At 32.3% G+C, this 72,089-nt stretch overlaps 9 protein-coding genes across 9 annotated transcripts in view; 5 read left to right on the top strand and 4 right to left on the bottom strand.

The window, feature by feature from the left end:
• Nucleotides 1-213, top strand: part of LOTGIDRAFT_135589 (hypothetical protein) — a gene marked incomplete at both ends in the record, with an annotated part of 828 nt that extends 615 nt beyond the window's left edge. The window contains one exon of the mRNA XM_009069132.1: nucleotides 1-213. This exon is cut by the window's left edge and continues 308 nt beyond it. Within this exon, the coding sequence (XP_009067380.1) occupies nucleotides 1-213 (213 nt within the window).
• A 14,705-nt stretch (nucleotides 214-14,918) lies between these two features.
• On the bottom strand, nucleotides 14,919-16,249 carry LOTGIDRAFT_170479 (hypothetical protein; the record flags this gene model as incomplete). Its single annotated transcript, XM_009069133.1, has 2 exons — nucleotides 14,919-15,844; nucleotides 16,234-16,249. The coding sequence occupies 2 exons, from the start codon at nucleotides 16,247-16,249 to the stop codon at nucleotides 14,919-14,921; spliced, it is 942 nt and encodes a 313-aa protein (XP_009067381.1).
• A 3,829-nt stretch (nucleotides 16,250-20,078) lies between these two features.
• On the bottom strand, nucleotides 20,079-24,775 carry LOTGIDRAFT_170480 (hypothetical protein; the record flags this gene model as incomplete). Its single annotated transcript, XM_009069134.1, has 6 exons — nucleotides 20,079-20,107; nucleotides 22,259-22,427; nucleotides 22,772-22,821; nucleotides 23,495-23,698; nucleotides 24,434-24,651; nucleotides 24,702-24,775. The coding sequence occupies 6 exons, from the start codon at nucleotides 24,773-24,775 to the stop codon at nucleotides 20,079-20,081; spliced, it is 744 nt and encodes a 247-aa protein (XP_009067382.1).
• Nucleotides 24,776-33,354: 8,579 nt separating this feature from the next.
• On the bottom strand, nucleotides 33,355-33,516 carry LOTGIDRAFT_135651 (hypothetical protein; the record flags this gene model as incomplete). The annotated part of the gene is made up of 1 exon (XM_009069135.1): nucleotides 33,355-33,516. A coding segment is annotated over one exon (162 nt), but the record flags the coding sequence as incomplete, so codon positions are not given.
• A 10,712-nt stretch (nucleotides 33,517-44,228) lies between these two features.
• LOTGIDRAFT_237230 (hypothetical protein) lies at nucleotides 44,229-48,405 on the top strand (the record flags this gene model as incomplete). Its single annotated transcript, XM_009069136.1, has 6 exons — nucleotides 44,229-44,432; nucleotides 46,454-46,599; nucleotides 46,775-46,816; nucleotides 46,979-47,064; nucleotides 47,672-47,837; nucleotides 48,187-48,405. The coding sequence occupies exons 1-6, from the start codon at nucleotides 44,237-44,239 to the stop codon at nucleotides 48,403-48,405; spliced, it is 855 nt and encodes a 284-aa protein (XP_009067384.1). The 5' UTR covers nucleotides 44,229-44,236.
• A 983-nt stretch (nucleotides 48,406-49,388) lies between these two features.
• LOTGIDRAFT_237231 (hypothetical protein) lies at nucleotides 49,389-53,756 on the top strand (the record flags this gene model as incomplete). The annotated part of the gene is made up of 9 exons (XM_009069137.1): nucleotides 49,389-49,521; nucleotides 49,985-50,104; nucleotides 50,400-50,515; nucleotides 50,935-51,021; nucleotides 51,212-51,283; nucleotides 51,507-51,606; nucleotides 52,336-52,473; nucleotides 52,631-52,704; nucleotides 53,315-53,756. The coding sequence occupies 9 exons, from the start codon at nucleotides 49,389-49,391 to the stop codon at nucleotides 53,405-53,407; spliced, it is 933 nt and encodes a 310-aa protein (XP_009067385.1). The 3' UTR covers nucleotides 53,408-53,756.
• Nucleotides 53,757-57,464: 3,708 nt separating this feature from the next.
• LOTGIDRAFT_237232 (hypothetical protein) lies at nucleotides 57,465-60,258 on the top strand. The gene is made up of 3 exons (XM_009069138.1): nucleotides 57,465-57,528; nucleotides 58,323-58,598; nucleotides 59,113-60,258. The coding sequence occupies exons 1-3, from the start codon at nucleotides 57,517-57,519 to the stop codon at nucleotides 59,437-59,439; spliced, it is 615 nt and encodes a 204-aa protein (XP_009067386.1). The 5' UTR covers nucleotides 57,465-57,516; the 3' UTR covers nucleotides 59,440-60,258.
• Nucleotides 60,259-60,525: 267 nt separating this feature from the next.
• On the bottom strand, nucleotides 60,526-64,812 carry LOTGIDRAFT_223691 (hypothetical protein). The gene is made up of 7 exons (XM_009069139.1): nucleotides 64,733-64,812; nucleotides 63,965-64,170; nucleotides 63,596-63,665; nucleotides 63,045-63,196; nucleotides 62,482-62,665; nucleotides 61,871-62,090; nucleotides 60,526-61,561 (listed from the first exon to the last, which is right to left on the bottom strand). The coding sequence occupies exons 2-7, from the start codon at nucleotides 64,160-64,162 to the stop codon at nucleotides 61,402-61,404; spliced, it is 984 nt and encodes a 327-aa protein (XP_009067387.1). The 5' UTR covers nucleotides 64,163-64,170; nucleotides 64,733-64,812; the 3' UTR covers nucleotides 60,526-61,401.
• Nucleotides 64,813-65,531: 719 nt separating this feature from the next.
• The window catches only part of LOTGIDRAFT_170485 (hypothetical protein), a gene marked incomplete at both ends in the record, with an annotated part of 14,606 nt that continues 8,048 nt past the window's right edge, over nucleotides 65,532-72,089 (top strand). The window contains 10 exons of the mRNA XM_009069140.1: nucleotides 65,532-65,619; nucleotides 66,211-66,312; nucleotides 66,861-66,963; nucleotides 67,554-67,695; nucleotides 67,891-68,079; nucleotides 68,427-68,648; nucleotides 69,167-69,229; nucleotides 69,512-69,658; nucleotides 70,137-70,210; nucleotides 70,597-70,748. Of these exons, the coding sequence (XP_009067388.1) occupies nucleotides 65,532-65,619; nucleotides 66,211-66,312; nucleotides 66,861-66,963; nucleotides 67,554-67,695; nucleotides 67,891-68,079; nucleotides 68,427-68,648; nucleotides 69,167-69,229; nucleotides 69,512-69,658; nucleotides 70,137-70,210; nucleotides 70,597-70,748 (1,282 nt within the window). The remainder of the gene's footprint in view (nucleotides 65,620-66,210; nucleotides 66,313-66,860; nucleotides 66,964-67,553; nucleotides 67,696-67,890; nucleotides 68,080-68,426; nucleotides 68,649-69,166; nucleotides 69,230-69,511; nucleotides 69,659-70,136; nucleotides 70,211-70,596; nucleotides 70,749-72,089) is intronic.

Below are 72,089 nucleotides of genomic sequence, written 5' to 3' on the forward strand. Positions count from 1 at the left end.
TGTGTTCTTCAAGCTATGTTAGTTCTATCTTGTGTTCTTCAAGCTGTGTTAGTTTTATCTTGTGTTCTTCAAGCTATGTTAGTTCTATCTTGTGTTCTTCAAGCTATGTTAGTTTTATCTTGCGTTCTTCAAGCTATGTTAGTTCTATCTTGTGTTCTTCAAGCTAGACAAGTTTCATCTTCAAGTTTTGTAAGGTTTATATTGTGTTCTTAAGTTAGATACATTATATATATATATACCTTAAAGCCATAATATTTTGTACAAGGCTAGATTTGTCATGAATAATGACTTCTGCCATTATGCTTCACATGCTCTTACATGTAATTATAAATATTTTGAACTGTTTTTAGACCTGATTTAAAAACAGATGAATTAACATTTATGGTAGAAATTTTAGTAAAGGCAGCTATTGATACATCATTGAATAAGTGAGTAGTTTGAATATTCTTATTATTTACAATAGGCATAGATATATATCATAATTGTCTCTGTCCTTCATCCATAGTTGCTTTTGAAGATAATACATGCTGTAGTTTTTATTGGCTGAAAAGTGAAATACATTTAGAACTCCAGTAAGCCTATAGTTTTAGTGATATTTTATGGTAGTAGCTAGGATATTGGAAAGTGTAACAGAAATTCAAACCACAATTTTAAAAACATGTACAAGTCATACAGATTATGTAAGTTATGTGTCTAGTTGCTTTATGTTTTTGTCTTATCTGTACTTCTTATAAAATATCACTTGAAACATCTATTTTATACCTCATAGAATGGATATAAAATTTAAAGTCTCAAACTTGTTCAATAAAAATAAATAATCATCAAACAAAGACTCATTTTGCCCAAGTTTAAAAATGTATATCCTAAGAGGTAGTATATCTTTAAGTAAAGATGCTGCAGTATGACGTTTTCTCCTGTGTAGGTGTATAGAAACTGATGGTTAAGGAAATATTTTTAAATACATTATTAATTTGTCAAGTAAATATGTAATGTTAAATAGATGATATATAGTGAATCAATTGAGATATATTTATGATGATACTTACAGTATATAAATTGTACTTATGTGGTCAATCAATTTTTGTACTAAAAAGATTAAGTTGACAGATAAGGCAGGGCAATATTGTCACTGTATCGACCACCAATGTATCAATATGGATATTGATTTAAATGGTCCGTCATAAAAGTTACCTTTAAGCAATTGTAAAGAGGTTTATAAGGGACACTGATAGAATCAATTTGGACTATTCAATATAATATCTACATCAGTTATGAAAACTACAGCATTTAAGTATTAAAATAACCTGTCTGCATATCTTATAATCATAATATACTCTTTATTTTTATAAGCGTCAAACCTTGATTGTCTAGGTTTACAATTTGAAAATACACATGTACATGTGTATTAGATGGACAGGTTATGATGTAACGGCTATCATAATTTATATATATAAACTGGAGGCCAAAAAAAAAAACTTTACTAGTGTTTGATAATGTCTTAGATAAAAAAGAAACATAATATAATTGATTAGATTGAAACATCAATTTCTTCTGTTTGATTTTGATTGTCAAAGATATTGATTGAAAATTTACTGTAAATAATTGTTTTACTTGCCTTTGACTAATAATTAATATATGAAATAAATGAGTTGACAAACCCAGTAAGAGATAAGTTGAAAATGCTTTGCCTTATTAGCAACACATGCTACATTATACATTTTAGTGGGAATCTTTTTGATCTTGGACTTGTAAACCTGAATTGTTTTTTTTTTCCTCTCTCAAAATTTAGAACTAAGTTACAGTACAATGATTTTGCTTTTAATCAATCAGACTTTCACTTAAAATAAAAATATTATCTTTCCTGGAATTTTTTTTTTTTTTGCCTCTCTAGTGTGGTTTGTCTAGTATTGAACGCATGGTTTTTAACTTTTTTTTTATGTAAACATTGACAAAAAGTATATAAATGTATACCTGCAATCTGCCAGGTTTGAACCGAAATAGAATCCATATCTCTGTTGATTGATTTATTTATAAAGACATTATATTGATTCTAATTTTATAATACCTCCACCTTACATTTTGGATAGTTTTCAGCATTAGTCCAAACATTATGCAAACATTTTTGTACTTTTATATAAAACAATGTGGAGATTTATTGACACCTCCCATTTCTATTTGTTGGTTCATCAATTGGTCCGTCCAATATGTCTGTCTGGCATGTCAATATCATAATATCAAAGCTACTGTTTTCATCTCATTTTTATACGCCCACATCTCTCTTTGTGGACGTATATTGTCGGCACCCCTGTCCATGTCTGTTAATATTTGCTTGTAAACGTTCTAAAATCTAGATTTTTTGATGGAATCAAATGAAATTTGGTATGTGTATACATATTTATAAAACGAAGATCAAGTTCAAATTTGAGCTATTTTTGACCATTAGAAGCAGAGTTATTACTCTCTTAGTTTTCAACCGATTTTGATGAAACTTAAAGTGGATGTTATTGGACCTAAATCGAAAGGTTTGAGAAAGTTTAGTTTACTTCTGATTAAATTTAAGGCTTTTTTCAAGATTTAGGCCTCTTTTTAAGGAGTTATCGCCCTTTAACCTCTATACAGTAAGTGCTTCTATCAACATCAATTGCTCGTAAACACTCTGTCCGTCAGTCCGTCCGTCAACATTTGCTTGTAAACGCTCTAAAAACTAGATTTTTTTTGATGGAATCAAATGAAATTCGGTATGTGTATACATATTCATAAAACGAAGATCAAGTCCGAATTTGAACTATTTTCGACCGTTAGAAGCAGAGTTATTGCCCTTGCCCCAATCTTGAATATTTACCATCCGCATGCTGTGGTGGGCATATATGGCTGTAGTCCACTATCTTTGAAAGGTAATTTGAATCTGGAAACAAAGGTACAAAAGGTTGTACATAACATAATAATATTATATATGTCAATGCATTGCTTATTATTAAATGATGTAGAACCTTTGACTATAGATCCTGTAAAATTTTGATCAAGCGTATTTTCAGTCTGTATCTTCAGGTTTGTATACTTGATGTTATTAATTCTATACTTCTAGAAAGCTAGTTATTTATGTATATTTCAGTAATAAGTGTCATTATGAATTTCAAGTGGTTGTTAGTTCAGTAATGGAGTGTTATGATAAAGATGCATGGTTAAATGTGGTAAATATAGTACATATATATTGATTATTAAAACTAATTGGTATTATCCATACTATTCTCAAACAATATCCCATTCTTACCAGTACTAATATGTCTAAATATATTCTTCTTTACTCTAATGAAGTCAAAATAACCTGTAACTCTTTTGTAAATTTGGTAGTGTTTATGTTTAATTTGTATTTGATTCATTAGGTCTTTGTTGGAATATTCAACTGTTAAATGTTTGGCTTTTGTTTGAATATTCTTCAATTACTATGAAAGTCTTTATAACTGTAACAATGGCATTGTCTATAATTAAAATGCAAATTGCGAAACACATTTCCATTGGAAAATTGAAATAATTGATATGAATTTTAAATTAGCTTCATGATATATTGCAATTAGCTTAATAACTTCTGACTTTCCAAAGGTTTATGGGTTAAAATCCTCTTTCTACTCCTCCATACAATTATGTAACTCAAAAGATGAAAAGTTGGCAGTTTCATTAAACATGTACTAATTTTATTACTCAGCAATATACATATGAGGATTAGTACATATCTCTGATTGACTCTGAAGCACATGCATGGTTTGAGGATGGGTTGTAGCACAGATGCTAAGAGTGTTGAAATCCTTACATGACATTTGCTTGATTTTAAGTCATCTTTCCACATTATTTCAGTCAACCTGTAAATTGGTACCTATAATTTACGAAAGAAATGTCAAGAGGGTTGGCTAAGAATTAGCCACTAGACCCAATCCTTGTCAAACTAAGTTATTATCCTTAAAAAATATTGTTTCTTTCTTTCTCACTAATTTGGCATATATATATATATGGCAACACTGCATTTAAGATTTAAAACTTCACCTTCCCTTCATCTATATAAACTGCATTTTATACCTTGACTTCATTGGGCTCTTTTCGTGTATCACGAAATGTAGCGATTTGATTGGATTGTACGCTAGAGAATACAGCCAGTCAAAGCCCTCGAAAAAAGACTTTTAACATTAAGCATATTTTAACTAATTTTCTGTTGAAGGCTGTGATTGGCTGTATTAGATTGTGTACAATCCAATCGAATTACTGCATTAATAAACTTCCATGATACAAGAAAGGTGGCAATTGCAATAAAGGTATTAGAGGCAGTCTGTAATAGCTTGATATTGTGAAGATACCTCCCCTTTGAAGTTGGGGCTTTTATAAATACAATGAATGATATAGAGTTTTTAATATTTGAGATATGAATAAATCAAGTTTTTATAGGTGCCAGAACTATGTGATAGATTAAGTAAAATTTCTAGTCATCATCATGATAGAGTATATGTTGTACAACTATTACCTCCTGGATCTAGAGGACATTACTTACAACAAAGACTAGCTGCTGTTTTATTACATGAAGAAATGACTGGCAATTCACTCAAACAATGTCCAGAGAAAATACAAGTAAGTTTATAAGATTTTCACTCTGGATTTCTTTGTGATCATTTAAACACAATGACTTCTGAAAAGGTTTACAATGTATATATGTACTTGTTGAGCCAGGGTTTTCAACCTTTTTCTTTCTTTTACCCCTTGATTGATTGATTACCCCCTTCAAACCAGAAATCCTTACTATTTTATCATTTCGTCAGAGAATATAGCTTGAAGACTGAAAAGAGCAACTTAAATTATAATTGTCCAAAACTATTAAGCACCTTGTTACCCCCCAAAAATTTAACCCCAGGTTGAAAAGTTAAATGAGTAATGTAATTTCAGATAATGGTTTTGGTGAATTACTTTTTGTATAATTCAGATTGAGACTTTATGTATATTGTATAACTTAAAATGCAAGGTTTATTTATGTATATTTAGAGGTTATTTATATATTTTGTATAATTTTAGAAGCAGTATATCTTTATTTCATACTTTCAGATAAACTGTTTCTGTTTAATGTATAATTTCAGATAAAGAGTTTATTGTTTATAATGGTTGGTATATAGAGACAGAGTTCATTTATTTATATTGGTTAATGTTTGATTTGGATTTAGATTGTGTATTTTGTATACTTTCAGATTAAAAGTTTATTTATGTATGTAGATTATATGAAAAAGTTGATAAAGAATGTAGAACTGTATAAATTATGTAGTTGTATAATGTTAATGGATCTAGCTGTTGGTAATGAAACTATTGCAACTTCAGAGAAGGTAAAACTCATTCAATTTATCATTGGTCTAAATCTTTGCTTTCCTGTGTATTAGAGCTTATGGCCAACATTGGGCCAATTTTTCTTACCATGGCAAACCCACACAACTATCAGACATCAGTCCACCTGGCTTCTTAGTGAGCTATTGTACAGACAGTTGCAAGTACCTAACTGTCTATTTGCCTATATAATGTGCATTTTTTTTTTCCTATAAAGGGCTTGCAAAACTGGTGGCCGAGAAAAAATAGTTTCCCCAGTTCATTTTGATGATCTGCCAATTTGTAATTGATTGCTGATGGGTAAAAGGGGGTGTGTATTACACACTATATCTGGGATTACATGAAAACAGTATTTAACATCATAGTACTTTATATTTCAGACTTATTTAAGTAAATTAAGTGAGATGATTAATGTATTAAAGGGAGATTTAAGAGATAGTGTACAGATGCTAGATAAAACTAGGGTAAGACATAGTCATTCTTTGTACATCCTTATTGTGATTCAGATCAGAGGGGCGTTCTGATTCAGCATAAAAAAATGTTTGCAGCTTAAAGATCCTTCAACAGAAATTGAAAAAAAGTAAGCTTATACAGCTGTGATTATACTATTTTAGGTGAAAGATTTAATGGTTAGAATCAGTAGTAAATGGACATTAATGATATCAACTATGGGGAGCACACAGGTTAGTAATTTTTGTAGATCTGAAAGAATTATGTAGATTTGAAAGAATTATGTTGATCAGAAAGAATTATGTAGATCTGAAAGAATTATGTTGATCTGAAAAAATATCTGAAAGAATTTTGTTGATCTAAAAGAGTTATGTTGATCTGAAAGAATTATATTGATCTGAAAGAGTTATGTTGATCTGAAAGAATTATGTTGATCTGAAAGAGTTATGTTGATCTGAAAGAGTTATGTAGATCTGAAAGAGTTCTGTTGATCTGAAAGAATAATGTTGATCTGAAAGAATTTTGTTGATCTGAAAGAATTATTTAGATCTGAATGAATTATGCAGATCTGAAAGAATTATGTTGATCTGAAAGAGTTATGTTGATCTGAAAGAGTTATGTAGATCTGAAAGAGTTATGTTGATCTGAAAGAGTTCTGTTGATCTGAAAGAGTTATGTTGATCTGAAAGAATTATGTTGATCTGAAAGAGATGTTTACTTGATGAACTGAGATATGTCTTGGCAAGACTTCTCGACTGCATACAGTATGATGTTATCTTCAGTAGCCCATAAGGGAGCAGGAAAGACCACCAAAAGCTCCAATGTTCATTTTATTTCATTGGCTTCAAAAGTAGACATAGATATATGTAATACATACTTCAATTGCTATTTATATTAAATTACAGAGAAACTTGTTTTCATGGACAGTACATAAATCGCCACAGAAAATGAGGGTAGAGACATTGGAGACCCAATCAGATTATGAATCTGATGGGAGTGACTCAGAAACCGAGAACCAATCAAAAGACAATAAGAAAGTGATTGACAGTGGACCAAGAGTAAATGACAATCAAATGGAAAGTGATGATACACCAAGTGGTCACAATTCTCAGACTGTTTGTAGGAAAATTCTGGAAAGTGACAATGATATGGAATATACTCTCTTAAGTTCTGATGATGATCTTCCTGAATTATGATGATTCAACGACTTGCTGTGTTTCAAACCTTAAAGAATCAGTAATTAAGATACATGTATAACTGTAATCAAGATACATGTGCGACTGTACAGTAATCAAGATACATGTACTTAAGTAATTTAGTTACATACATGTGTTACAGTAATAGAGATATATGTGTTACCTTTATAAAAGTAAATACATGTGTTTCTGTGACAGTTATTAAGATATATATGTTACTGTAACAGTAATTAAATTACATACATGTGTTTCTGTAACATTCATCACGTTACTTGTGTTACTGTAACAATGATCAAGTTACCTGTGTAACTGTAAAAGTAATAAAGTTACTTTGGTTAAAGTTATATGTGTTCTGTAACTGTAATCAAATTACAAGTTACTGTAATACTAATCAAGTTACAGTTGTAACTGTAAATAGTGTTATTTCACTAAAATATTATAGATAAATTATTTTAAGATTAAAAGTAAACTGATTGCTTACTGCATTTTAATTTCAAAAGGCTTTTTGGATTTCTGCAACATCAAAATATGTGTTTTGTAAAATTGATCTCTATGGCACTAAAACTACCATAAACCCATTATTCTACTTGTTATACTATGGTTTTTCTTAACGTTTCTAAAGGGACTGTTTATGTTTCATGAGTATTACAGAAAATTCCCAAAACTTTCAACAGTGTTTTTAATTGATTAGCATGAATTATGACATTTTTGATGCTTTTAGGTTCAAATTTTAAAGAAGAATTTCTTCAGATTATGGATTTCAAATTTATGACTTGGTTATGTCAAATGACATCATAATACGGTCAATTTCTTCAATTAAAAATAAAATCATGAAAACCATAGAATGGAGAAGAAAATTATGAATCGTGCAAATAGAACACCCTTAATAAAGATACAGCTGTTATGAAACCTCTTTGAATTGTATGAACATCTACAAAAATTGATTGAATGTGTATTTGGTAACATAAGCATCAAAAGTAATTAGCAATATATAATACATTAATCTTCTTTCTGTTATATTCTGCTCATCATGGTTTAAGTTATAGTAGAAGAAGAGTGTGTTAGTCTGTGCCTTTAAACAATATATGGGTGTGAGGATGTTGTAAAACTGCTATTTAAAAGGGATTGTAAAGAGGTTTTCTAAATTTTTTACGCATTTTATGACGTCACAAGAGAACTGCATAGATATCAATTGAAGCTTCCGGTAGCTGCCCTCTAGTGATGTCATAAAATGCGTTTTAGTGGAATTGCAAGAATCACAGACATCGAAATGAAAATTGGAATGTTGCAAATTACATGGACATATACATATAAAAAGTTTAGAAAACCCTTTACAATCCCTTTAATTGAAGAGACCAAATTTATGAGTGAGAGAATATTGTTTTCTTTGTGCCTTCTGTGAGATTGTGCCTTGTTTCTGTTGACATTGTTTATTTTTTATTCTATGTTTTTGAAAGTGGTAACAGAAAAAGGGTTATTTTTTGTTAGAAAAAAAAAAAAAAATTTCTATATTGTTTTTTAATTGTCTTTAAATTTACATTACCAAATGTATAACCTCAATATTGAGTCCATTTAGAACTATATTCTGTTTTGCATGCAAGAGGTACATTTCATTTGAACGATTGATTGGGGACTGGGGAAATCCTGTCCGATTTAATGAACATCAATGATAAATTAGTTAAAGGTTCGACATCTGTCTGACCAATCATATCTTAGTCTGGAATATTTTTCAGTACTAGTGTTCATAACTTTTCATCCATTTGTGTCCAGAATTATCCTAGAAAAGACATTTTCCTAGTTTTTTTCTGCAATTTTTGTACATTTTTTTCCTTATAAAGACTATTTACATATATTCAAGACCCAAATCAACGCCCAAAATGGCGAATCTGTCCCTTTAAAGCATTTGTTCAAATTAGAAAATGGAGTTTTATGTCTAAGTTGTTTTCCTATTAGAAGATTGGTAATAGGCATGGATATTATCCGACAGATTGTACTTGGCGCAACGGTAGTTTTATGTGGTCAGATTAATCCATATGATGCAGTGTGCAATGAGAAAAACTTTGTCTGGAAAATATAAGCCTGCTCTATTTCAATTTCCAATTGTCATATATACAAATCGACGTTAAACAGGGCACAGTTTTTTTTATTCTGGAAAAGTGCATGACCTAACCCCCAACTTAACCTTAACAGTTCTACTTAACAAATCATTGTCCGTTGAAAAGTTTAAGTTTTGTTACTATACATTACCCCAACACATGCTTATCACATACATAATATTGTCAAAGTGATACCCATTTAATGATAAAGGTCATGTTTTGTTGAGACAAAAGTGTCATTTCAAAAAAAAATTTCAATTTCCTTAATGGATGTCGAAGGCCATAAAACTAATGAAATTGAATAAAAATCTGGTTTTGATGTTAATCTATTTTGTTTTATGCACTTTGTACTCATTATTATGGGTTATTATTGCCAATATTGTTATAAGTTCAGTAAAATTGTGCCGTAATTTTCATGGATGAACAACTGAGGCTAGAATCTTTATCTGGCATAATTATCAATATAGACTGATGAGATCTTTGAAGGATTTGATGTTGATGGATTTTCAATGAACTTTTTGTAAGTTTTATGGCGCTTGATTTAGTCAAAATCGCAAAAACCAGCGTGTTAGCGTTATTTTAGAGTTCTAAAATTCACGGCAATATACTTTTAGGTGAAAACTTTTATATAGGTTTAGACCTATTTCTCTTGATATTTGTGTATAGTTTTTATAGATTTTACGCTTTAAGTAGTAAGTACAGTATCTTTCCCTTGATCTAGTCACAACATTTACGCATTGATGGAATGTTTCTTTAGCAACGGCAGTATATTATCAATATCAATGGATAATATTGTACTGTTGCTAAAGGAACATGATTGGATGGGAGATAGATGCAAAAGGTCATCCGATTTGGATAGTTCTTAAAATGCTCAAGTATTTGGAGGTCTAGAATGAAAAGGATTTTCATGAATGATTCATAGTTAGTTACAGATACCATCAGGAACACTTCTATATTATTAAAGGTGTAAATGTAGGCGGTTAGATCAAATGAAATCTTAAAAAATCAACTTATTTATACGCGTGTTCTGAACAATACAATTCAATTTACAATGCTTTCGCTGAAAGAGTACTGTATATTCCACCCAACAAGATGATATTTAAGACACAGGATTAATTCAAGCATGCATATACGCACTCACTCAATGATCTGGTTTCAATAATAAGGTCTGTTCCGAGAGACTTGTCAAAGAAAATTGAGTTTCTGACAAAAAAAAACGAATAAAAGAATTTTAAAAAACTTAATATTCTTGTTGTTACACTATTAAAGGGATAACTGCGCCATTTTATGGGGTTGATTTTAACCTTGATTAAATGTAAATAGTATTCATAAGTACAAGATTTGCACGAAAATCGCATAATTCCTTTAAAAATACTATTTTACTCACTTTTCTTTTCTATATATCATGAGTCGTCATTTTAACATTCAATTGCGGATAATTCTGGACACACAAGGATTTGAAGGTTCAAATTTCTACGGTGAACACTATAACTGGTTGGCTTAGCTGAAAAAAATAATCCCGTTTCTGAGACTAAAGTATGATTGGTCTATAGACACCGAATCTGGCCCTTTAGGTGCTATTAAGACTGGTGGAAAAATGAGAGAATGGTTTGAAGTTCAAGGGTGGATTACCTTGATTGTTTTTAAACCATCATTAAGTGAGGCGTCACTAATTAAACAGTAAACAAATATAATTAAAGCACAAAACTGCAATTTAAAACACGAAATAACACGCACATCCGGCTGAGCCATTTTTTGTATTTTATTTTACCAATTGTACCTTAGTCTCAGAAATGGGATTTTATTTATAGCTCAGTTAATTAGTCATAGTGTTCACAGCTCACTGTTGAAATTCGGGAATTCAATACCACGAATTATCTGCCATATATAATATATAGAAAAGACATATACAGAAAGACACTATTTACAAAACCCCAACCAAACCCGAAAATGGCGATCCAAATCTGCATCCATAGCCTTTAAGGGAATCAGGCGACAAAAAGGATCAGAGTGCAACTGGTGGCATCTGGCAACATCTGTCAGAATCTGAATTATTACATGACTTTGGCGTACCAGCAATTGGAAATCAAAAACATCCCTCTTTCACATCAGTTGCTCATGTTTTTGCGCTCTTTTTGAATTGATCACAGTTGTTATCTGTTGGCTGGTCTATTGGGGCTCTTATTTCTACGCCCACTGATCATACATTTCTTATTTCTATGTATTAGTATGAACGAATACACAGAATATATTATAGTCCTGATACAATACCCGACAATACCTTTATGTGTAAACCATCCTCTTTGATTCGAGAATGCCACATCATACCAATAGAGATGCTTTCTATTAGCGCTTGGGTTTATTATCAACTTAATGGAATTGAAATTACAATTTGATCATTGGCACTTGATCAGCCATTAAACTTGTAGATTGCATTATAAGATCATATTGCTCGCATGTTGAAAGCTTCCTGTATAACCAACAATGTATTTCAGTCAAGTGCAAGAACCTCCCTCCCACGAAAGTTGTTAATGTCAACCGATCCTATTCATTTTCCCTGCTAGTAGTACATATTATGAACCACAGATATTATAATGCTTGTAGCAAAGGTAAAGGGTGGGTATCGTAATTAGACATATAGATGCTACAAGTGTCACAAAGCTACATACAGACGAAAAATAAAGTATTTTAAAGGGGCAGTTCGCAAAGTTTTTTGAAATAGTTTGGCGTTAAAGAATTGAGAAAATTAAGTTTTTTAGATACGTTAAGGAACACATTTACCTAGATTTTGGTGTATACTAAATACATAAATTTGAGCAAAAAAAACAAAACAAAATCCAACCAATACAGTCTCAGATTCAAGGTATTTTGATCATTCGAAATCTTATATGTCATTAACTCAATTGTTCCAATAACGAATGTACTGGGGGATATAAAAACAAATTTGTAATGAAAGATAATCAATTCACCAATTTCCCCTTTTGTCTGCCATTAGATGAAATATTAACCAGTTTCCTTTTACTTAATATAAAAAACGTCCAATTGTCAAAGGGAAATGAGCAATCATGGATTTTTTAATCTTTTTAATGACATTGTTACATCATTAAAAAATCATTGAAATATTTTAGTCCTATGTGGTATCTTTTTTTTTTTCTTTTTGAAATTCTAGTTTTAAATATTCATTAAATATATCCGATTTCGTGTTGTTAGTGAAATAACTATATTTGCTTGCTATCTATTTCATGTTTAGCATTAATATTTAAGTACTACTTAAGGACTTTGTGTCATGGAAATAGTTTCTGCTTGTTCAAATGAGACGAAAAATTATTGGTATTAAATATAGAATAGTACATTATATACATTTGTACAAAAGTGTATATGTGATAAATTCTATGAATTTTTGTAATCTGTCGTGTGTAAAAGTTTACTCGGCATGCGGGCGTCGATATAATAATACATATAATATTACATTGTACTGTATAAACTTTAGCAAATATTTCCTTAAAGGGGCAGCTTTGCCATCCAATATTGACCAATTGTACTTTAGTGCCAGAAATGGGATTCTCTAAATAAGCTAATCAGTAATAGTGTTCACAACTCACCGTCGAAATTTGAGCCTTCAAATCCACGTGAGTCCAGAATTATCCGCGTTTGAATGTTATAATGACGACTCGTCATTTCTTGAGACTGTGCCATATATAGAACAGACATAGAAATAGAAAGTTAAATTCCTAGTTTGAGGTATATTTGAGGCATGCGATTTTTGTACATGTCTAGTACTAATTCTGAAGATTATTTACATATTCAAGACCCAAATCAACCCCCGAAAATAGCGAATCTTCCTCCTTAAAGCATTGTGTTGGCCTACCATTTATTATTAGAGTCTCTCTTGCATTTGAAGAATCTGAAGGATGTCTTCAACGACTGCTAAGCATATTGGATAATCTGATCAATTACCTGCGCACAGCTGCCATCGATTTGTAATATTTTGTTTTCTGGGTAGCAAGGTATCTTATCGTCAAACTGAGCGTTTCATTGTCAACTGTGAAGCTTAAAATAAATATCAAAGGACCATCTTAACTACATGGCAATAAACTCGACATTTCTTGGAGAGTCTACATATCTAATGACGATAATTTGGTATTTAATTACTCATTTATAATATATCAACTTTCAGATGGCGATTCAATGTCCAAAGACTTTTTTGAGTTCTTCACAATGTCAAGCTATTACAAACTTCGTCTTATACCTTGACTGCAATAGCCAAGTTTCTTGTATTACGGAATGAGCTATTGGATTGGATGGTACAATCCGATCAAATCGCTGCATCAAAAATCTTCCGAGATCAATGAAAGGTGGCTATTGCAGTAAGTAGCAGTTCGAACTATGGAACTTCAGGAACTCCCAATGCAGCTATTGGACTATTGGGCTCGGTTACAATGAGGCCCGTAGCTACAGGGGGACAATTGCCCCTGCGGATTATTTGCCCCATGATCAATACGGCTATACGGGACTGGTAACTATCAATCATTTGGTGAACGAACTGAGTAGAGGGGCGGGCTTAAAGGCAATTGTAATATGAAAGCCACGTCGGAAGGTCTACGAAATCAGACCTACCACCTGTATTTTTGATCTTTTATTATCTCAAATAACAATATTGTGTTCAATTTAATAATTGTTGTGCATTGTTAATGTAACAAAAACAACCAAAATATCCTGTTTTTAAATAAAAATCTAACGATAGTGTTTGCTTCTGCATAAAATAAAAATCGACTATGAAAATTGACATTAAACATAATGGTAATAATAATAAAAGTAATAATAGTAATAATAGTAATAATATTTTTATATCCGATAAAACGTCCCAAATAATTCATTGAAAAGGGGAAAAGTGCGCCAAATATAGATATTAAAATGATACATTCAGTAGTACTTTGTGTAATGTACATATCCACAAAACCCCTTAATTAAAAACATTAAAAGCATGTATACTTTTTCGGAGCTTGGAAGTTTGGCATTTGAGGCACAAAGACCGCGCAAATCACTCGATTACTTGGCACTGCAGTTCAATACGCCTTTCACTACAAAGCCGAATCGAAATTTAAGTTAAAATGTGACAAAGGGATCTTGGTGAATTTGAAATACACACTTTAAAAGAAAAATATTCTAAAGTTTGGTCGTTAATTCTAAAGTTTGGTCGTCAATTCAAAAGTGAAGCATTTGCCTCCATTCCGTTCCGGCTTTGAAATGAATTTAATTGATCGAGCAAAAAGGATTCATTAAAACGGCAAAATAATAAATTGATTCTGAAGAGGCGGTCAATTTTAAAAATTTTCTCCTACTCACTCCATATTTATCATAATTCATTTCTAAAATTGAAAGAAAGGTAATTATGTCTAAAAATATATATATGAATAGAAAAATATGAGAAATAAAATTCTCTTTTGTATTTCGTATTCTAAGGCATCAAGTTGTTTCATCATTTTAGGATAAATTTGTGCAAGAATCATGGACATTGTATGTCCTTTGTAGTTGGAAGTGTCATTATAATCAACATACCACTATACATTAACCGGATACCACTCTCCGGATAATAATAACAAAACCCTTGCAAGGTTAATACTGTTTAAAAAAAAAAGTCGTAGATCTATATCAGTCGCGAAACTTGAAGCTGTAAGAAATTTGGAATTCGGTCATCGTGATTTTGAGAAGCTGTGCAGAAATCAAAATACATCTGTTAGATGAGTAGGTTATATATGTCTTTTTTGCTAATATCTCAAAAATCGCTACAAATATTTAAAATTCATTTTACACATAGGTCTAACTACTTCTGTCGAGGGATCAAACCAAACCGTTGAACTCTTGCTAAAAGAGTTACCCCATCCATTGCTAATAGAAATACAAACGGTAATGAAAAAAGAATGATGCCAATGTAGCCTATTGCTGTTGAACTAGGTCTGTAATCCGGGGCACTGATCTTTTTATTAGAAACAGCAGATATATTTGATTTTTCAACAGTAAGTGCATTGACAATACTAGAAACAGCTCTTTCTGTGGCTGATTCATCTGGGGTTACCACAATCACATCATGGCAAATATTTGTCCTCAGAACTCCTTCAGGATCCAAAAATCCCAAGGCACCAAACGACGATTGCATGACGCTCGATTGTTCTACGCATATAGTAGCATCGACCGACGAGATATTTTTGATCGTACAAGGCACGCTATACGTCAGAGTTGTTGGAATCGGACACACAATTGGTGAAGGTGTCTCCGTTATGGTTACGAGAACCGTTAGAGCAGCCAATGTAACTGTAGTTGGTTGTAAAACAGTAGAAACAACTTGTGACGGTGTTATAGTTATAAATTCCACGACCTGCGTTCCTAGTAGTTCTGTAGTAGTAACAGTAATGTGGTGCGTTGATAAAATGGTAGTGGTGTCAATGTTCGTAATGGTTGATACTATTGTAGTACCATCAAGTATAACAGTGGTCGGCTGTATTACAGTCGTTACAGTGTAACTTGGCGTTATTGTTGTCGCATGTGTTGTAACCAACTGTTGTGTTGTTGTTACGGTCAATTGTTGTGTTGAAAGGAGGGTTGTAGGAACTGTATGTGACACCGTTTCGACGATAGTTGTTTCAAAAGTTTGGGTTACATAATCAGTTACCACATCAGTTTGAATGAATGTAACATTTATTGTTTCAGTTTGTTGTTCCAAAATAGTAGGACATCCTATTGTAGTGTTGCCTGCAATGAAAAAAGATTATAGTTAAAAATAATTAAGTTATAATTAGCTAATTATGAAGGAAATGAAGATGAATTTTCTGACGAATGAGCGATCAAATAGTTCTTTTTTGATTATCCAGTCTGTAGGCTACAGGCATTGACATTTATGATTGGTTAAATTTCGTAATATGCCAACAGCTACTCGAGTGTTTTGGTTTTTAATTTATTATCTACGTTTTCCTTTCAATTGCATGCTCAGCACGTGATTGTCGACAAGGTGGAAAATACCGACCATAAACAATATGGACAAAAATAAACGTAATCGATGTGCAGAACAGATATTTATTAGTTTCTATCTGAAATATAGATAGGTTATATGTATATAGTTCTCAATATAGTTGCGACTTTACCTGACTGACGAGTCATCTGTCACTTCGCAATGAAAGGAGAGAAATATTCAATTTAACGCTGCAATAGTTTTGATGAAGATTATTTTATTGATGAGAAGTTGAGCTTAGAAATATTTGATCCCAGAGAAAGAAATTGTTTTATCAGGCATTTCAAAATTTTGAGAACAAAAAATATCAATTTATCAGATTATGCGATATACTTAAATATTTATACCACAGTTGCAATCAAATTGATTTGAACTATATTTAAAGGGATTTTAAAGAGGTTTTCTAAATATTGTATGTGTATTTGGGGACACTGATAGCATCAATTTGCACCATCCCAATTTTCGTCTTTGACTCCTGCAATTCCAGTAAAACTAATTGTTTGATGACGTTACTAATCGCGAAGATAAAGCATATAATTTTGCGGTTAGTAACGCCGATACTCATAAACAATTTAGAAAATCTCTTTACAATCCCTTTAAATGAATTTCACAATTTAAAAGTTCCTTTATTATAATGAGTTGATATTGACTTATTATGTGATTATGTAATATCTAGGATTTGGTCACCATTCCCGTTTAATGACTTGACTTGCCCTGTCTCCGCTCAAAAAAAGCACAATTACAAAATATAGCAATCATTGATAATACTTGATTCATTACGTCACAAACAATGCAAAGTTACCTCAGGGTAAACGTGAATTAACAATGTTTCTATTATTCAGATCAATCATTACAATTCAGACAATTCAAACTGTTGTTCCACTGCCTACAACCTGTTTACTTAGTGTAGACAAATCATCTGACAGATTCAAACTTAAAGGGGTACGTTAGTGTAATATTTGACAAAACTTACAAAGTTCTTGTATAGCTGATCACCTAACATACACAAAGGAATAATATTTTCAGAATGAAATTCGATGGTGTGTGTGTGTAATGGAACTTAAACAGGATCTAGATACTGTCGAAAGCAGATTTCAATAAAGTCTTAATAATTTTTTTTCTTTTGGAATAGAAACATTAACTTTGTCAAATTTTATCATCCGTATCAAATTGCAGCTTGGTCGACTGGAATAATGATAAATAAAAGATAACTTTTTCAAGGTCACAAGTCTTACACACGATAAGGACCCACGTTCATCTTTTCTCGACCAGTGGAGCCTTGTTCAGCCGGTTACCAATAATGTTGATATCCAACTGCTTTCTAATTGGAATGTCCCTTTAAATAAGTTTTTTTGCACGGATTGATCGAAAAAGCAAGTGCTTTTTAACCCGTATTCACTGAACAACTATTTAGATTAGAATAGATCCTGCTTCCAGCGTCTTATTTTGTTTTACAAAAATAACTTACATTTATAACAATATTTTGATTATTGTCTAAAGCTATATTCCAATATTGTTAATTTTAAAAAGAACCGGTAAAGAAACAAAAACAAGCACTGTTGTAACTTCAACGTGTATCGGTATAATTATATTTGGATTATACAATTATACATTTGCATTAAAATCGATCGAAAATTAGATAATTACAGCAAGTGCAAATTAATTCCTGTTTTATTCATTAATCATGTTTTAAATGGACAGATGCGCCATTTTGGGGGGTTCATTTGGTTCTTGAATATGTAAATAGGATTCAGAAGTAATATATAGAAGTGTACAAAGATCGCATAATTACTTCAAAAATATCTCGAACTCGTAATTTCTTTTCTATTTCTAAAGATAGCAATGTCTCAAGAAAAGACGACTCATCTTTTTATCTTTGAACCAAAGATAATTCTAGACACACATGGATTTGAAGGCTCGAATTTCAACTATGAGCTGTAACCCAGAAACCTATCGATATTATAGCAATTGTTTGTTTTTTTAAAATGGGCTTTGGGGATACTAATAACGTTCATCGATTTGCATCATTCCAATTTTCAATCAGACGTCTATGGTCCTTGCAATTCCACATGCGTTTTTGGCGCCTCAATCCCTTATACATGTATATCAATAACAGCTTTTGCGGTTGCAAGAACCACAGGTGTCCGACTGAAATTGGAATGGTGCAAACTTCAGTTTCCCCAATACGCATAAAAAGCTTATAAAACCTCTTTGACATCCCTTTAATTTGGGATTTCAATGATTTGCCGTTTTCGTTTCAGTAAAATGGAATAAAAGCTAATTTAATTACGCTGCGTTTTTATCAAATGAACGACAATAACTCAGATTCAGTTCAACAAAATAGCGTAAATTTTGAAGTTTTTATTCGGCTTGCCACGTTTCCCCACAAAACTATTGTACTGTATCCTTCTTGAGTCTAATGAAAACATATAGATTTGAGAGGCCTACGTGATCCAAAGCACAAACTTTTTTATATATTAGAATTAATGAATGATGTATTGTTGTAATTTAACGATTTTATTGTGTATCGCATTGATTGTCTTTTATATTAAACATACAACGATACAAAATTTAGAACAGGCTTAGTTTTCGTTTAAGGTGGAGGGTAAGCCGTTTCCCTTTTCATCGGCTGTACCAATGCAATACAATGGGATTATTGCAATTGCAGTATAAAATACGACCAAATATTAGTTATCTATTCGTGAATAGGTAACTTATATCAACAATACTGACAAATTCAAAAATCCTGTTAAAACGTGTTGGTTTTAAAATATCTTGAATCAGAAAGAATAAATGTGTGCTTTTCTATGAAAAACATCAAAGTGCCAAATTTTCACCTTTCATTTTTTTTTCTTGACTAATGATTACTGTTATGAAAACAATGTGTACAAAAAGCATTATTGAAATAAAGATTATTAAATATAATATTATATATAATTTTGAAATTGTTGGACTATCATCCTTTATTGTTTTTATGGAAAGCAATGTGCACAAAAAGCGTTATTGAAATAAAGATTATTAAATATAATATTATATATAATTTTGAAATTGTTGGAATATCACCCTTTACTGTTTTTATGGAAAACAATGTGTACAAAAAGCGTTATTGAAATTATATAATATTATAAATTATATTGAAATTTTAGGATTATCATCCTTTAAGATTTTTTTTTATCAGACGGCTTTTTCATACTTAACATATAATAAATGGGAAAAGAAATTATTCCTATACAATCAAGTACTAGAGATGTTTTTAATGAACTGAATTATACAGGCCAATTGATTAATTCCAACTGCTTCCTCCTTAAGTACGTGTACTCAGGAACCGGTCCATACAAATACATAGTCTGATAACTCTGACCTTACTCAGTTGAGATATGATATATGGATATGATTTCGTCAAGGGTAGAATAAGACAACTTTATGAGAGTTGAATCCAAAATATCTTTGATTTGTTAAGTTATAGACGAAATCTAACCCATATATCAAGTGTAAGGAAATGAGTTGGGTCAGATATTTCGGGCTAACAAATGCATACCTTTCCAATGTAGCAATACAGGTTACCTACAACTGTTCAATAAGAGAAAAATATAAAGCAGAGAGTCAGAACGTCCATATACAGCGTGTTCTTAGATTACTCATTTTGGATTTCAACATCAGCACGAAACTATAGATGACCAGACACGGTAACATAATGTGACTATAGAAAGTTTTGTAATAAATTAGAAATCATACATTTCTTCTAAATTATGTTACAGTCAAAATAATTTGGAAGCATTTTGAAAGTACAAAAACATTTATTTATAAGTCGCTTTCATTAAAGGGACAATCAAGGATTTTTTTTACAGGTCGAAATTTTTTTATTCTAAATTTGTGAAAACACCAAAATCTAACAAAATGTGTCTCTTAACGAATCTGAAAGTTTTAATTTAAAAAAACCTGCCGTTAATATAAGTTTACATAAACCTCTTAAGTTCGTTATGATTTTTGGAAGCTGTAAGAAAACCCTAAAAAATATATTTAGTTAAATATATATACAATATACAAAATTTTACCGAACCCAGCTACACATTATTGTCTTAATTTTGAAGAATGTCAAAATTACTATTTTGTGGGAAAAATAGTTTTAGTACCCTTTATTTACCTTTTATTTGGATACTGAATAATATTGAGTATGAGTTATTGCCCTTGTTCTTCAAAACGTGTTCAATTTTTAGCTCGTGAAAACTCTTGAAGGCAAATATTCAATCTTCAGCGCGGGAATGAATAATAAAACCAAGTTTTGTCAAAATTCGACAAGAACCATGCCTTTTAGTCTTTAAGAGCTAAAATTTGAAAGCGTTTTCAAGAACAAGGTCAATAACTCCTATGAAACATTTTTCGATTTTTCTGATTTTCAATAGGGTTCATCCTTGGGTGATAGCAAACACTCATGCCAAGTTTCGTCAAAATCCGTCAAGAATTGTGCGTCCTGGAGTGTTTACGAACTAAAAATTGAACGAGTTTTCAAGAACAAGGGCAATAACTTATACTATAAATTTTTCGATTCTTTTTATGTTCAATGGGGTTCATCCTTGGATGATTACGAAGACTCACAACAAGTTTTGTCAAAATCCGTCAAGAATTGTGTCTTGTAGAGTATTTACGAGCAATTGTGGACGGACGGACATGCGTGACGACAACATACGCCCCCCATTTCATGTGGGCGGATAAAAATGGTACACAATTTTATGGTATACTACTCCTTAGTTATATAGCACACAACGTTTCAATAATCTACACTGTCATCATCATTTCTAAATTGTAATATTTGCTAAGTCTATCAAGTACATGAGCCAATTCTTTGGAATAAAAAAAACCGCTGTATTTGAACAACGCCTCGGAGTTAATAGACCTACAAATCCCATTCAATTAATCAATAGACCATCATTTCAATGTTTCGAGGTTTGTTCAGGATATAATTTAGAGCTTTTAAAAGGAATAGACGTCTTAAAGAAACATTCTGCTTTTCTGTAAAAAGTTTTCATTATCAAAATCTTCGTAAATTATACCTAAAATATTTCTAAAATATGCTACAGGTATTTATTTCTATGTATCTTCTTGATCAAACTGAATTTGTTTTAAAAGGGTTAATTAAAAACGGAGAGTACTATTTGTTAATTAAGCAGTTTGACTTAGTTTTTGGTGTTTGCTTTATAATGGCTCGGTATTATTAGTTGAAACCCTTAGAATACGTAAGAGACATAATTTCTCTACAATTAGGTTTTTACTTTACTAAAATCCATACAGTAGTTATCTAACAGCTTCCAAAAACTACTTTACGTAATGTTTTTAAATAGTTTTGGTGTTTACAAATTAACGGATAGATTTTTTGTCGTTAAAACTTCTCAGATACGTTCAAGGGCACAATTCGCTAGATTATTTTGGATATATAGTTTCCAGAAATTTGAGAAAAAAAATTTCGACCTACGAAAAAGCGGAAAGTCACTTTAACAATGAGTTTTGAATTGTTGTATTCATCGTGCACTTATTAGTGATTAGTTATTAGTAATTCAAAAACCAGAAAGGATCGAAATTATCATGACGGATATTAGCCCGAAGCTTTTAGAAATCTTAATAGACATGTGGCTTCAATTCCAGGATCTAGAAATGTAGAAACATTCACAGAAACGTTGACATATTGTTATCATTGCATTAAAATCAAAGGGACAGGTTGATACCGATGGTATCTGTTTTATTCTTGTTTAGAATGTATATCTAAGTTTTATGGCTTAGATTTATTGAATTATAACTAGCATGGATTAGATATTTTTATTAACTTCAGATCGAGGTTAAAGGATGTTGATCAGAACATAGGCATTCGTAATGGTCGGACACACTTAACCAAAGGGAGCCCCCATGGGTCTATATTTTGCCATTAGACTATCATTACAGTACCATTGTCTTAGAAACGGGATTCAGTAAAATTGTTCACAGCTCACCGTCGAAATTTGAGTTATTTTTTTTTTGACGGAAATTTTGCGACTATTTATATATATAAGACCCAAATCAATCCCCAAAAACCTGTCCCTTAAAAAGAATTTCCAGTGTATTGGATTCACAACTTATCAACATAAAATGTTTCCTCGAGTGAAATTTAACAAAAAGATATTACTTACTTTGATTGTCTTGGACAGCTGTGCAGTCGGTTGGGTCGCCACGGTCCACTTCAAAAGAGGATTTCGTTTCATTAATTTTAATATCTAGGAAAAAAATACACAGAGTAGCCAAGGTTATAGGTAAGGTTATAGTTTCAAAATGTGTTTTACCAACTGATAGAGCTATTTCCTGAGAAAAGCAAAAACAAATTTGATTATATTTTTTTACTAGAATTGAAATACCAACCTAAATAAAAAAAAGTATTGTTCTTGAAAACGCGTTCAATTTTAATTGAAAATGTGTTGTAGTCACAACAGAGAGCTGGTTTCTTGAAGGATTGTGATAAAATTTGGTGCCAGTGTTAGTTATCCACTACGCGGTTTTATACAGTGTAAATAGTTTTTTTCTGTTTATACATCGAAAAAATATTCAGATCATTCCTTTAAATATTTCAAATCCAATACGATAAAAAAAAACGCATCGGGTCACTAGCCACCAACCCTTAATTTCAATCGATAAGCTTTTCAACTGACACGTGTTTTGTCGGGAATAATATTATGATCAAATTTAAATTCAATAAAAACTATAAATAATGAATGAAACAACACGCATGACTTGAATGACATACAAATGATTTTAATTCTGCTACAAGGAAGTTTTTTGGTTCTGTTTTCATTTATTGCTTATCGATGGACAAAAACAAGAAAGATGAAAACAAATCAACAACTATAATGCAAATTCTTTTTAACATTAAGTGTGAAGACAAAATGAGCAAAATTAAGCGTTTGATATTGCAAGATCTGCCTCTCTTCTTAGTGGTACTAACGGTAGCCTAATGAAACAAGCAATACATTCCATACATTTTCTTTAAGGAACTAAAATTTTGCTTTCACATCTAAAAGTGGCCATCCTTAATGCATCTGATATCGGTATAGTTCAAATTTACGTTAAGTAAAGGTCGCTAATGTTCTAAATTATTCATAAATAATTAATAATATATCAAATTATTCAATTGCAACTGCAAGAAAGATAAACCTGTGCAAATCTGGAAAATGAAATCTTTTTAGCACACCACTTTTACTACGAACAACCCTATATATAACCCTTGAGAAATTTAACATTATTCTCTTTCAACTTTCACGTACACTTTGAATTTGTTTACTTTGCTCGTATGTTAATGTCCAATTATTGCAAAAACAACCGCCTATTCCAAACCATGTATCCTTTTGATTGTTTTATAACTGAAACCTACTTACCATATGAGCAAGTTTTAACGGCCACGGAAACATTAGCAACATCTGGTGTAAGCAGCATTCCACAGGAAGTTGAATCCATGGCCCCAGTTAAGAAACAGCCGTCTGTGTCGTTACACAAAGTAGCACAATTAGTTACGGTTGGCTGGTTAAGTGTTTTAAAATCGAATACGGTTATATTTGAGATACTCATCTGACAACCATTTTCTGAAATATACAGAGGAAGGATAAAGAGAAAAGAATTGAAAATAAATCTTAATAAATAGATTATTAGTGGTGCCGCGAATAGACGAGGTCGGTGCAATGTACGTTGCGGAATCGATACAAACGAAAATAGAAGTGAACACACGAGTTACGGGTCCGGACACGGCGCGTTTCTTGGAATTTTTACTGTATCGACAACCCCGTACCGTACACCACACCGAAAACTGTAACACGTCTATTCGTACCTTAAGGGAGGCCAACTACTGGTGAACGTCAGTTTACGAGGTGACGCGCTCGAAATATGGCATGTTCGAAAAACGTTGAACAATTAAAATATTTCTATATTGTATCCTGATAATAATAAATTGTCCCAAAGTGCAACGTTAACTCAAGTTAAAGGTATACTACTTTTTAAATTTGGCTAAAATGAGTATTTGTTAATCCACCTATAATCCAATAAATCCAGTAGTAGTTTAAAAACACGCTTATAAGCGTTTTTTCCCCAATAATTACTTAGTTTAATGGATACAATAATAAAATATTTTCACTGTTAAAATAGTACTCAATACAACAATTGTAAGAGCGATGTAGAAATGGATAGTTGTCTTGATAGAAATTCTAAGATGACGTGGTACGTCCAACTGATAAATATATACACTTGTTGACCAAGTTTGAGATTGAAATTTTATGTCCATTCCTTTAAGCTCACAAGAGCACAAATCAAAATACATCCCATACCTTTATACGTTTCACAAATGAATGGTTTTTCATCTTTACACGGTTTATTTTCTAACCCACTGTTTTCTCTGTAACACATTTCATCCGATTTATAGTTTCCTTCGTCCGCTGATTTCCAATGATAACTAGCACTCAATACAACTTTTGGACATCCTTTACCATCATTAACCATATCCACATTTGACGACCAATACAGACCAATCCATGGTGTATTGAAACTGAAAATGATATCATACTACGTATCGATTACCATTTTATGTACACATACCCACTAATACCAGACAGAACAACTATCAGCACCTCTATCTGAACTGTACATATTGATAACATTCTCGGTGTCATGTTATTGATAGTGCGTACTTTTCGGAAACATGTTGTCAAAACGTTGCCCAAAAGATTTGGATAAAAAATTGGAAAAATCAATTTGGAAACCGAGATGTAAATAATATGCACCATTTAACCAATCAGCAATGGGCTACGTATAAATCCCATTATCTTTCTGAAGTCATGTGTGGCAACCACCATCAAAGAATGGTTGCCTGTGTATACAGGACCAAATTATTGTAGTCCATCTGTATTGACGAGATGATGCTTACAGAAATTGTTCAAGTGTTGTGAGTGTGTATTTTAAACAAAGTCTACATTTAAACGAACGTTTTCTCTAAAAACCCGTCTTACAACAGACGCAAACAACTCGGACTTCCAAAGATTTAAAGATTTAATAATTGTTTTTGCTAAAACAGAATATTTTCTCTTATAATACCTACTCAGAAGCAAGGGTGGATTTTATTTCCTGTAAAATATTGTATTTCTCATCCGTATCAACATTCATCAAATATCCACCAATTATTCTGCACATTTCCCTGGCATTCTTCCATGGTCTGTGTTGAGTGAATAAAGTATAAACAGTTTGTCCTCTTGTCATTCGTGCTGTAACGAACAATATCAGTAAGACATATTAACTTAAAGGGGCAGTCTTATTTTTATTTATTTTATTTATTTTTTTTGGCTCAAATTGATGAAATATATTATGTGTTTAAAAGTGTCCCATAACTTATTTCAAAGTTTTGAGTGAAGTCGTCACAAGAAAATTAAAAGAAGAAGAAGAATTTGTCACAAAAAAAAACAAGAGAATAATTGAAGTTGTCGCGAGAAAAACAGGAGAAGAAGAAGAAGTTGTTGCACGAAAAACAAAAGAAGAAGAAATTTTTGTCACACGAAATACAAAAGGAAGAATTGAAGTATTAGCGAGAAAACAGAAAAAGAAGAAGAAGTTGTCACAAGAAAAAAGAAGAAGAAGTTGTCACAAGAACAACAAAAAAAGAAGAAGTGGGGTTGTTGCAATGAAAAGAAAAGAAGAAAAGAATTCTAAAAGAAGAAGAAGTTGCCACAATAAAAACAAAACAAGAAGAAGTTGTCACAAAAAAGAAAAACAAGAGAAGAAGTTGTCACAAGCAAAACAGGAGAAGAAGAAGACGTTGTTGCATGAAAAACAAAAGAAGAAGAATTTGTCACAAGTAAAACGAAAGAAGAAGAATTTGTCATAAGAAAAGTGGAGTTGTTGCAAGAAAAACAGGAGAACAAGGAGTGGAGTTTCTGCAAGAAAAACAAAGAAGAAGAGTTGTTGCTAGAAAAGCAAAAGAAGAAGAAGGGTTGTTGCAAGAAAAGCAAAATTGAAAAAAAACAGTACAATAACATAACTGACCTTCCTGTGGAATATCAAGACTAATCGCTTGAACACCACGAATTATGAAATAGAGCAGTAGTAAAAATTCCATTATCTTAGTTCTGGTTAGAATCTATCAATGTTGGTGCATTTCAAAACATTTCTACACGGTTTCAACATCGTCAATTATTTTCTAGGGAAAGGAAATTGAAAAAAAAAACATTGATTTTATTTAATCAATTCTTGAAGGGACATATATTAGCTTTATCACTCTACGTTTTAGTGTACAGTCAGGTAAAACATACCAGTAGAAATTACCTCAAATAGATAACGATCTGATCACTGTTCTGACCACAGTAGTATATCATTATGCCGAGCATAGTTTACAGTGCATGTGATTTGTCCTTGCATCCAAAGCAGATTACTTCAGATTTACGTAACATCCTAAAGCAGTTCTATCCAAATAGAAAATCGGGAAGTATAACTAACTAGAACCGGGAATAAGTCCCTTGTTTTGGCCCTAGACTGCCAAACAGCTGCGTCACAGTATTCGTACATTTATGCATTTAATCGGCATGCAGCTACTTGAATACATAAAACTGACAAAAAATGTAGGGTATAATACACCTTAAACAATTTTCAACTTTCTACAGCAAGAAAATATTGCCCTAATGCAATTTCTTTAGTAATTAAGTAATTTCAGCATTTAAAGGAATTTCTTAACAGAGTTCTGTCCGAGTTCTGGAAAAGTACTATTTCTGTAGTACAGTAATTCAAAAGTTATATATCAATCTGAAGTTGAGTTATAACTCAAAAACATCCGTCGTAGAGTAATTTGAGAGTAATAAATCAAGTAATATCTGTAGTATACTCAGTTATAAAATCAAGAAATATCTGTATAGTATATTCAGAGTTATAAGTCAAGTAATATCTGAAGTATGTTATAAATCAAGTAATATCTGTAGTATATTCAGAGTAATCAAATCAAGTAATATCTGTAGTGTATTCAGAGTTATAAATCAAGTAATTTCTGTAATAGTAATTTCAAGTATTTTATTTATGTAGCAGAGATATTTAAGAATAAATAAAGTAATATCTGTAATTAAAAATCAAGTAATTTCTGTAGTAGATTAATTCCGGAGTTAAAAAGTAAAAAATTTCTGTAATTTTAATAGATAAAACATAATCCCAGTATAAATTAAGTAACTTCTGTAATAGAATAATTTCAGTGTTACCGTGTTACCAACGTAATTTGTGTAGTAAGTTGAGAAGTCAACAATTATAACAAACAAAATAATGAAGTAAATAAAGATTAAAAACTTACACGATTTGGATTATTCATCCAGATAACATAATTATAAAGTTATATCCAACACCCCATAGAACATAATCACATACTTTTTATTCGTATACTTACATTTACCACAGTGTCGCTGAAGTAACCAATTGTATGTGAAGGTAAACAGTCAATTTAAGATAACTTGATCAAGATATCGATCCAATATACATATACAATATATTTCCAAAAATCAATCAAACATCAGTCATAAAACTCGTCAATTTCTGGTACCTTAACAAAGCTCACCACTGACAGAATTATCTTGCTTGTATTTTTATCACTCACTCACTTCATATTCCTCTCTTGTGAATTTTATTTGTATTTTGTCCAATAAATTACCAATTCATAAAACGATGAAAACACACAGTGAAGGCTTATAATGTTCAGACATAATGTATTATTAGATTTTCTCTGTAATCTGTCTCATGTCAGAGAAAAAAAACTGACTGAATAGAAAACATTTTGTGATAAACTACAAAGCACCTCATTGCCTATAAACAATTAAAAATTACCACCAGGTTGAAAACCCCTGGTCTAATTAATGATGCAAAGAATAGATCTCGAAGGTTCCCCATTTTCACAATGTCAAGCTATTACGAACTGCTTCTAATACCTTCTGTGATTCAAGTTGGCTATTGCAGTCAAGGTATAAGACACAATTCGGAATGGCTAGACATTTTGAAGATTAGGGTTCACCGACTAATCTCTGTTGTATTACTATTGATTGACGTTATTATAAAACATAACAGCCAACAGCGTTATGGTGTTAATTTTTGATCAGGTAGAAAATGTCTTGGCGAGGCAAGCTGAAAATGAAGTTCATATCGTTTTATTCAAGCTCTTCTAGACAGACATGACGATGCAAGTCAACATCCGTTAAAGAACGGAGTCTTCCACTTCCGACGCGACGGACTATTGAAATTTGTAAAGATAGTCATTTAAACTATTTAGCCTACGAAGTCAAACCATAATCCTATTGTGAACAAAGACTTTAGGCAATATCTGAACTGTGTTATACATTTAAACTACATTTAATTACATTATCAAAGAATGAAAAAACAAAGCGATGGCGTATTAAGTTCAGACGGAATGTTTAATATTATGAAAGTCTTTGACCTAACAAGGAATATTTACAATCTTTTCTATCGTCTCTTTAACACCTCCGCAAGGATGGATTTAACAACGATGTATTTTGGTCTTTTTACAATTTTGCCCTTCAAAGGAACACAACATTTAATACAAAAGAAACTAAAAACAACAAAACTACAATCACAAAAGCAGTAAAACTATTAACAGTTATATACATTTAATAAAATTTATCATCCATCTGATTATGTTGTTCTATTTTTTCAAGAATTAAAAGAGTTGTTTTTTAAAATTTACCAGAACATTGATTTTCTTTAAGGATCGAGGTAAAGAGTTCCATCAACAAGGGTTTTTATATTTCAAGCTATTCTTATCTATGGATTTAATAGGTTTTGGAGTAAGGAATCTTTGGTTAATCGATGCATATTTTGTGTTTGAAAAATATTGAAGAATATATTAAGGGCTGCTGAAGAATAATCATTACAAGTATCCCAAATGGTGGAGCAGTAATCAAGGTGGGACTGAAAATGAGCGAAACAGAACAATTCAATAAGGTTTGAAGTTCCGCATTTTTGAAATGATTTCTGATTAAAAATTTTACAAATATAAGTAAGATGTTTATTCCAATTAAAATTTCGACCCAAAATAACACTCAATAATTTAAATTCTGTGATATTTTCAATTTGAGAGTTCAAGAGTGATTATTTCCTGGAATATTTAATTGATGAATTGAGCCAATTAACATTGCTGTAGTTTTTGATTGATTTATAACAATAGAATTATCATGACACCATTAAACGATTTTATTAGTATCTGATTGAATAACATAGTTTAAAGAGCAAATATCTAAAGATGATGAATAAATTATAGTATCATCAGCAAACAAATAAGATAGATCCTTGAGGTACACCTGAAGTTATACATTGAAATGACGATTGGATTTTCCCAATGGAGGTACATTGGTTTCTGTTATTGTATGATTCTAAAAAAAGGCAGAAGATTATTCGAAAAATTATAGAGTTTTAATTTCTGTATATGAACCTCGTCATGCCTTAACTGGTTGGAACTAAACTTCTGAATAGAATTAGTGATTCCTTAAACTGACGTCACCAAAAATTCTGTCAAAATTTATAATGTTCGTTTCGTAGTATGAAATCTACGATCCTTAACATAAAAAATACTTATTTTAGCGCCAATTTTTTATTTCCGGTTGAGGCGGTAGGGCGGTTTGGATTTAAACCCCACAATTTCAATTACCCTTTAAGCTTTCTTGATGACACTGTCTGAGTGTATTCCTACGGCCACATTTTGAAGTTTAACCAGATTTATAAGTTTTATATTCTAGGTGTATAATAACATAATATACAATCACCAACATACTCAAAAACAGAGTTAAACATTGTCCTAGTCACGGTAGATAATTAAGAGTAGGTTGTGTAAATTCTGTCATTATTTCGTCTCAAATTCACATTGTATGGTAGCTCTTATCCTAATTTTTTACATCTTATTACCTCCCTTTGACTTTTTTTTATTTAGCAGATGTTATATAGTGATAAATGTAAATAATGTAATAAAGTATTTTGCCAATGTGCAATAACCATGTATGTTGATATGGCCTATTGTATTCTAAAACAAGAATGGTCACTAAAATACACAGGGACCTCTCAAATGAAAGAAACATAAGAAATCAAAATTGATCAAATTTTTTAACAGGAAGACAACAATAAAATCAATGAAGATCAATCAGATTGATTTATCATTATCAATTGCTCAAATAAAATGGCTTCAAGACAAATACCGTGCGAGTAAACAACCAGAACATGAAAAAAAGCTGAACATACGTGAATGGTATTCCAACTTGTTTTATTGGATATAAAAGATCGCTTAAGTTATTGATAAAATTTTATTTCAGACAATCATTTCAATTTTCGGGATATCTGAATCATCTATAAATTTTTTTTTGTATTTTCCCCTGAGGTCAATATACGACGATGTTAACACAAGTCAAGTAAGTTTTATTCTTCAAGGAAGCTTATTGAAAAACTTCATTAAAACAAATTACAGAACAAAATGTCTAAAACAAAATGATCGATACAGTCCACTTAAAAAACCAGTTTGTAGTGATAATTCAGTTCAAGGGACACATTTCTTTCATTTTGCACTCTATTACTGGAATTCAGATTGTAATGGAACTTCCTGCTCATAAGTCAGCAAATGGAGACGGACATTGCCAAGCAGTGTGCTAAAAATACCAGCAAATCCGATTCTTTCTCATTTAACAACTAATAGTGAATTTGCATATCCTGTATCACACGAATAACAAGTAGTTTTTTTCTATGCTAATCCATCGAACATTGCTACTGAGGTCACATTGGATTATGTCATCTTAGAGCTATTGGGTGGTTGGGATTATCTACCTTCCAAGACTTCACTATGCAATCAGATAGCAAACCATAATCTCAGGCAATATAAAAGGGCAGTGTCTATTTACCACGACGTTCAGTTGAAAATCAAATAAGTTATGATATAGATATTTTACTTTGGTAAATCTTGCTTTAAACAACCAGAATATTTATAAATGACTATTTTGCATCCATGAATTCATCATGATTTTTAAAATTTCCTTGTTAAAATAAATTGCAGTGGAACATTCAAGAATTATCTTAAGCAAAGCAGTGTGTATACGTGGGCGATAGGGATACGAATACTTAATGCTGCATATATATAATCGAACCAAAAATAAACCAAACAATGTTTACAAAGGTACGCCGTGTACGTTGAACTTTAGAAACACCGACAAACGCAGAACTCGTATAAAAACGAAAATCAGGGGTAATAAAATTTCTTAGAAATAGTCTAATGTTACACATATCCTGTGTGCATAATATTGCTTTTGACAGAATACAGTGTATTTCTGAAGTTTTGCTAGTACTATGTATTTCTTGAATATCGACAATTGGACACGAAGTATACAATTTCGTAACAAAGTCTAATTTCAAATTTTTTTGCCCATAGGTGCCTCTTATTGTGTGAAAAATCATGAAATATTACTTTGAAAAACAAATATTATTCTGTGCCTCATATAAATTTTTGACAAAACTTTTTTTTTTCAAAATTGTATTGGGATTTTTAAACAGACAAATAATTTCATTCAATAACATATTAATATAAATCCCTAGGTCTGTGTGATAACTGAAATATATGTTATGAAATTATCAATATATTATGAACGAACGTTCTCAGTCACCATTGTTTACAATCACACTCTAAAACTGCCATGCAAGAATACTATCGTTTTGCAGTCAATGTAGATTAAAGATCGGTAATAATTCCTTGATGGATTGCCTGACTATTTCATAATTTCATGTTTAATCAACCTCTTATTAATCAATTAAAGGATAAAGATACAATTATGTAACCTAGCAACTAAGTATATTACGTATTGAATGTAATGCCACTTTTGGATAAAAGTGCTGGCCAAATGTCTTTGAATTATTTCAAGTTATTTTTAAATAACTACTTACTCGTTATAATGAATGAATGGCAGTTGGTATACTTTCAGACAATTGGATCGATTGAATTATCTAAGACTGTTCGTGTGCACGCTGCTTAATTCGACACCGCCAAGAATTTCAAGATTGGTGTGTAAATATTTTAAGAATGAAGTCATAGCAAATCGCAACGAACTTAAAGCATTTTTTTCAAGATTGCCTTGATCGCTAGACAGATAATGTAACATGGAAAAATATTCAGGTCAAATAATGTTTTGATTTGAAGGAAGAATCAAATCTACAAGAAAAATCCATTTAGTGCCTATGAATTAGGTCAACCGAAGAACAATCTTCGGAAACTAACGGACGGCTCCATGGTCAATGAACTATTGATGTCGATCGTTTTTTATTAGAAATATCGACTGTATCAAAACATTTATCAGCGTCTAGCTGACTGCTTCATATATCGCTTCAGCAAACTTAATTACATACTTTAGAAAAGTACTTTTGATTAAATCAAGGTGTGTATTAAAGGAATACGATCTTGTCATCTGTATCACTGTACCACGTACAATGTAAATCGGCAATCGGTTTCCCTGAAATAGGAAAATGAAATGAATTTCTGCCTGAATTAGGAGAAATCAGCTTTTATTATGCTAAAAAAAGATCACATGCATGACTTAGGCGTAAAAGTCATGTGATATACCTCTGTGATATCATGACCGATCTCTTTTATTAAACGATACGTATCAAGTTAAATTTAGACTGTAGGCATATAGTCATTTCCAGATCATTAACAACAATGATATTTCAGATAAAAGATATCGATAATGGAAACAATAATTTCAATGGTGAATTTTACGGTCGTCATCATGAACTAATCGCAGATGTTTTTGCCTAACGATCAATTTTAAAGTTGTCATCATCATAGTAAATCGAGTTGCCACCAGATGATTCTATGATGATAAACAATTATTGTGATCAGTTCCCTCCCTTGATTATTGAAATTGGAGGATTGTATTTTCATCAGTTACGTCCCCTGAACTATTGAAATTGGGGATATATGTGTTTTTATCAGTTACACCCTTTGAACTCGTCGTCAAGTCGCCACTTCTTCAGTTGGTGCGTTCCTATTTTTGTGTGTGTTGTGTGGTGAGCAGCTATGACACCAGCCAGAGTCTGCTTACACTTCTAGACATGTGAAAAGTTCATTTGCTGCTACCATTATTTCGCGAAGATGTTGTTTTTGATTTAAAGTTTTGTTTTTCGGCTCGGATCCTTAGTCCGTGGTTTTTATCCACCGTAAATCAACAATGATCAATCATGGTGACCATCAAGATTAAGATATCCATAATTGTAAATCAGGGATAAGATATCCATAATTGTAAATCAGGGATAAGATATCCATAATTGTAAATCGGGGATAAGATATCCATAATTGTAAATCAGGGATAAGATATCCATAATTGTAAATCAGGGATAAGATATCCATAATTGTAAATCAGGGATAAGATATCCATAATTGTAAATCAGGGATAAGATATCCATAATTGTAAATCAGGGATAAGATATCCATAATTGTAAATCAGGGATAAGATATCCATAATTGTAAATCAGGGATAAGATATCCATAATTGTAAATCAGGGATAAGATATCCATAATTGTAAATCAGGGATAAGATATCCATAATTGTAAATCAGGGATAAGATATCCATAATTGTAAATCAGGGATAAGATATCCATAATTGTAAATCAGGGATAAGATATCCATAATTGTAAATCAGGGATAAGATATCCATAATTGTAAATCAGGGATAAGATATCCATAATCGTAAATCAGGGATAAGATATCCATAATTGTAAATCAAGAATACGATACCCACAATAGTAGATCAACAATAAGTCATAATCGTTACTTATTATTACCAATTGGTGCGGATCCAATTTACTTGGGGAGTAATTCTGTTGGTATACCAATTGATGTGAGAGCAGTTGACTAGGGCACTAAGATAAGCTATTCATTGTGGTAAATTGATTACAGATTATCTTCAATGGTAAATACAGAATAAGATATTCGTGATGATACATCAAAAATGATAAAGATATTCATAATGATAAATCAAGGACAATCTACATAAGACGTGTGTCTATATCAAGTGTAAAATTATTACAAAAACATAATATTGTTATCATGTAAAGAAGTAAAACAAAAGTGTGGACAGCTTTTTATACGTATGTTAAACTTATATTATCATGCTCTTATATACTGCAGTGTTATTTATCGTGAAAAATTGCGACTTTCATGTTTCTCTCTATTGCAAAAGTTCATTTTCAATACATTCTAATCGAATGTTTTGTTGTAATTTGTAGGTGGTCACTTTAATCGTATAATCGTCAATGTATTCTGGAACCTGAACAGTTGTGGTCTATTTGTGGACAATTAATTTTCTAACCATCATCCGACAGTAGTGTCAGCTCTATTTGATTGAGGAGGCCAGAGTCGGTATAAAACCGTTGCTCAGTCTTAAACGATGTCCCAGAGCTCTGTTACTTAGTGAAGCATCAACATTATGTTTGGTAAGTTGAAAGTACATGTATTATGAGTATTAAGATAGGTTTTTTTTTTTGTTTTTTTTTAAAGATTTTCGTTTTGAAAATATAGGAAGCGCCCGTCCTAGTCCTATGTCCCTATTTCAGGTGTACCGCTTTTAATGCATCTACAAAGGTACCGGGTTCATATCTTTTGCAAATGTAAATTGTCTTCGACTTTAAATTTTCAACAGAATTTCTAAAAAAATATCTTACATTTCAGATTCCTTATTCATAATAGGATGAATATTCAAAACTAAGTTTCTGAAGTTCAAGTGGTTTAATAGAAAAGCTTTGAAAGGAAGGATGGCTATAATGATTGGTTTCTGTATGCCAAGAAAGGTGTAGGTATCATATATATCTATTTGAATGGGTTTGCAACCAGATGACTGAAGGATTATGAGAAAGTTTTATCAAACTGGATCAGCGTGATGGCCATAGTTCTGACACAAGTCGGACAATATCTCCATTATGCCACGATTTTAGAACCGTGCCATATATAGGTGATGGTACAAATCAGCTGCTACTGAGATTCCACTCGAGGCGTCGTCTGCTGAAATGGATTAGATAATGTCCATTGTTTTATTCCAGACGACACTGAGCAGGCGATCCGCTTATTTTGTCGAGCAAGGGTCGTGCTGATATCGGCTTTTCAAAGATCGACGAAACGGCCAATTTGATGAACACGCATTGAATGCTGATCTGACTCCCGATTCTGGGTCGCATAATGCTGAACGAAAGCTGGTCCATACTGGTATGTGATGGAAATGTGGAGTGCCCTGTTGGTACATGTTAGTTGTTCTTGGTACCAGGATTGAGTCGTTACTTGGGTGCCAGGTCTATAATTGTTAGACGGCGGTGTTTCTTCGCTATCAATTGGTGTTAGATACGTCATCATCTGATAATCATTCTGGTTCCGATGTAACAACCCCTTACACCTTCCTATTCTCGTTTCTCTGAGTAAGGTTTGTGTTAGGTTTCTTGTAAGGCATAATAAATTTGTTTGCCAGCAAATAATTTAGTTTCTGAGTATGGATTGTATGGAAACTTGGTATGATCATGCGAGGGCTAATGTTAGGGTCTTTAGGGATTAGAGTTTAGGAAAGTGTAAGAGATAGCTACACCAAAGGTGATGCCCTACCTAACACTAATTAATAGTCACGACCACCGCCTTGTCAAACATTTTAAAACCTAACACCCATACATCTACTCAATCTTGACACTGAACACCTAACACGCACATACAGAATACTCCACACTTTCAATATAAATCAGTCCGGATCAGCTTTCGGCATATTAACTTGTCATCTACCTACCTACCCTTTCGGCGAATATTGCCGTCACCCATGTCCGTCCGTCCACAATATTTCATACTGGTGATTGTTACTGTATATTCAGCCAAATACTTTTATTCAAAAATCAAACCTGTCAGTGGGCGTATATTACCTTGCTTGGCAAGCTATCTTCTTTATCAGTGTGTAATAGAAGTTTACCATCTTGATTTATCAAGGGCGTCCGCCAGTCGACTCGTGCTCTTGTTAAGTCAAGGTGACTTGTAATATATTTTCTAGGTTGCCAAGTTTAGAAATGATATGGTGAATTATCACATTAACAAAATGTTATTAAAAAATAAATGGTAAAAGTAAGAGACCAAAATCTCAAGGAAAACCTGATCCAATCACTGGCAAGTGGAAAACCAGGCTAAATGAAGGAACAGTAGTTTCTGTGTAGCTTAACATAAGATATGATATTCCAACTTTAACTGGAGGTGTTTAAACTTCATCGATAAAAACTGAATCACAAGAGAGAATGTGGATAACGGGGTGTTGACAGTTCTGTCGCAGAAGAACCAGACGTATGTGCATTCTGATAAATGCTAGTTGAATTTAGTCATCTGAAATTCCATTAGGGTGTTAGATATACGAGTGTGGGCCGCGTAAGGTTCGAAATTTATATCCTCAGGTTATTTTGAGATGTATCTGAGATAATATTGGCTGACTTTTACTAAGATATGCGATGGTGGTATATGGTGAGATGATATTGACTGACTATAAGATAGGAGATGATGCTATAGTATCTGAGATGATATTGACTGACTTCTATATGAGATGATGCTATAGTATCTGAGATGATATTGACTGACTTCTATATGCGATGATGCTATAGTATCTGAGATGATATTGACTGACTTCTATATGAAATGATGCTATAGTATCTGAGATGATATTGACTGACTTCTATATGAAATGATGCTATAGTATCTGAGATGATATTGACTGACTTCTATATGAAATGATGCTATAGTATCTGAGATGATATTGACTGACTTCTATATGAGATGGTGGTATAGTATCTGAGATGATATTGACTGACTATAACTAAGATATGAGATGGTGGTATATTATCTGAGATGATATTGACTGACTATAACTAAGATATGAGATGGTGGTACATTATCTGAGATGATATTGACTGACTATAACTAAGATATGAGATGGTGTTTTTGGTTTATGTTACGTCTGTATTCTTTATTTTGACCATTTAGATTATCTAAAATATTGTAACCTGTATATATATAATTATAATATTTGACTGACATAACCTACTTCTTATGACAATGAATTTTTATTAGTTTTTGCTTGTATGTCTGATTCCATGGTATTTGTTTGATATTTTGTTGCTTTTGTTTTGTGTTGTTTCTTGCTTTCAACAGGCTAATCAGCCCCCTCCCATTTTTTTTATACCTTTTTCCAATAATTGAATTATTGTGTAACTTCTTATTACAAACTCATAAATCTTCATTCTTCAATCCTCTTTCTAAACACACAGCCTCAAAATGCACATGAAGATTCTGACACTTACTAGTGTAGGCCCTAAATGTATGCTGCTACTTTAGTATTAACCCAGGTTACCCATACGAACAAATGCGAAGACGAACTCAAAGGCATTGAGAAACGTGGTGTGTTTTCTTATGTTATCTGCAGATATTGTTCAAGCAATGACCATTGTTATATACCAACAGCACTGGGTGGGCTTCTTTCTCTACAGTGAAGCGTTGATACTCGCTTGTATCGGTGATTCTGATTGGCGGGAGAGTGGCGCTTGATTGTCTTTTGAATAGCTTTAAACGTCATCGGTACGTGACCTTGGTATAAATCTCAGATTACAATAGAGACCAACTAAAAAAATAATAACGAAACGAATTGTAATATAATTTTAATTATGTATGGCTAGTCTAATAAACAGAGCAATCAATCAAAAACTTGTTATTAAAAAGTAACTTATATTCAACAGATTATAAAATTAATTATATTGATTAAACCATTATCAAAAGGTTTTTCAAGAACTCAGGTACTTTTACATGAGTTATTTTGATGGATGACTTCACTTTATTGTAATTTGTTAAATTCAGCGTTTACGCCCATTGATCTGAAATAAATAAAACTCAATAAAAAAACAATAAGAAAAGTGGCCTGATCAATTCGTTATGATCATTATCAGTTATCCTTCTTGAAAATTACCATTCCATTTTAAGAAATCAAGATCTAAACGAAATCCAAAACCAGAGAAGATTTTTCAACACATCGGTGCTGATTTGGGTTCCTATGGAGATGAAGATCATGCTAAACTACCAATCAAGAGTTTCAAAAATAGTTACACGAATCATCTGCACCAGATACCCAACACTAGAAGCCATGAGTCAAAGAACTTTTCAATCACTACACCAATTTTGAACCTACTGGAGCGAACAATCGAGAAAATCAATGATTTTAATGAAAATCTTATTTATCAATATATTGATTGTATTAATTGATATAAATATGATTATAATCAGTCGTTTCATTTTCGAAAGATATGATATAATGATTATATGCATTAATTCCAAAAATATTTGGGGAATAATTATGTCGGTATTCAAATTGATGACGAACCAAATGACTTGGGAATAATTATGTCTGTATATAAATTGATGACAAACCAATTGACTTGGGGAATAATTATGTCGGTATTCAAATTGATGACGAACCAAATGACTTGGAAATAATTATGTCTGTATATAAATTGATGACAAACCAAATGACTTGGGAATAATTATGTCGGTATTCAAATTGATGACGAACCAAATGACTTGGGAATAATTATGTCTGTATATAAATTGATGACAAACCAAATGACTTGGGAATAATTTTGTCGGTGTACAAATTGATGACAAATCAAATGACTTGGGGAATAATTATGTCGGTATACAAATTGATGACAAACCAAATGACTTAAGAATAATTATGTCGGTATACAAATTAATGACAAACCAAATGACTTGGGAATAATTATGTCGGTATACGAATTGATGACGAACCTAATGACTGGGGGATAATTATGTCGGTATACAAATTGGTGACGAACCAAATGACTTCGGAATAATTATGTCTGTATACAAATTGGTGACAAACCAAATGACTTGGGAATAATTATGTCGGTATACAAATTGATGACAAACCAAATGACTTAAGAATAATTATGTCGATATACAAATTAATGACAAACCAAATGACTTGGGAATAATTATGTCGGTATACAAATTGATGACAAACCAATTGAATTGGGAATAATTATGTCGGTATACGAATTGATGACGAACAAATTGACTTGGAGAATAATTATGTCGGTATACGAATTGATGACGAACCAATTGACTTGGGGAATAATTATGTCGGTATACAAATTGATGAGGAACCAATTGACACGGGGAATAATTATGTCGGTATACGAATTGATGACGAACCATTTGATTTAGGAACTTATCATGTCGGTATACCCATTGATGACGAACCAATTGACTTGGTGAATAAATGTACTGTTCTATATATCAATAGAATACGATGGTTCAGAATGATTGCTCACATAGATTCTTTCAAGGGATATAAAGTACATTAATTGTCCAAAATGGTAAATGTTCCCTGTAGTTCTCCTTTTAAACACCCATGTTCCTCTACAATTTGGTGAAAACAAACAAGTAAGGTAATATTTCCACAAGCTAATTTAAAGTCTACGAATATTTAGCAGGATTAGGTTGGAAAGCAAACTCTGAGTAGAAAGATTAGATTGTGGCCAGAGAGCATTGAGCATCCATATAGAGCATTCCCATATGACACACATACATAAAAACTATATAAATAACTTACTTACTCCCACAGACATCCGACCTATATACCTAAAGCTACAAGGATCATTGACAACTTTCTGCAGATAGAATGCAAGACGGCGTTAACGATGTTACAAACCAGACTAGGCTTGATATGACCCACTCCCACAAACATCCAACATGGATACTCAAAGGAGGTGGCCCTTGGTACGATATTAAATACCATGCTTTGATGGCTTGAAATAACTTACTCCTATTTTTTTCCAATACGGATGCCCAAAATTGCACGTGATATGATGTAAGTTTTATGTATCCAGAATCCAAGACTTTGCTGACAATGTTAGAGACCATTGCTTGATCAAGCTCACAAACATCCGAAATAGATACTCGTAAAACGAATACTGCTTGGTATGATGACAGTTTTCTGTTGCCAGAATGCTTAGACGACGTTGACAATACTAAAGACCCTGATTTTAATAGCTTTAAATTACCCACTCTCACAAACATTCAACATGGATACTCAAAGCTACAGGGAATTGTGCTTGGTAGCCTACATAGCAGATTTTCCACTGAATGCGGAATTTAGAATGCAAGACGGTGTTGACAATGCCAAAGATCAAGTCCGAAACATCTGCCTCTATTCCAGTCAGAAGAAAAGACCCTGTTAAATGGGGATTTTCCACACCTCCAAAGATGCATTTTCTCTAACATAATATTGAATTACCTTTAAGATGATTGTAAATTAGTCACCGTAACTTTCGTTTTGTTAGTATCACGTGACTCTGTGACCTTTGAACTTTTGTTTGCGCACGCAGTTTTAAATGGCCGATGCTAGATCAGTTTCGCCAAAAAAAAAAGTTGATGGAACCGGACACATGACATAAATAGTGTAGGGAGAAAATGATGATATGACTGAACTACAAAAATATTCATCTTTACAAACACAATTGCCAGTAAAAAGCGTACGGATATCAGGATTTCCAGATTATCGGCAACCGGATAAACGCAGCTCCACTGTATATTGTGGATTCGAGGTATCTAAATAGGTTAAAAACACCCACACCTGCGGAGATGCGGAATGACCCTATTTAACAGGGCTTATTATTTCTGTCTCTTCACCAATCGACATCTGTCCAAATAGCTATCAGAGGATGGAATAGAGACAGACAGTTTCGGTCTACTAAAGACCATGCTTTGATAGGTTTGATAAAAGAAAATGAAAATGAAATGAATGGAGTTTTACGTCCTACTTTTCTGCACCATGTGGGCTAATGAAGACGGGCAACGCCATGCAGGGTGCGATGAGGGAAATTTTGCCACCATAGCGGCATTAGCCTGCTCTTTTTCGATTTCCAACTGTCGAGGGATCTTTAACGTGCACAGCCTGTAGTACACGGGGCCTCGGTTTATTGTCCCATCCGAACGACTAGACGCTTTTTCCATGTCAGCCCCTCTTACCTGCATCACTGACAGGGGGCAACCGGGTTGAAAAATCCGAAGATATTATCTCGACCTATGCCGGAATTGAAACCTGGACCTTCAGGTAAGCGAGCAGGCGTCTAACTCACTGAGCCACAGCGGCTCCCAAGTTTGATAAAAGAATAACAACTATGAAGTTAAATGATATTTATGAATTTAAAGACAATATAATGGCGTTGATGACAATATATTGGATGCGTTGCAGAATATCAAATATAAAGCTATGTTTAGATAATGATATTGCATAAGAGAAGGGCATAAAACTCCATTCATTTCATTTCAAATAAAGTTGCATTAATTTTTTCATAAACATTTCAGCTGATTTAAAATGTAAAACAGAATCAAATCAGTTTTTTAACGACGTGCATAAGATCTGACCAAAACAGGTATTCTAATTTTTTCGCGATAACATATTTTGATTGCGACGTTCGGGTATTATGATGAATTGATGTACATAAATAAAAGTAACTTTCTTTATCAAAAATCGCCTTTACTATTTAGTACTTATCGGAATCTAGAAGATATAGATATCAAATGAAGTTTATCACGTCTGAGATACGTTCAGGTATGTTAATATTTTATAACATGATAAAGTGAAATAATGAAACAATTAGATATATTATATTGTGGAAAATGTTTTAAAAATCATTTCCATTAAACGAAAAATAATATCTGACAGGCAGGAACTCAGAAATTAATATAGAACTTCATCCAAAGTGCCAACAAATTATCAAGAGTTTTGTTCTCAAATCCGGTTCATATTCATTATAAACGTATACAATTAAAAAAAATATCACTTAGTCTCAGAAACGTGAATTGTTTTAGCTAAGCTAATCAGTAAAAGAGTTCACAGCTCAAGTCGACATTTAAGCCTTTAAATCCACGCATTAACGAAATGTCCGCACTTGTGACGACTCGTCTTTCCATGATATTCTGCCATTATATAGACCTATATGGAAAAAGAAAGTGAAATTTCTATTTCTAAGAATAATTTAAGGGATTATACGATTTTCGTGCAGTTCTAGTGCTTCTGAAGACCCAAACCAAACCCAAAACTGGTGAACCATGGCCTTTAACAAGAGGGTTATTATCTTGGTCTATTTGTCAATTAAAATTAGACTCAACTTTCGTTCCGTTTTTTATCGTTTAAACGTAATACATTTATTTATTTGTTCCGAGCCCGACATTATCACACTGTGCAGTGTCAACCCAAAAATTGAGATACGTTATTTTGTTAAGTAAACAAGTAAAACGCTTTTGGAAAGTAGGTCAGTGAAATTTCAAAATTTCAACCATCTGCTGTTATTTTAAAGATTTTCCAAAATATATATATATTAGTTTTCGACCCAAGGAGGAGCATTTCTTAGTTTCAAGAATTCAGATTATAATACCTCTTTCTAGTCTTATTAATCAGACCAAACTTTTGATCAGTATTTTTATTAGTTTTCATTTCAATATAGTGGGCCTATCGAACATTGTCAAAATAACCGTGCGACTTCACTGGCTCAACTACCATAAGAACTGGTTGAACCAAGTCCATGGGCCCAAAAATGAGTGTAATAGCGACAACAGTCTGATTATCAGACATTAAATTGACTTACAGGAGGGTCTCAGAAAGCAGGATGTTAAAAAAATTCCCGGGGTAGGGGCCCCAGCGCTTTTATATCAACGGACATGTCTCTGACACTCAAACTTTTCCGGTCTTCGACGAAATACCTATTGTTGCAGCTGTGAGTAGACAATGTGGGACTTGATGTTAGAGACTGATTAATTTGACTCTTGTCATTCCTTGTCCACATTCTTCTTTCCAGCATAAATTGGATCTTGTCGTCTACATAAATAGTCGATATCTACGTGATGTATTGCAAATTGTAGTCGACCAATTGTTCGGTACGAGTGTTACTAAGGAATCGCCATAATTAACATGCGTTTACCTTACGGAAATCATTTGTTCCAGATGATAAATATTCAGAGTGCTGATTAAGCCAGAACAAAGTTTAAGTTTATAGGTCAGTAAGAGCAAGGTCAAAAACGTTATGAAACGTGTCAAAATGATCATAGTTACGTACGTATTTTATGATAATCAGGTGGGAAAAGGGTACGTGATCTCCAGTTGCCCGCGTGTCGAACCAAAATAGATAATAGTCTTATTGCTGAAATGATAACATAATGATTATACCGATAAGTATATTGACGACTCGAATATTTATAATTGCATGTATCTATATATATTATACTCATTAGTCAAATATGCATAATTCATAATAGTATTATCTTGTTATCTCCTGATGAGAATTTAAAGAAGAAATATACGAAAATAAAACGATGAAGGAGAATTGCAATATTTAATTCAGCTTTAGACTACGTGATATATTGATAGCCTTTGAATATTTCCGAGCGTAACAAATTCTGAATGTAGGTAATTTGGTTACAAGCAAATATTAATGTCATATTATTTATTAAACTAGTTTCGAGAGAATTTGTTTACAAGAAAATTTCTCACAGTGATACGGTCAAAGACAAATTGACATGTACTTTGGTCGCACGCGCATTGGTCACATTAACATGATCACAAGTAAATAATGGTCATTTATAGTCATACTATAGTCTATATAGTGTCAGTAACATGGCCACAAATGAATTGGTCACATTAAATCTAAAGGCAAATGGTAACAGTGACGTGGTCAGAAGTAGACTTGGTCAGGGTAATATGAATACAAAATAAATCGTCCACAGTTCGTTTTAAGGTAAATGGTCACAGTGACATGGTTAGAAGTAAACTTGGTCACGGTAATGTGATAACAAAGTAAATTTGCCACAGCAAATTAGTTAAATGAAAAATTGGTATCTGTAGTGCACCTACCAAAAAATTCCTTTGGTCAAAATGTCCCAAAATTTTTGCCAAAGTTTCGATTTTAACGGATATAACAGTTAAGTTGTAAAAGTCAAATGTCCAAAAAATATTATTTAAATAGTTCTACATCGTAAACTATATTCTTAGGTACAGTAATGCAGTTGATCAAGATTTTCAGTGTTATTATAATGGTGATAGGACCAGTTGATTCTTACTCTGATGGTGCACCTGAATCAGTATGTAAATCAATGGATCCGTCCAAAGGTCACGGCGCTTTACCTCAAACAACAGAATCTTGGTATTATATTAAAGTCAACTCTGATTATTACCAACCCGGACATCAATTAGAAGGTAATTGAAGAGCTATTTAATTCTCAAGACGGGGTACGGTGTCCAATATGGTGCGGGAATATCGATACAGTGGAAAATAGTAGAAGCTAATCGTGCCCGCACCGTGTCCGAATCCGAAGCCTATCTCGTGTATTAACTCCTTCCATTTTCTTCTGTATATCTCGCACCGTTCACTACACCGGACACCGTACACCGTCTATTCGCAGCTTCAGAAGGTATTTTTTGCTTTTTTATGTCAAGTATACAATCGTTGTATCCTGATACTATGGATATTAAACATTTAGCGTAAGATTCTTCCAAAAACGTGAAGAGGTTGTTATTTGAACACTTTTTCACGTAAATGTCTTAAAACTTGGTTACTATAGTAATCGTAAAGGGGCAATACATTTACCAGGTCAATTAATTTTGCACTCGGCAATCATCGGCAGTTTCCGTAAAGCTGATTCTTTTTCGTTAATGAATGGTAGATTCTGTTGTGTCTTTTGTTGCGAGCGTCTTTACTTAACTGGTAGTTAGAAGTGATTTGTCAGGGGGTAGTGATATTCCGACCTAGATACTGAAACTAACTTACACATTAAGTGTTATGCTGTAACTAGCAGTTAGCCAAATATACATTGTATTGTCAGTTTGAATCCATATCTAACGAATATTTTGTTTGACTTTGTTTACAAACACTTGTTGTCCCGAACGATCAGCCTCTGATATTTGAATTTGATATCAGAATCAGGTGATCACGTGACAATCTCGACAAAGTTTCGGAAAACAATGGCTGTCATTCATTAACGAGATATGTAGCAGAGCTTTGACGATATACCGCTTGTCAAGTTTGAATAGTACAAACAAAATCAAACAGTGGAATACTGTTAATAAATAAATTGTGTTTGCATTCGAGTTAGCTACAAAACCTCGCTCAACTTTCTTGTGAGTGACTTAATCGCAAAATAAACACACACCGCAATAAAAAAAAATAGACAAAATATTAATTTTTATACCAATTATGCAATAAAAACATTGATGTTGTACGACACTTGGAAGATGTATGATGTGAAATGCAATGGGGTTTACTTTTTGTGCCCATAGGCTTCTAGGCGTTAATCCGTACCAGCCTCGTAGAACAGACTTAAATCATTGACAGAAATTGGTGGCTTTGAGCACGAAAACCGAAATGACTTCCTTGTCACGACCAATCTTGTGGCATTGAAGAGACAAAAATCGTGCACAAGACGCTTTTATCACGTAAATGTCTTAAAACTTGGTTACTATAGTAATCGTAAAGGGGCAATACATTGACAGAAATTGGTGGCTTTGAGCACGAAAACCGAAATGACTTCCTTGTCACGACCAATCTTGTGGCATTGAAGAGACAAAAATCGTGCACAAGAACACTTTTATGTGCCTTCACTGTGGCTGCTCTCTCTGCTTCGCTTTCCTTTCATTTGAATTTAAAAAATCAAAGAATTTTAATGTTTATGAATGTAACTATTATGGTCTTAGCTTTTAAATACCACATCAATAATTCAAGGATGAAAAGAATTATTCAAGAATGTAAAATGGGTTGACGGTTTTTCATAATGCGGTGTTCCATTTTATTTTGCAGGCTGGTAGAGCAAAAACTGAGACCATTATATTCATGAATTGCTAATCAATCACTTTTTGTGAGACCACTTTGATGTTATGGCATCTATTTCTCTTTGTTTTCCACACAAGACAGACATAGTTGAAATAATGAGGATGATTATAACGCGTTTCAATGGTCGATTTTATTCAATTTAAAATAAGAATGTATTAGGCCCTTGAGATTATACCTTTTGATAAATTATTTTCATTATTTCTTTCAAGAATGACAAAAATAGGATGGTGCAAATCGATGCAATTAGTAATCCCAATACACATCAAAAGATTTAAAGGGACTATTTCGATGAAATTAGTAAAATGGACAGATTCGGCATTCTCGAGCGTCAATCGACACCATAGCAGTCACAGTATATCGTTTTTACAATAATACCTACTCTTTTTTTCAGTTCAGATAATGTTAAAGAAAGCTGGTCAATACTTTGAAGGTTTTATGCTGGAGGCAAGGCGGGTAGATCCTGATGAAAAATGTGGAGAAAAAGTTGGAACATTTGAAGAAAGAAACGAAACCCAATTGATATGTTCTGGTCAAACGGTCAGTATATCTTGTTACCTCTTACGACACAATAATATATTTTCTTGTTTTATGGCTCTTACCTTGCCGACATCCGACAAAATGCACAAGTTTGTTTTGCACTAATTGATCATTAGCGTTTTTCTTACATCGCTGAAGTTAGTAAATGTATCAAATTGATTGGATTGTATGGTAGCGAATACAACCAGTCAGAGCCAAAGTCTATAAACGTTTACCGGTAGGTCTGTCGAGTGCTCTGATTAGCTAAGTTCGTGGTATACAATCGCTGATATCCGTGATATCAGCTAAAACTCAATAAAGTCAAGGTATAAAACGACATCGTAATAGCTTAACATTTAGAAGATGATTAGAATTATGTCAAATTGTTATGTTCTTTCAGGTGACTCAAACCTCCGCAGATATAAAGAGAAATTTAACTTTCATATGGAATGCACCCCAAAAGTCTTCTGGTAATATACAATTTAGGTAAAATATAATAAAAAAGTATAGTAAAGTAAACATCGAGGTCGCATAATATTGTCTGAAACAAACAATATTCGATACCCTTAAATAATTGAATATGATTTATAATTAATTCAATTTTTTGCGATTTTTCGGAGCTTCTATTATCAGGCACTCTTTGTATAGCTTCAATGAAAGATCCTCGTCGTAGACAGGTATAGTTTGGGCCTCAGAGACTAGATTTTCCATTGAATGCTTTTGTCGGAGCATATGTACGTATCAACTGGATTTTGCATTCGATGGGAGCTACAGTTTTAATCGGATATTAATAATAACTGCAATTGTCGAGACCTGAAATTGCCTTTGTCATGTTCATAATACTTTGCGACTGCCAATAGGGTCACTGTTTTTGTTGAGCATATTTCTTTCAGACTACATTCTGTTTTGCCTTCTATGTGTATAGTTCAGTTTCGCTCACAAACGAAGATGAAAGAAAATTGAATGAAATGAAATAAATGAAGCTTTAAGTCCTTCTTTTCTTTGCCCGATTTGCTAATGGAAACGGTGAAAGTTGAATTAAGTGTGGTTTAAAGATAAAATAAGATTTAATTACTAACAACGACGTTTTCAGAGCAACTCTGGTTAAATCTGAGAAAGTATTTTGGTTAAATGTAGTGTCGAAGGTGATATATGATAAGTCTTCAGGTAAAAAGATCAAAAATAGTCGAAAAGATTTTGTTGAGTGTCCAGTTACTTCAACCACTGTCATATCAAAGCCAACAGTAACAAGTCCACCTGTAAGTCATACTATTATTCTTTATAACACCGTTTAGAATTATGAGTATACGTTTCATTCATCCATTGTGTGCCTAGTGGTGAAACAAAGATAAAGAAAGAAATGAACTTCGATTCAAAGGGACCTCTTCTACCAGTTGGTGCCAGGCCGAATCTTGGAAAATCGGATCGACTGAGGTATAGTCCAAAACATCTACCTCTATAAGTATATTAAATCATTTAGATAATATAATAGGAATAATTTGAATGTGCCACTAGAACTCATCAGAATCATTGATGACTTGCGACGTTATTCTGTTTAAATTTAGCTCTATCAATTGAATTTTCCAATGTATACCCTTATATCTTTAGACTTCTAAACTTGAAAGTGACGCTGCATGTGGTGATACTATCGGATGTTTTCATGACTGTAAAAAAGATGGTAGTTGCAACTTTATATTTTCATGGAAGGAAGTTGGTGAAATAATGGAAATGAATATGAAAATGGCCTTTTCTGGTAATGACCAAAATAAATGGATGGCCGCTGGCTTTTCTGACGATGATATGATGGTAGGTGAGAGAGGTCGATAAACAAGGGTAAAGGGGCCGTAGTTAAAACCACATCCCTTATCAATAAATAGACCTTAAAATATCATTTTGATGGTGTGTTACACCTGTCGGGGATGTGACAATTCGGCAAATCGGAGGAAGTACATATAGGCGTCTGAGTGGGTTTTTTCCTCGACAAATGTTTTGAAAATAAAATTGGTTTTGTGTAGTCTGACATATTTTGGAGCTAAAACGTAAAAGAATCATAAATATCATATTTTTGATTTTTTTACGAAATGATGATGATATACAATCGGCGACACACACGCACTTTTTGTACCCCTACCCTACCTTCATATATGAGATATTGGTTATCTACATATTGAATATGTGCTGTTGAAGTCAAAAAAGTTTTATATACTACACAATTTTTTTTATTCCATGAAAGGGTGACGACAGCTGTGTAGAATGTATTTCATTTAATGGCAAGATCATTGCTTCCCAGTCCTATAATAATGGCAAGAAGAACACTAAGATAAATAAAGTAAGTCTATTAGTACAGCTTTGCATAGATGACGCTAAAGTGAGTCTCCCGGACCTCACACAAAAGTTTTTGATGGTTAATTAGGAATTTTATGACTATATTAGTTATATTTTACTATTTAGCTTAAAGGTTTGTACTTTCTCGTTATTCTTGCACCTGATCTTATTAACTAGTGAATGATGTTAAGATCAAAACTTTCCCCACAACGTATTTAAACTACATTTTGACATACTTCTGTGGGCAATGTTAAAATGAAAAGAAGTATGCGTTGAGTTTTAATGTGTGGATTTGACCTCAGTGTTTCTTAAACTTCCGTGTTCTCTTCACTGATCTAGTGTCACATAATACAACTGCTTTCCAATATTTAAATTTCGGTGCATGCAGTTTGGAAGACTCAGGTTAGGGTTAGGAATTTTAGGTTGTAACATTGCGGTTAGCGTTAGGGTTATATAATTCCCTCATCCAAAGTAACATCACGTTAATGGCCTCGAGTTTTAAAGATGGTGTCATGGAGTGTAAGATTGCCAGAGAGAAAACTGGACAAGGTGATAAAGACGTATATGATCTTACTAAAGATTGGAAAGTAATGGTAACGTATGGTGCGGCTGCTCCAGGTATCTTATTAAAATTAAGATAAAGTTATCTCCCTTGAACTGCATTATCATTAAATAACGGGATATGCTATCTAGCACGTCCAGGTATTTGTTTCTCACATTATTTTAAAACATCACAAAGTTGTTCCCCTTAAACGGCATATTTCGTATATAGGCCTATTACAAGACTGGCCGTAAGGTAACTATGCGTCTTGTCTGTGTGTGTTTATTAAAATTGGTCACTCCACTATTCTAGTCACTGGCAAGGTCCGGGTTTTGAAAAATCATGTCGGTCCTAGTTGTGACATTAAGTTGTCATGTTTGAACGACATCTTAAATAACAAGACTGTCCCTTCGTTGCTTTTACATATAATTGGATATTTTCATCATTTTAGGATATGACATGATATATTACGAGGAAGTAGATATAGTAATAATTAATAATTGTAATATTTTTCTCAATATTTTTGTTACTGTATTTTAGGATACAGGAAAAATCCCCATGACGATTCACTAACTTGGATTACAGAGAATACAGTTGATTTTCAAAAAGCTGTTGATGTTGCCAATGTTCCTGTAACTTATCCTCTTGTAAAAGCACACGGTACGTTGTCTAGTAATACACTTTATGATTTAATGTCCAACGTTTTGTCATTCAGAACCGATTCAAGGTAGATAACTTGTTAATAGATTTTCAGCTCAGTGATTTCCAGAGTCGATAGATGGAATGCACTTTCCAATGGAATGCACTTTCCATCAGTTCAGGTTATAGGTCCGTCAGTTGAAATTCGAGTTTTGACAGCTATGCAGTATAAGTTTGTACACTCATAATACCACTTTTGCATCAAATTCCCTTATCCTCATATGTGAACCAACAGAAATTAAATTCTTTGTTACAGCTTGTTTGATGGTTATTGCATGGTTGGCAACAGCAGCTTCCGGTTTATTGACGGCCAGATATATGAAACCATACTGGGCCACAAACACCATTCAGGGAATGAAAGTGTGGTTTTGGGTTAGTAACATATGTGACAGGGAGATAAAACAAAATAATGTTTTAGTTGACAGCAACTCGGAAAGTATCAGGGCTTTCTCACATGACTTCTGCTTTTTAAAGGAGTGCCGGACTCACAATCACAAATAGGGTGCGCCCTCTCTTACCATCAACTGGGAAGCTTATGACTATTTTGCGATACTGTTGTACAGATGGACACATTCTGTTATTTCATCTCAAGTTTGAAGGATCAAAGCCGAAGCTGTTACGGAATATAAAGTGAAAGTAGCAATATCTGTATCTTTGTCACCCTTAAAGTCAATTCGGGAATTCTACAGGACAGAAGTTCTATAACGTGTTTTTTTTTATTAACATAAAATTATCATTTGCCTGGTATATATATTCTCGAAAGCTTAAATGATTTGCATGATGTATTGCAGCTCCATCGGACGTCAATGGTTTTAACATTGGTATTAACATCAGTTGGTTTCGGTTTGATTTTTATCCAAATTAAAGATTATAGTGAGGTACGCTTCTATTATTATTTTTCAATTTCGGTGGTTTGTCCAGTTTTGAACAATTACAATGTTCTGATATTTGTCCCTTGCATTATACAAGGCTTCACAAGTCTTCTGTTTTGATATTTCTATATCGCTCTACAACTGATGTATTGGGCACTATGTTAACAGTGAATAGTCGTTATTGGTTTTGTTTCAGATCAGTGGACCATTCTATCAAAAGGCACATCCTATATTGGGAATAATAGTCACCATTTTAGTCTACATCAATGTAAGTTATTTTTAAATGATGTTCAACTGCAAATAACATATGCAATTGCAAATATAAGACAATGTGGTTGCAGCAAATTGCTTTCTTGAACAAATATGAAATTTAGTTTCTTTCATGGTAGAAATACAAATTTAATACAATTGGAACTTTTATCATTTTATTTAGACTTAGGAAATAAACCTGGATCTCAGAAAGATGCCTCTAACAAAATTTGATTTTTCAGGCTATCATGTCTAAATTTAGAAAACCACCAGGAACACCTTATCGACCATTGTTCAATTTTGGACATTTCTTTGTTGGAACCGGTTCTTACATACTTGCCAGTAAGCATTTTATTCTACGCTTTTAGGACAAGGTAGGTAGGTAGATGACAAGTTAACATTCGCTTCCAGCTTATGCTGATATCGCAAACTAGGTAGTTGTTGTTTTAGGACAATGTATAGACATCTATTTGTACCTGTATTAAAAATACACAGTGAATTTGTACTATTGCTGACACGATATATTGGTGAATTTAAGTTATCTGTTAAACCTTAACGGGGTTTATCACAATTAAAGAAGCACACAATTGTTTCCAGGCGCCATGACCTCGACAATATATATTTGTATTCAAAGAATGTTCATTATCTCCTTTAAAGTGCAGAACATTTCTCTTGAACAATCTGAACGTCCGAATTTCATTCTGAAAAATAACAAGGATAGCTGCGAAAATGCAGTCTATTTACTGGTTGAGCGCACGTTTTGAGAATCACATACATAATATGTCACATTTATAGCACAGTAAAAAGTTATAGTCTCGAGCAACATCTGTAATGCTCATATTGAATTAGGATGTAGGCATTATAATGTATGCTATTAAGCGGCGAATAGACGAAGTAGGTGTCCATCTCCGTCAGCGGTCAATTGGTACTATATAAACTGATGGTAATATCCATATTAGTTCAAAGCTTAGACGCTGATTCAGAGATTAAGATGCTCTTTAAGTCAAAGTATTAGAATGTTTGTATAAGTTAAAATAACCTTGTCTACATATTTATATTTGTATTTTTCAGTCTTAACGATATTTTCTGGTGTTGAACTTAAAAAGCTGAAGTTACCGATTGAAAGTTACACTATACTGATCATTTATTGTGTTCTGATCTTCTGTGGTTACTCTATGATTGAAATGATACCTAAATTACCAGAGAAAAGTAAGTGGTTTTGTGATTAGTGACCTTGGGCCTTGTGAGTGCCACCTGAGCATTGTTGTTCCGGTGTTCATACATAACACAGCAAAACGTAAAGATACAGTGATTTTATTTTAGTTAAACAAATTACTTACCAAATTTCACATTTTTCTTTGAGCAGAGGCAAAAGATGAGAATATTGAAATGGATGATCCAACAACAAACGAGCCTGAAGAGGTTAAAAAACCAAAAACAGTATGTAAAGATTCTCATGTCAATATTGTACGGAGCATAGTTAAGACTAACCCGTTCTTCTGACGTGACATACAGATGTGATATCGTCACGGTTAGGACCAGACTCAAAAGGTCACATTTTATGGGAGTTGTGGTTTGTTAGTTTGGCTTTTGTCATGGAGAAAATTCTCAAAAAATAGCAATCCAATAATGGATATAGCAACTATCGTTAAATGTGACTTTTTATGTCTGGCTCTAACCATGACTATATCACACCCGTAATTACGTCTGGGAAACGGTTAAGACAAGGGAAGAAATTTGGTTCTTTTGTTGGACTCATGGCACACCCTTTAAATTTACAAGTACAATTCATTCACTATGTGAGATTATCTGAATATCAGCGAAGCATGTTTTTGTCCGCAAATGATATACAGAGAAGCTTGCGCAAAAAGTGTCATTTTCAATTCCACGCACTTGTTTTAGTGACCTTATTTTTCACGAGGGCACAGATTACCAATTAAAATGAACTTTTGGCCGAACTTGGTTTGCAAAAGGTGATATTACAAAAAATATATTTCGTCAATATTTATCGAAAGAATTTTGATTATTTTTTAATCAACATTTATTCTAGAGAGACCATCAGAAGAAACTAGTACTGGTAATACACCTGTTGGCTGCATGGGCTATTACAATAGCTCTTCTATACTTCATTATTATTAACTGAAGCCATGCTGTATCGTGTCGTAGCTCATGCTTAGATGGCATAGTTACTGGTTCTCCCCTTATTGAAGTTCCGTATTGCATCCGCCAGTTGGATATATGAGACGTCAATTGCTCACCGAGGCAAATATCTCGGTCATAATTTATGAGAGCTCATACTTAGGAGGTATAGCTTACAACAGAAATCATGCATGGATTTGAAAGCATTTACCACATGATATCGTCGTTTATAATCTATCATAGCCAATATAATATATAAGGCGATCGTTTTTGATAATCCTTTACGAGATCAGATATAAATGTATTGTATTTTAAGTGGAATAATTGAATAAAGCGACTAGATAACTATTAAATGTAACATTGATATGTTTCTTTTATTCGACCACATTACATGTAGACATATAAACCACAACCTCAATCCGCCGCCCTGTTTGTGTTTGTGTAGATGGAAGAGCAGTTTAATATATTTGACAGAGTCGACTTTTTCGATAAGCATAAATGAAGTTTATGGGATTTCTGCTTGGTGTGACATCTCCATTCCAAATTTTACATCACATTCAATCAATAATCAATATGAATTAATGCCCTTTTTGTCACAAGATATTGGAAATTTCACTCCAGAGATGACATCACCTGATGATTATATCGTCCCTTGTGATGATAAAAGTTTCATCTTATAAGTTTTCCCGGAAATCCTTTTGTGTTATTTTCCTTGACATAGCCAAAATGACTATCGTCTAACGTGATTTAGGTTTTAGTATGTGATGGGTTTGAAATAAACTTTTGTTGTAAATAAAATCCTCTAAACTTAAGTTTTAACCGACATGAGACTTTACTGTCCTTAAAATTCGGATATTTCACGACCCTGAAAAAAAAATCCCTAAGAAATGATTTTTATTTATTTGAAAGTAGATGCATAGTAGTCTTCTCCGAAAAATATTATGACGGATGGAAATCCAAGAAATCACTCCTTTTGTCTAGGAAATCAGGTATTTCACATTTACATCCGAATTGGTAAATAATTCCCAAAGAAATGAATTTTATTTATTTGAAAGTTTAAAACATGCTTACTTTAAAGATAAAAGTGACAAAGAATCCGGATTTTTTTCTTCCGATTTAACACTATAGCAAGAAATGTATCAAGTTATATGATACCTAAATTACCAGAGAAAAGTAAGTGTTATGTCAGATGTCAATACTACAATGGTAGTGCTTCAATTTTATAACACTTTCAAGACTCACTTTCAAGATTTACATGGTGGTTTGTTACACATGCAACCAATTCTATTGGTAATGAAGATTGCAATAACTACCGAATTGATCTAGACCAAAACGATTTTATTTGTAAGAAGGGGCTAATCTAAGATGTTTGACTAAAAGATAAATATATCTAACTACACACTTTTGGTATCTTATTTGATGGTAGAGTCAATTACAGAATCTGGAAGCTTTAAACTTAACAATAATAATAGTAAAGAGAAATCATCATATAGCATGATAACAGATACACAATGCTAAGAAATAACCAATGTGAGCTCTTCCCAAAACCTTTCCCTTGTGTGGCTAATGCTGAATCAGTTAAGAATGGTATGAGAGATATGACATTTGTAGAATAAACCACAACGATCACAAAGGTAAGGATGTGTCAGGTTTGTTGAGGAAATATTGGCAAGGGATATGACTTTGGCAAATGTCAAGCAAATCTAGCTGCCGAAATTTTGATGCCAATGGAGGAACAATTTAATAGTATGTAAGAAAAAACGCATCTTGGGAGGTGTTGTTAATCTCCATTTCACATTGCCTATTTTTTCTGACTCTACACTGTCGGAATATTCATCAGAGTCTATAATAGTCAAATAAACCTCTATTCCAGCCCTCCAGATAGATATTGACATATCTATAGAGGTCAAAATAGAGGCAGAAGTTTCGATCTAACTTCATAGAGGTTTAAATTTTAGACAGATCAAAGAAGTAATATTAAAGTCGATCCCATTGAAACGATAATGTATACTAAAAATAGTACTATGTATGTAATCACAACTGGTTTCTAATTATATATACTTTATATATAAGGAAAATAATGAAATTAAAATGGTTATGACGTGCTGAAGTTAATGTATTATTATGGATGATGCATAATGTTTATTTTTAATCAATTGAAATCAGAAAAATAAAAATTTCCTGTACATTGTGCCGAAAATAAATATTATCATATTTGTATGATAGGAGGTGTCAAATTTTGGAAAGTTTACCGTAAAATAATCAGACACGTCCTCAATATCTGACGACAGCCTGTGAATTTCAAGCCTATTATTTCATTTATAAGTCACATTGACATAAGTCAATTTTCATAATCAAAAAAGTCGTAAATTATATCTGAAAATATATCTAAGATGCTATTTAAAAGGGTTAATCATACTAGGGTAGCTCATGGTGGTTTTGTAAATTGTGTCGAAACGTTATGTACTCAGTTTTTAAAGAAGTGTGTTATATCATGATATATTCTCTTGTGTTTTCTGTTATATTATGTGTGCTCCCAACTTCTAAATGTCGTTCAAATGTTAGTTTTAGTACTTCTGAAGAATATTCATATATATTCAATTTCCAAATAAACCACCGGAAATAGTCCTAGGTACCGCATTTGTCCCTTTAAAATAACATCACACCTTTTATCTTCATTCCTTTTCAAGATCTCGTCATACATTGATGTTGAACATTTGCATAAAGAGGTCAGGTCAACGAGTCTGCATGGGTTTGATTGCAGCATCTGTTGCTTTATTAGCATATTTGCGTACATCTGGTTTAGTGACTTCATCAGAAACTGAAAATATGCATAGATTTGAGCAGAAAAAAAAAATTCTACGAAAATGCCATTTTTGATGTGAATGAATTTGGGCATGTAAGGAGATAGACAGATATTCTGGTTTAAATTTTTTGGTCATCATGACAACATTGACCTTGTAGCCTACGTTATCCCTGCTTTTGATGCTACTGAGTAAAAATTAAACTTGAACACGATTTAAAGAAGAATTGTTTCAGATCATGGATGCAGTGTCCTCATTGAAACACCTTTTTTCCTAAGATTTTTATGTGGCACAGTTTAGTTTGACGGCATTCGTATTGTGATTTGTTTTATATTTTGTTTCCTTTTCGCTCTCCACTACAATACATACAGCTACAAAGATTAGGCCTATTGCTTATTATTTTTCCGTAAGATCTACTTTTATGTACAAGGTTTTGATTTGTTTGGTTATTGTTCTGACGTGGAAACTTTTAAGACAGACTAAGCCATTGTGTTAAGTTTTTAAGAATCATCGGGTTTGGAGGCACAGAATTTTCAGGGGCTACCTGGAAGTTCTTTCCTTTCTGTATAATAATAAGAAATTTGAAAGTCCCCCCCCCCCCCCCTCCACTCTCGTAAAAACGCCATTAAATTAAATTGTTCTACATATTGTTCTATATATTAAACAAAATGGGAATGCCCAAACTGAGGTTATAAATTTAAATCGCAGTTTAAAATCAAATTCTCACAACCTATTATTGCTGCAAAACACGCTCTAATTTTAATCATAACAAATCATTCGGAAATTCCCGGCAGCTTCCGTAAAGCTGAATCTTCTTCGGGTATGAATGGTAGATTTCGATGTGTCATTTCGTTGTGGAGGCGAGGCTCCTTGTTCAAGATTTTCAAAATTATTTTTCTGCCAATCCACAGAGGTGAAGGTGATGGTAATTTTTCGACCTGTATTAGTCCCTGGCTTTATAGCTTTTGCTTTGTTTTACTGTCTTGTGACAATCTGGACATAGAACTGGTTAACAATGGCTGTCATTAAATGTCGTGATATGTTTCATAGAGATAGCGGAACTTTCCAGGTAACCCGTTTGATCACGTCATGTTAGCAATATGATATTTTGGAACAAATTTTACATTTTGGAGTTTCCCTTACTATCATATTTATAGTGAAGCGAATGATTGGAAATATCCATCATGCATTTCGTTGAAATCTCGTGGGCTATAAAAAGAGGCGCGCACTTTTATGGTCACAGTTACCCTGGGAATACACAGAGTAAACGTTTTACAAGAGTTAATAGAAAATATTTTAACGGATCAAAATGGTCAATAATGTAAGTGAATATTTTTTTTATGTCTCTTTGGTTTGCGGTCAAAAAATATTTTTTTATAATGGTCTAAAGTCAAGGCTAACCACCAATTCTAGTCGATGTAAAATATAGTAATATTTTTGGTAAAATATATCCAAATATGTGTTAGTTGAAAACACGAGTAACTTTTTTGAAAAAAAAATTTGCCTTGGCTTTAAAAAACTTTTTTTTAAATTTCTCTCTTATATTTTATTTTACGGATATCCCGCCCTTCATTTTGAGTTTTTTGAAAAAAATTTGTTAAAAAAAAAATAGATATCCCGGACATATATCTCTGGCAATTTCGTGTATGTAAAATAAAATAATTAATTTCTTTTAATTTTTTAAAAAACATTTTTTTAAATAAAAGAATATTATTGCTCGTTTCTGTGTTTCGAGACGATAGATTTAATATTCATATTTACAATTTTTATTTTTATAATATTCGATCGCCAAAAAATTAAACTCTTACCAATATTCAGAATCTGTTTATTTTTTACGTTCGCTAGTATCCTTTATTTCGCCTAAATTCGCGACTGACGGAAAATGAATTTGGAAAGGCCTTACTGTCTTTAAAAAAAACCTAATATCTATATTGGTTGGCCCAGAAAAAAGGCAAAAAATGTTCATTTCAGGATTATTCTTAAAGTATCAAAGCTCATTCTAATTAAAAAAAGACAAAACTTTCATTCCGAAATTTTTTTTTGATAGGTTTAAACACATATAGCAGCATGTTTCCATCTTTTTGCGTGTTATCAATAAACTTTCTTGATTTTCAGAGTGGTGGTTGTTTCCCAGCCCATTCAGTGATAACCTCTAAATTAAAGAAATATTTAGAGGATCTTAAAGAAGGCGATAAAGTATTGGCTTGGAATGATAAAGGTGATTTAGAATTTACTGAAGTTTGGGCTCGGACCCACCATGTTATTAATGAAAAATCAGATTACATTCAGTTGGAAACAACCACAAAAAGGTTGGTCCTTAGTCACCGACATTATGTCTTGGTGAAAACCGGGGAGGAGAAATCCGAATTCAAGATGGCTAAAGATGTTCAGGTGAGTATACATGTAGATTTAATTACTGTTATATTAGGTCTAGACCTATCATAGAAGACTGAATTGAATATACAGCTATGAATAAGATCGTAAAGGCTAAATTATTGTTTCGATAGGTTCCAGATACTTATTTTTCTATACACCTGATACCACTTTTCATTATGACATACATATACTCATGATTGGCATACTTCCTTATGTAAAAAGTTAGGTAGCTGCTGCCAATGTTTTGCAAATATGTTTTGGATTTCGTGTTTCGTTTTGCAGAAAGTACTTGGTTTATGCATATAGACATATTTACAAAACAAAACGTTTAGAAATATTAAAATAGAACCTGAATATATTTTTACATAGAGTTTCAAACTAAGCGATCTTCTGGTCTATTTCATCCTACGTACCTTCTGAAGTTTAATAAAATGGTAGTTCTTATGACTTGACTGCGAGATAAGTTACGAACGTTTGCTAAAAAGAAGTTTTGATGAAAAGCTTTTAACGTTTTTTTTTTTAATTTTAGATTGGGGAAACTTTGATAACGATGGCTGATGATAAAACTGTGATTGAAGAACCAGTTGTAAATATAGATGAAGTCGAAGAAGAGGGCATTTACAACGTTTTTACAAAATCTGGCAGAATTATTGTAAATGGTATATTCTGTTCCACATACGCAGAAGTAGAACCAAATCTGGTCCACAAAACAATGGCCCCCTTCCGTACTGCATATGATTTGGCCCCGAAATGTGTCATGAAGAAAATAATGACCCCAAATAAGGAAGGCAAACCCCATTTATTTAAAATTGGAGGTGACATTCTTAAACCAATCGTATCTTCAGTTCAAAATTGAAATGGAGATAATTTGCTGTGCTTGTATATTTAGTATTTTGTATGTTTTCTTTTATAATCATGATTTAATCTGTCAAAAGAGTGGTAATATAGGTAATAGCTTGTTATCCAACCTCTTCATCTTTTGTGTGTGAATACAGTAATTTTTTTACAAAAAAATATTTTTGTATATGCTTTTTATAAGATAGTCGCATGGCGCCTCTATAATGGCTTATTTTTAATAGTTTGAAAAATTACGCCTACTTATCAAAGTCACCTCCACTTGATTCTGGATGAATTTTTTTTTTAACCGTCACTATATTAAACACTTAAAATATTGACGTTTAAATTTTGTTTTGGCCAGAATCAAGTGCCTGTGGTGAAAGTCTCGATTTTATGGTCGACATCACAAATGATACATCATTCAATAATTAATAGTTCCTAATATTTAAATTAGCAACCGTTTCATGTGTTTAACATACAGTCTTGCAAAATAAACTTCATAGGTGGTAAATATATTGGTCTCCTTGTTATTTACTACTTGTATGAGTGGCGGGCCTCGCTTTAGCCCCTCCACTTTCAAAATTTTTTAATCAATTTACACAGTGAAAGTATAGCCTCTGTCCCCCTGGAAAATGTTGTGGCCCCTGTTCGGCCCTCAACTATTTTTTTCAAGAAACACCACTGCTCGGTATTTACACCTATTACATCAATTCATCTATATATAATTTAATGTATATTGTAATTTCTATTGAAGTTTCTATCAGAAATACTGAAATCTTCATTATCACCTTTTATATCATGTTTAGTTATCTTATAATAAAACGTAATTTAACTTTTCATGTTAAATATAATCTGTCTTCTGTCCTTTGGACAAGGGTTATTCTGGACACGCGTGGATTTGACGGTTGAAATTTCGACGGTGAGCTGTGAACACTATTACTGACTAGCTTTGCTAAATAATTCCCGTTTTTTGAGACTACAATTGGTCAAGCGGGTGTTGAAACTGTCCCTTTAACAATTGTCGATCATATTCAGAAAGATAAATGAACAGAAAGTATCACGACAAACATTGTTTGGGGTATAGAAACTATAACAAAACATGTTTATCTTCAATATTTTAATAATGATGAATGAAAAGAAACATGATTTTTGACAAGATGAAATTATACTGTATATATGATGTATATATGATTTGAATATACAGAAATATAAACAATGAAAAAATAGTTTTGTAACTGAAAAAGATGGTATCTGATTACTTGCTTAGTTGCATGTTAATTATATAATTTGTATAAATTTACAGTTATTTGAACACAATATGTAATTGGCAGCATGAAACAGGTCTTGTACCCAACTCTTAGAAATCAATCCTATTCATAATTTACATCATGCGATAAAACAGGGGTTTTCAACCTTTTTCATTATATTACCCCTTTCATGATTCTTGATTTATAGATCCTGTCAACCTATTAATCCTTACTATTTTGTGATTTTCTCTTAGTTTTCCATGTCCAAGATTACAGCCTGAGTAAATAGGGCGACCTAAATTATGATTGTCCAAAATTTATGCTAGTCTACAAAGCATCTCATTACACCCCCAAAAATTTCAAAATTATTTGATTTCCCCAGGTTGAAAACCTAAGCTGTAAAGTGGAACACTTTTGATAAAATTTCATTGCAGATTTGTTTGTCACATGAAGATCAATCGTTTTGCTATAATACATCATTCATTTTTACCAATACACTTTTTACATAAGTAATTTCTCCATTGACATAAAAATTAACATTAATAATGAATTGTTTAGAGGATTTCTAAATCATATAGCAATAAACAGATATTGTATCTATATTATTTTATTCCCAGGTTATTTCAGACTTAGTATAGGAAATCTGATTGGTGTAATTAGAGGCCAAATGCCTTGTATGTTTTAGAAACCTCTTAACAACCCTTTTGCAATACACTGATTCAAGCCATATCTAGTCAAGATTTTGGTTTGGTTTCCTGGTCACTAACATTTCTAATAAATATTTCATCTTCTGGTGTTTCATCAAGTTGTCCCTTCTCAAACATATAGGAACTGGCTATAGCTAACACTGAACCATCATTAGAGAAGGCAAGAGAGGCTATACTAGTTGGGTACCTGAAATCAAATTTTGAATTCCATTTAAATCCACTGAAATTCTCCAAAACCTCACTAAGTCACTAGACGTCTCCCAAATCGTATCAATATCTGATAATCTTACTCAGCATGATCGAATTAAAGAGCAATACAAAATCAGATAAGAAACCAAACAAACATCTTTTTCAAGGATAACACATTTAGGTTCACAAGGATCCTGTTAACTAGTTGGTCCTTGGTCAAATCTTGGCATTTATCTTCCAGAGGATGGAAATAAACTTGAGCGAAATGGAACGTAAAGAATTTTGAATTTATCTAAGAAAAACTTACTTGTGAAATTGACAGAGTCGTTTCTTGTTGAACCCATCCCAAATGTTAACATAACCATCTGAACCACCTGTTGCAAATGTGTTGTATTGACTGTGAAAGGCTATGGCATTAACAGGGTATATGCTTTCTACACCATTTTCTTTCACTCGGTGACATTTAAAGGCATATTTCTTCTTCTGTACTTCTGGTGACTGATCAAAATACTCTACTGCTACACGACCTACAAGAAATACAAAGAAATTAAAGGTGCAGTGTGCATAACTTTAGATGAAAAATGTTATAATATATGAAAAGAAAGATAACCATACACAGTTGTTTGGTGTAATGCTTATTTAATAAGATCTAATAATCTTCAAAGGGAGTTTTATGGGTATAAAACCTTATATTTTATTGAGACATACATGATAAGACATACCAACAGAGCAAGAAATATAGAAATGGACTTGAAGAACAATTTATGAGCTATACATAATAACATAACAATATTCAAAATGTTATTAAACACTTGGAGAATATAAAGATTATCTCACATATTTTTTAAGATCACAGCCACTTCAAAAACAGTGACTTATAGTCAGTGTCAGTATGGGCATCAAGAAAAATAAATTTACCTTCCACAGAGCTAAGGACATAGCCTTGTTTATTAGGAAAACATCTAATACATCTTGTTTGATATTTAAGGCTGGATTCTTTACGTTGTTGTACATATCCCATATTACGAAGGTCCCATACCAAAACTCTTCTACCAGCTGTACCCACTATTAACTTATCACCAGCAATAGATAGTGTATAGACCTACAAAAACAAATTATCATGTTCTTTCTTTCTGACTAAGTCCAGCAATGTTTATTCTAACTTATTCTAACTTAATGTTTAAACACAATGGAATCTTTAGTGAAATATATAAAAATAATTGGAGTGCTGTTGATCTTTTGCTGTCTTTTGTCCTCATTAGGGTAAGTTATGTGCTGAAGAAGATTATGGGAACAGTACAGAAAATGTAACTTTGACTTATAATCGATTATAGATTTAATAATTGATAATCGAAAATTCATAGCAACATAATTGATTATTTTACTTATAAACCCAAGAACATTTGTGAAATGAGCACCATCCAACTTTTTTGTGTGCACGAGAATAGAATATGTATATTATGAGGTTTGTAAACACTTACTTTATCAGGTTGTGTAAAAGAACCAGCACAACATGGTGATCTAGGATCCCAGAGTTTAACAGTAGAATCCCAACTACCAGTAACAATAACATTAACATCAGCTCCAAACTCTACACATTTAACAGCACGATCATGAGTTCCAACTACTGTTTCTGTAATGAAAAATAATTTTTTTTTTCATAAAAATAAGCTTACATTGGCCTATTGACTATTGACAGAAATATTCTTTAAACCAAAACAGATTTAATTCAAAATACAGTAAAGTAGGCTAAAATGTAAGCTGTCATCAGTTATTCACCAATCCAATTTTCAATCTAGAATTCTACTAAAACTAAGTGTTTTATGACGTTACTAATTGCAAAGAGCCTTATGCGATAAAGCATATTTTTCAAACCCTTTGTTATTGGTGAACTGCAGGAATCACAGAAGTATGATTGAAAATTGGAATGTTGCAAATTGATGCTATTAATGTCCCGGATACACATAAAAAAACCTCTTTACAATTCCGTTAACAACTTGGAAAATGGGGCCAAAAATACTGAGTACTCTACCTGTTTGTGTGTTAAAATCATACATCTTTAAAGTTTTATCAATTCCACCACTAAATGAATGAACAGAATCCTGGAAATAATATCATTAGAAGCAGTAAGCTTACAAATGTATCCAGAGTCTGGATTCCAGACAACAGTCAACACTTGATTTTGACAAAATCACAAGCAGTATGAAGATAATTTTTATTTTTCACATTGTTAACATATCCATCCTATATGATGACATAGCATTTTTGATTTTATTGCAAACTGTTCAGATTCAAATACAATTTTGTCAAATTTTACACCTAATCAGAAGAAAGTTTCCTTGGTCTATTCTTTACGAGCCATCCCACACAAAGATATAATCTTATAGTACTAGTAGCATACCTGAAAGCAACAATCTAGAACAGGATCAGTGTGACTGTAAATCATACGTTGATTATTACTTATAATATCATATAGTCGTACAGTAGTATCCCATGATGAAACCAACAAAAACTGGCTAGATGTTGGTCCAAACTTTATAGCTGAAATACCATCTGATGGTGGATTTTTCAATTTAAACTCACTTGGTGTCTCAACCATTTTATTTGCTACAAAAAAGAAGAAAATAAAATGAAATGTGCAGAAAATCGGGAGGGGTATAACTATTGAGTACTCCTACCTAATCAACCAATAACTCGTATAACAGCACAGTATACAAGGTTTTTCATTTTCATTTGCGAAAAAAAGAACATTGAACCTAGTATAATAGAATATTTGACGGTTTAAACGTGTTATTTAATTAGCAGTTTTTGGGTTATTTACAATCAGCTAATATTAAGAAGTTTTGATCATAAGATCCACTCTTTTAGGAGCTTTCGAACAGTACCAAAAAGTCAAAATGACCAAATATGGCATATACAAGGTTTCAAGCAGTCACCCACGATATTATACTCTTATAAGCCAAGTTTGATAGTCAAAGTTTTATGTTCATTGTAATTGTAAGAGAGGTAGTATTCTTTTTACAAGAGTTCAAACGAATGCCTGTGCTGTGTTTATGTTCCCTATTCATCTCATTTTCTCCAATAACATCTATCTTAATTATCAAATACCTATAACTAACTACGCAAACAATCTTTATTACATTAGGGAATATTTAATAAGTGCTTTTACCAGGTTTTATAACTAAAATATCAAATCTTTGTTCCCGCTTGCTTATTTTTTTCCAACCGGAAGTTTACTTTTGCTTGTACTTGCAATCGTCAACAGATTGAAACAGAGGTCGGAAATTGAACGTGTCTGGTAATAATAAACGTTCTTTTAATGTTGTTTAACGGTACTTCCAAATATCAGTTGTTTTTTTCAAACTCTAAAGACCATGAAAAGTAACTTTAGAAGAATTGAAGGCATATCATTAACATTGCGATCTAATTCCATGATGCTTTCGTAGAAAATTTTGTATATTGTACTTGGCATAAGATTAAAAGTAAAGTCAGTTAACCTCTTTCGACTCCTTTGAGTTTTTTCAATAATTTGGAAATTATAAACAGGGTTAATTTGGTATACACTGAATATTCTGAAATTCACAATTTTATTAAATAAAGTTTGATTTGGGTTCTCTTGATGGAGATTAAGGAGAAGTACATTTCTCACTGGATGATATTTTTTATTATGGCTGCATACTTAATTGTTGATGATTATCTGTAGATGCAATTTTCAGTTGAAACTCAACACTCAACAGTATGTTTTGAATAAATTTTAGTAGAATAGGCTGTCTATTTTAAAATTTGTACAGTGATATTGATAGCTAAAATTGAGTCCTACACCTATGAGCAAATATTAAAATGATTAACTCCCTTTGATTTCTATTTTGAATTTGTAGGTTTTGATTATAATATTCATAATAATTAGCATTCCAAGAAGTACTCCAAAGTGGCCATAATTAAAAGGCAGATGAAGGGATACATTTACAATGGCTCACAACAAAATTGTAACTTTAGATTTTGAAACTGGACCAGTTACAGCTTTATCTATCATATCTGAAAATCTAGTTTTAGCAGGTAATATGCTACATGTAATATATACAAAATACAAACCTAGCTCACTGTTTCTTAACCTTACTAGTAGTATTAATAATACTCAACATCATGTAAATGAGAAAAAAGCCAACATAGGATAGAAGATTTACCTTAGCTTATAGAATGAAATGTTTAGCAAAGGAACAAAAAAGTTATTTTCTTAGGAATTTTTATATTGCCGGCACAACATTTGCGTGTAAACGCTCTTAAAACTAGATTTTTTGATGGAATTAAATGAAATTCGGTATGTGTATACATATTCATGAAACAAAGAATTTTTCGACCGTTATAGAAGCAGAGTTATTGCCCTTGCCCCAAAATCTTGAATATGCTATTACTCTCTTAGTTTTGAACCGATTTTGATGAAACTTAAAATGGATGTTTCGTTTTTACCATCAGCATGCTTTGGTGGGCGTATATGACTGTGGTCCACTATCTTTGATTGTGGTTATTCAAGTATACTATAAACTGTATAGGCTATAGTTGGAGTTTCTTTATGACATTTTAGAAAAATTGGTTTGATACACTGATGCAACTGAAGAAAGATTGAGTATTTGATGATATATTTTATAGGTATTTGTGGTAATCTACATGTATATGATATAACTAAACAGAAATTGATTCATATCGAGTATGATTTATTGAACAAACAGAAAATTCATGGCATTAAAAAAGGTTTGTATTTTTCTTCTTGTTTATCCACAACTGGTCGGTGAAACTTCTAAAAAAAACTCTAGTCTGCAACAAAAATAGGTGACTAAAATCTGTGTGTGCCCGCAGCAGTATTGACTTTCTTGACCATGTTCAACGAATCCACTGACTTTGCTTATGTGATATGTGGAGTTCCAATGATTTGAATTCAACTCTCATTTTTCTGCTGTTGAACCTTGAATACGAGTCAATATTGTATAGATTAACTTAATCAGTAAAATCATTTATTGTTGTGGGATCAACTGTTTGGAGTTATTGCCCTTGATTTAGTAGAAACATTCAAATATGCATTATGAAGATCTTAGATATGAGAAAATTCATATTTTATTCCCTAAAGATTTGTTGTCACTCTGCCTGCTGCCAGCTTAGTTGGCGTATGTTACCTTGTCTGGCGAGCTATCTCTATGTTATATTTTTGTATATACCTAATGGAAACAACAGTTTGATAACTAACAAAGCATCATCCTCAATGAATAATAATTTCATTGTTGAGTATTTATTTATATTTACAGATGAAAGAGAGAGAAAAGATAAATCATCTATACAAGTTATGATACATGGTGGTAAAGGCCTACAGATATTATCAGTTAATGAAACTAAAGGACAGTTTACAGGGTAAAATCATTCAGACTGATTTCTTTTGTGAGAGAATTTTTTGCATGTATACTTTTAATTAATTAATTTTAATTTATTGAGTTGTAAAGATGACATAGGCTACAGTTTGATGCATATGATAGTTTGGTACAGTGAAGCCCTGTATATCCGGCTGTCCAAAATTTGGAAACCCACAATATCTGCATGCTTTTTAATGGGAAAGAACTATTTATTATGTAAAATTTATTTAATTTGTTTATCCATTGATCTGGTTTTCGGTTCTGCAAGGCTGTGATTGGCAAACAATTATCAAATTGTATAGTAATTAGTTTTCACCATCAGGTCGCGTGTCTATATATATGCTATAGATCCTTAAAGTACATGAATTTCCATCATGTGACACTTTAAAGATATCCGAACAGGAAGAGACGTAAGTCCAGTTATGACATGGTTATTTCAACTAATCCTAAATTTGTTAAATTGCACAAAATTTTTAGGAATGGATATGTGCAGATAAACAGGGTTCTACTGTATTTGAGTACCCATGAAAAATATTTCGAGACTTCAGGAAAAAAACGATTTCATATAACTGTAGACCCTTTCTGTTTCAGGTTATCTAAATTGAACAGTTATGAAGAATTCAATGATTGGATATGGGATGTAATATGGCTAGAATCATCAACCATTGCCATGGTTACAGCACATAATGTCATTCTACTGTTTGATTGGTCAGCTCAATCTATATTACATCAAGTAATTTGTGTGGAAAAATGTATATTGTATCCTTTTCAGAAATCTTGAGTTTGTTACAGTGGTTATTGAAAAATGATTTGCACTGCTTTGTTCTGTTAAAATAGAAATTTGAACATTTCAGCTGATCTTGACCATATTATACAAGTTTAGATATCAACAGTGTTGCTGATTTCAAATGAACTTTCTTTCATGAAGTCATTTTCATCAAATTTCAAAGATTTCTTAATGTCGATAAGATATTCAGCCCATTTTATTGGTACAGAATGGAACAACTTGATCCTTGCTGCTGGTACAGTTTTCAATCAAATTGTTTTATGGTCACCTACTGGTCAAGCTGATTCTCAAGGTCATCAAAAGGTCATTCATAGACTTGAAGGTCATCAGGTAAAAAAAGCCATTAAATGATGTTATTCCAATGATGTTATTCCAATAATGGTATATTAGCCTGCTACATTTTGACTTCAAATTTTTGTCGAATCTTAAACATGCATGGCCTATAATACATAGAGCCTCCATTGATTTTCCTCTCCAAAAGACTTGACACTTTTCCATTACATCCGAGGAATCATCTCAACTTATGCTGGAATCAAAACATATGAATGCAGGTTAGCAAACAATTGTCTGAACCTAACTTTGATCTATCATTTAAATCCAAGGCGGCCACACTAATATTGATATGAAATGAAAGTTATTTGGATGCGAAAGGTCTAATTGTTTTTTTCTCCTTGTAGGGTGTAATATTTTCTATCAATTATCGTAAAGAGTATCAGCTATTAGCCACAGCTTCAGATGATCGTAGTATAAGATTGTGGAAATTTAAATTTGAAACAAAACCTGAAACAGCTTCTGATTGGATGTCTATGTCGTCTGCACCTTTACATACCTTATATGGTCATTCAGCTAGAGTGTGGAGTGCATATTTATTACATGATAGCATAATTAGTGTAGGAGAGGTAAGAAAATTTAACACAAATCTCAAACAATTCCTATATACATTAATTGCATAAATTATATATAATAAAACATTGATTGCCATATACATATTTATGATAATCAGTGGCTCAACTACCATAGGTACTGGTTGAAATAAATCCCCCCCACACCCCCCCCAAAAAAAAAATGTACAAAGAATACAATGACAATCAAACTAAGCAACCATCAATATATAAATTAGTGAAATAACTCTTACAGACTGCAAACTTTCATTAACAGGCATTGACTTATAGAGGTGTGCCAAAATGCAGGAGGGGCCCCTACCCACTTAAATCAATAGCTTCCCCCCTCTCACTCATCTAGTTGAGCCACTGATGGTAATGTATGAAATCAAGTTTAGAATATTGATACATATGTCAAAATTTGGTGTCTTGGACACACCACAAAGTGAATATTATCCATGAGAGTTTTTTCATTATTTCTTTGAAGAATTGCTGAATGTCAATATTATATTGTAATAATACATCTTATATTCCAGGATTCTACATGTTGTGTATGGAATTATGATGGTGAAGTACTCAATAGATTTAAAGGTCATAAGGTACAATAACTTAAATATATAAGTCAGTTCTATAATCATTCCAATTTTCAAGTATTTCCAGGAAGTTAGAATTCCACCTAAAAGTTCTAAACCTTAACCCTTACATTTAAATTAAGTTATATAAATTTGAAGTTTAGGGTATGACACTTTATTTTATTTATACCTAGTGTTCAAAAGATGAAATTGAAAATGACTAGTAATATAAAAAAAAAGTAATTGATTGCTTCTGATGGGAATTTCAAATCTAATAAAATTCTGTGAAATTTCACTCTTTATATCTAGGGTAAAAGTATATGGAGTATAGATTGTACTGATGATATCATTGTAACAGGAGGGGGAGATAACTCTATTAGACTCTGGAAGATAAACAATACAGTGTCGACTGATAACAATCAACAGTTAGTTTTATCAGTTCCAGATGATATCAAAGTGAGATGAATTGTTGTTTTAAATTAGACTTTGTCCAATAAGTTGAATATAGTCATAACATGCTAATTGATAGAAGTATTCATTTTAGTGAACTTAAACTTTACCTATGGGGTATCAAGAAACCTAGATTTTGAGAATTTTCACCATGTTAAAAGCCAAATTTCGCATAAATTTGGTATCTATCCAAAGTTAAACTATTAATGAGTCGATCAAGACATTGCCAGATAATCTACTATGCCCCTTTGCACAGCACGGTATCACGATACAGTCAAGAGGTAGTTATCACTATCAGAGTTATATGAAGTAGGAAAGATTCTATCCTTGGTTTGTTTGTGGTAAAGGGTTGGTCAAGGAATATAGTAAAAATATAGTCTATATATTATATTTTTGTCCATGTTTATGGCTCATCTCTTGTCATTTTATCTGACATATCCTCTGTTTATTTCTGATGTAAATGATATATATTTTGTATGTAAAGAATAGTAAAGAAGACATACCTAGATCAGTAGTATTGAAGAACTATGATACAGCTATCATCATGACAAATTCTGGGTAAATATGATTTTCTGATATAGATGAAAAGTAATACAATAACAAATTATTCTCACTGTTGAAAAGTTTGCAATTCATCATATTTAGAGAGAAATAGAAATAATAAAATAGAACCTGAAACATAGTGTTACTCAGTGTTTCACACTGAGGGATCTTCAGACAACTGACTTATTTCAATCTGTGTCCCGACTGAAGTTTGTCAAGTTTTTCATGTGTATACTTTCAAACAAGTTCAACATTAATTTTGTTCAAAGACATTTTCTTAGGGGCATACTGAATTCGAATTAAATTGTTATCATATCCAACTTGTTCCAGTTTTTTTATATTTAATTTTAACTGGAGATGGATCTAAAAAATTGATACTGAATCTGTTTTATGTTTTGTAGATCTTTATGTCAGTATGATATTAACAAGAAAGTCTGGAAACTTATATACCATAATGCATCATTTAAATCTTATTCTCTGTTAGTGACCTCCCCTGATAAGAAATTGACTGCTGCTGGTAATATTGAAGGAGATATTTTAATTGTACTCAATGGTAAGTTGATTATTATTATTTTTTTTTATGAGGGAGCCTGTATAGAAACTTAAGGCCAATACCTACTTCGTAAAAGTATTCTCTTTGATGTTGACACATCACCCCAGTGTTGACATCATTACAGGATATTACCCTCTGATGAGTAAAATATGCAAACATAGTTTTGTTAAAGTTTTTTTATATATTATCTTGATAAGGCAGTTAGTATAATTCTTTGTTATCCAAGTAATTCAAATTATGTTGAATTTTGGGATCTCTTTCTTTGAGTTGATTATTCGATTTATAATTTCAAATTTTGGAAAGTTTGAGATTGGAAAGTTCTTCTAAACATTATTTTCAGTGATGCAAATAGGAAAACTAAACAGTTATGATTAAGTATAGGCCTGTCTATCTCTATATTTCCTTCTTGAAATAGCATGGTATTTTCACCATTATTACTCCAGATTGATGGTATATTTTTTTTATAATCAATTTGTTCGAGGGCCTGACATGGTAAATCATTGAATAGGAAAATAAATCAGGGCTAGGTGTGCTACTGGGCATGTTAAATATTTCTTGACTTAGATTCAAAAAAGATAAGCTGCTGTTACTTGATGGTTTTCATCAGCTGCATCAGGAGCAGTATAGATTAGTAGGATTATAGTGATAGGCTGTATAAATATGAGTTATATTGTTTATATTTAGATGAGTATATTTGTAAGAGATATTTTAGTGGTAAAGTGATAGGCTGTATAAATATGAGTTATATTGTTTGTATTTAGATGAGTATATTTGTAAGAGATATTTTAATGGTAAAGTGATAGGCTGTATAAATATGAGTTATATTGTTTATATTTAGATGAGTATATTTGTAAGAGATATTTTAATGGTAAAGTGATAGGCTGTATAAATATGAGTTATATTGTTTATATTTAGATGAGTATATATGTAAGAGATATTTTAATGGTAAAGTGATAGGCTGTATAAATATGAGTTTTATTGTTTATATTTAGATGAGTATATTTGTAAGAGATATTTTAATGGTAAAGTGATAGGCTGTATAAATATGAGTTATATTGTTTGTATTTAGATGAGTATATTTGTAAGAGATATTTTAATGGTAAAGTGATAGGCTGTATAAATATGAGTTAAATTGTTTATATTTAGATCAGTATATTTGTAAGAGATATTTTAATGGTAAAGTGATAGGCTGTATAAATATGAGTTATATTGTTTATATTTAGATGAGTATATTTGTAAGAGATATTTTAATGGTAAAGTGATAGGCTGTATAAATATGAGTTATATTGTTTGTATTTAGATGAGTATATTTGTAAGAGATATTTTAATGGTAAAGTGATA

This window comes from Lottia gigantea, assembly GCF_000327385.1.
Source record: "Lottia gigantea unplaced genomic scaffold LOTGIsca_99, whole genome shotgun sequence".
Taxonomy (NCBI): domain Eukaryota; kingdom Metazoa; phylum Mollusca; class Gastropoda; family Lottiidae; genus Lottia; species Lottia gigantea.

What these genes read in the sequence shown, in the direction of transcription:
- LOTGIDRAFT_237232 (XM_009069138.1), top strand. An exon ending in AGATGGCTAAAGATGTTCAG is followed by an intron (nt 58,599 to 59,112) that starts GTGAGTATACAT and finishes TTTTAATTTTAG; the next exon opens with ATTGGGGAAACTTTGATAAC.
- LOTGIDRAFT_223691 (XM_009069139.1), bottom strand. Translation starts at nt 64,162, where the DNA reads ATGGTTGAGACACCAAGTGAGTTTAAATTGAAAAATCCACCATCAGAT. An exon ending in TGTCCTTAGCTCTGTGGAAG is followed by an intron (nt 62,091 to 62,481) that starts GTAAATTTATTT and finishes TATTTCTTGTAG; the next exon opens with GTCGTGTAGCAGTAGAGTAT. An exon ending in CGACTCTGTCAATTTCACAA is followed by an intron (nt 61,562 to 61,870) that starts GTAAGTTTTTCT and finishes ATTTGATTTCAG; the next exon opens with GTACCCAACTAGTATAGCCT.